The 72,089-nt window shown below is 34.2% G+C and overlaps 3 protein-coding genes across 5 annotated transcripts; 2 read left to right on the forward strand and 1 right to left on the reverse strand.

The window, feature by feature from the left end:
* Positions 1-26,918: 26,918 nt before the first annotated feature.
* LOC120075075 (uncharacterized) lies at positions 26,919-28,743 on the reverse strand. Its single transcript, XM_039028237.2, has 3 exons — positions 27,954-28,743; positions 27,685-27,870; positions 26,919-27,617 (listed from the first exon to the last, which is right to left on the reverse strand). The coding sequence occupies exons 1-3, from the start codon at positions 28,443-28,445 to the stop codon at positions 27,336-27,338; spliced, it is 960 nt and encodes a 319-aa protein (XP_038884165.1). The 5' UTR covers positions 28,446-28,743; the 3' UTR covers positions 26,919-27,335.
* An 11,072-nt stretch (positions 28,744-39,815) lies between these two features.
* LOC120075763 (ADP/ATP translocase 1, mitochondrial-like) lies at positions 39,816-42,832 on the forward strand. Of its 3 annotated transcripts, none has more exons than XM_039029424.2 (4): positions 39,816-40,003; positions 41,041-41,557; positions 41,647-42,018; positions 42,133-42,832. In XM_039029424.2, the coding sequence occupies exons 2-4, from the start codon at positions 41,054-41,056 to the stop codon at positions 42,427-42,429; spliced, it is 1,173 nt and encodes a 390-aa protein (XP_038885352.1). In that variant the 5' UTR covers positions 39,816-40,003; positions 41,041-41,053; the 3' UTR covers positions 42,430-42,832. The 3 variants fall into 3 exon arrangements, with proteins under 3 accessions (XP_038885352.1, XP_038885353.1, XP_090168979.1); XM_039029425.2 differs by having other exon boundaries at positions 39,896-40,003; positions 41,021-41,557; XM_090312853.1 differs by having other exon boundaries at positions 39,938-40,105.
* A 10,926-nt stretch (positions 42,833-53,758) lies between these two features.
* Positions 53,759-54,244, forward strand: LOC150036452 (uncharacterized). Its single transcript, XM_090313132.1, has one exon. It carries the CDS (start codon positions 53,759-53,761, stop codon positions 54,242-54,244), a length of 486 nt encoding a protein of 161 aa, XP_090169258.1.
* Positions 54,245-72,089: the final 17,845 nt, after the last annotated feature.

Raw genomic sequence — 72,089 nt, forward strand, 5'->3', positions numbered from 1 at the left:
GATTTGATATCTTTTCTAATAATGTTAATTGATTTTCTAATTAAAAGTTGATAATGCCCTCACTTAAAAGAAGATTACGGCAGTGATCTATAATTCAAATTTATTCTTAAAAAAAGATAAGAAAGGGTTACACTTTAATTTTATATATTTATTATTTTCATTCCCATGCAAAAGTTGATTTTCTTCAACAAAAAACATTAAAAGTAGGAACCAAACTTCCACCAAAAGACCTACCCCTCCCTCTAATTAATTCAAAAAAGAAATTTCCATATAAAAAATTGGACTTTCATATGACCAATGGTTTCTTATCAACAAGTAAAGCTAATTTTAGGTCACTTTACAAGAGTATATCATCAAAAGAATAGAAAATACAATAAATGTCTCATATCTTTCCCCCCATTATTGTCTTTCCTTTTTCTCATTGTTTTTTCCCCCACTCTTTTATTTACTAAAGAAGACACCAACCACAACCCTCTACAAATAAAAAGGCATTTTCTTCTTCATTCCGTGAGCATTAGAACCTATTGTAGGACATCACTTGAATATGAAATGAGCTTACTCGAAGTCTTTTTCCTTCCACTTGATGGATCCACCCAATCAAATATGTTTGCAAAATATCTTTTTTAAAAAATGAGCTCAAACGTATTGTAGACATTGCAAAATACATTTTCAAACTCAACCCTCTCATATCAACTACCAATTTTTGAAAGATATGATTCATTTAACGTAATTATTTTGTATTTTATCAACTGTCTGATTAATTCACTATTCTCACTGACCTTAAAATGTGTAATTTTTATTTTGTTAGTTGTTATCAAACTATTACAACAAAAAAAGAATGTAAGTAGTATAAAAGAAAACATAAGATAGGAGTAGATTTAGAAAACACAAACTTAAGATGAAGGTTAGAATCTATCCGACAAGTTGATGTGATATTGGGCCTTGAAATTCCACTAATGACATGCTTTAACTTGGTGAAATGACCAGGTAATGGCCGACCCTAGGCCTTGCAAAATCAATGGGGGCCTAGCAATGGTCTTTTTTTTAGTACAAAATATGAACACACATGTGCATTGATTATTCAAATATGATCAAATTAGATTAAGAAGAGGAAAAAGAAAGGAAAAGATGTTTTAGAATGTGGATGGAAGAGGGGAACATAAAGGCTGTTAGATCACATGGATATCACATTCTTTTTCTTCCCTCTCTTCTTCCTCTTCTCTTCTTTTCATACTATGACTTACCCATATGATGAATGTTAAAAAGAAAAGGGTATATATATTTCAAAAGAGAGGGTCCCATTTTTGCCCTTTGCCCTAATACCATAAACACATAGCCTTTGCCCTAAAACCCTCTTCCCCCAATCCAAGGGATTATCAAATATATATGATCCTTATATCAAAAACCTAATATATTCATTTGGGTCCCTCCATTTTCTATCCTCATGCTTAAAGTTTCAATCTTTTCTCTCTTTTTTGTTCTAAATGATTGTCAATTATGCCATTTTATCCCCATTTACAAAAAAAAAATATTCTACCAAAGTTAACCTCAACTTATCAAAACCTCCCACAAGCCAAACCTTTGGTCATAGAATCATCTATGAATCATTTCATGGATTTTTTTCCCCTTTTGTTGTGGAGATCAATAAGGGTATGAATGTCTTTGTAATCATATACTTTTTTTTTTTTTTTTTTAATTTTGTTCTTACGAAACCCACCACCTAATTATCCACTAAGAAAACAAAAACCCTTTTGGCTGCTCAATCACGTCAATAAGAAAAGGCATTGCATGTTGAGTCATCAGATGCAGATCGTTCAGCTAAAGCATAGAATTTCCCGGTCCCCTTTATGGGGTAAGAACCCTTTCCCTTCACCTTTGTTTTTTCCTCCTTAATCTTATATTACATTATACACATTTCTATTCCAATCTTATGGGCCTTTAATACTTTCTTATATTTTAAATGAATAAACAGTTTTTACCCTACATTTTGGGTTTAATTTTCATTTGGTCTCTAGATTACAAAATATTACATATTTAGCTTTTAAGTTTTGAGTTTTATTTTAATTTTAGTACTTAAATTTTAAAATGTTACAACTTTATCTTTAAAAAAAAACATACCAAACAAAGGAAGTTGTGTATGTTTGTGTTTGTTGTGTTATCAATTATATTCATCTTGAAAAGAAAAATGAAATACTGATTTAATTTCCATATAATGAAAATAAAAACCCTTGAAAGTTAGTAAATTAGATTAGAAGAGGAGAGACTTGAAATCTCAGTTATTTTTAATTTAAATTTAAATTTATTTGGCCTTTATAGCATCATGTCTACTGTTACCAAAAGTGGAACCAAAACTTACAATGCTGGTGCTTTTTTCTGATGTTGGCTTTAATTAAAGAAACTCTAAGCTGTTTTCACGATCCACCCAAAAAATAAAAATAAAAATACACACATTTCATTTCTTATCCATCAATTCCCAATCCCATCAATTTTCAGTTTGTTATTTCTTTAAAAACTATAACACAAACTTCACAACTTCATCTCTTGAATCTATCTCATTCTACTCAGAACACCTCATATCAATCAATTACATAAATCTAAATATTTATCTATTTCACATTATTAAACTTATGATTTTTTTTTCTTTTTTTGTCTTTTTTGGGGATAAGAGAAAAGGAGAAATGAGTGAAGAAGGAAAGTAAGATTGTGTGATTTTGATTTTCCTTTTTTTTCTTTGAAAGAGATGAATGATTCATAAAATCTATGAGGAAAAACAAATAGATACAAAGTGGAAGAAAGGCACAGAGACCCCACAAAGAGAAAGAATGAAGTAATGGAAAAAAAATAATAACAATAATTTTAAAGCAAAAAAAAAAAAAAAAAAAGGTAATAAAGGATAGGAAATGAAAGGGAAGGAAAGAAGCAGCTTTATAGGGAATAAGGAGTGCTGGATCGATGATTGAAGTGAAGGAAAGTCCCACTCCTTATTCCTTAATGGAATTTCAGTCTGTCCACTACACACACATAAATTAATATATTCTAATAAATTACATATTTTCAAAAATAGCAAAATTAAGAAAAACTATTTACACAAAATAACAAAATTTTAATCTTCTTTATTAGAGATGGATAAAAGTCTATCAATATAGAAACTAACAAAAGTCTATTATTGATATACACAGATAGAAATCTATCAATATATATCAATATTTTTTTAGATTATTATTTAAAGAGAGAGGGAAAAAAGGGAAAAAGAAAAAAAAAGAAAAAAAGGCAAAGAGGCATGAGTATGACAGGACTTGTATGGGCTGGGATTTGCGGTGGTGAAAGTGGAAGTGGAGGAATCAATAATTAATGACACTAATTATACCATAGTTTATAATCATGGGACAACCATTTTCATTTTCCTCTTTGTCATCACTTTCTAAGCTATCATTACATGGCCAAAATTAAAATTTTCATTCACTTTTCTTCAAATTCAAAACCCAATCAGGAATTTCTCAGAATTTTTTTTTATAATTTCTTTGTTTCAATAATGAAAGTTAAGGAACTTTGGAATTAGATCCACATTATGTTATTATTGGTGGGAGTATATTATCATTAATGTGTGATTGATATATACATAGAATGAAGATTACTATTATTATATGATTGATTGAGCATAATTAATTCATAATCTCATTGTATATACCTTTTTCATTGCATCCATAAATATTAACTATTGACCACCAGTGGTCCTTGTGCTTTAAGACACTTGAGATTGATGTGGGCTGGATCCATTTATGGGTTTAGTACAAATGGGCTCAATTTTTGTGGACCCTGGGCTCATGTAGATTAAAGTGGCACAGTTTCATTTTTCCCACCAAAAAGGGTGGAATATGGTCTCTTGTTTCAGCTAGAAAAGCCCAAGCGGAACAAGTAACAAAGTTGAGACTAAATCCTACTTCAAATCTTGGTTGAAGGAGCTATCAGTATGAGGTAAAATCATCAAGGTTTATGTCTAAAGTGGTTATATATATTACGAGTCTCACATTTGGCTCGCAATAGCTAATATAATACTACTAGTAGGGATGAAATCAATCAAGAACCAAACCAATGTCCAAACCAGTGTCCAATAGATAATAATTTTAAAATCAATCAAGAACCAAACCAAATCAATCAATTTTATAAAAAAGAGATCCAAACCAGTATCCAATAGATAATAATAATTAAAAAAAAAAAAAAAAGCATTGGATTGGTTTTATTAGGATAGATTTATTATCGGTTTGGGTTTCGATTTCTAGCAATTTTTTTTTTTTTTTTATTAAAACTTTGTTTTGAATTTATCTTTTTTGTTGATATAAAATTAAAATGGGGTCTATTTCTTTTTTTCATAAATTGAAATTTGACATTTTTATTTTTTTCTAGCACGTTTCTAAATAAAAAAATATAGATGCTCCATAATAATTGGTCTTTTTTCTAAACAATAAATTTACATATACCATAATAACTTAAATATTAAAAGATGGTTAATTTTTAAAGGTATATATGTATCATTGGATCGGTTTAGTTTTGATTGATTTTTCTAATAAAAAACCGGTCCAAACCAATACTTTTTTGTTTTCTCCAAATACAAACCAATATATCCAATTTTATAATAAGAAAAACAAACCAAACCAAATCATTAAATCGGTTTGAGTTGGTTTGATTTTTCGATTTTTTGTTGCACTCCTAGCTGCTAGTGTCTCACATTCACTAGGTAACGAGAAGATCCATGGAATATAAGTAAGGACAACTATCTTTAATGGTATAAGACATTTTGGGAGAAACTAAAAAACAAAGTCATGAAGGTTATGCACAAAGTAGATAGCATCAAAGATATGTTAGAGAGTCCGTTGTTCATAATACAAAGTCTCACACTAGTTGAAAAAGAAAGTGATTATAATAATCTCCATTAAAATGTGTATAATAAAACTTTTTGAATTGTTCAAAAAGCAAAGTAAAAGGTTACGTTGAAAATGTAGAATATTGATGGGTTATTTCTTCATTTTATGTGAAAAGCCCATTAAGATGTAGCCTAAAACTTGGGCCATTAGGTTTGATGAGATATTATTCTTGAAATATTTATCGTATATATCTTAGTTATGATTAGGGAGATTTGATTGTATTTATTATCGATTATAGTGGAGATTTTCACTATTTTTTACTTTTCGTTAAAGATGTTTTTCCACATTAAAATTCATTTCACTTGCTTGATAATTATTATTGACTAATATTCTACTAGATCATATAAATAGAGATGTCAAATTTCCTCGTTTTGAGTGGAGGGGAAAAAATTCTCCATGAGCTAAACGGACATGGGACGAGAAATTGCCCTGGTTAGGTTATATTTATTTAGTATAACTATTTTAATATTATATTATTATTATTATTATTATATAAATATTACATTTAAATTTCAAGTTTGATTGTATATTGGTCAAAATAATTGATATGTTTAAATTAAATATTGAAATTTAGATTATATAGGTGAATAATTTGATTTATATTTATTTCCTTTTACTAAAAAAATTGAATAGTGTTTTTAGGCCAAAATTTGAATAATCTTTAAAGTCAAATTATTACGTAAAACTAACCCTAACAAATAATTTAGTGACATAGTTAATTATTTAATTAAAATTTATCTATATTAATGATTTAAAATAATTGATTTTTCAAACAATAAATTAATGTGAAAAAATTCTCCGTGGAGAGCCCGATCCCGATGAATTCCTCACAGAAATCTCTATCTCAATCCCTGTGGAAAATTTCACGAGTATAAAGAATGAAATAGGAACTGGAGATGGAAACAAGAAATAGCATCTCGGTCCCACCTCTATTCTCATCTTCTGGACATCTCTATATTAGGAAAAATTGATCCAAAGCACTTATCTCAATAAATATCATACCATTTAAGAATATATAGAGATTTGTTTGTCTTATCCACATATACACACTAATGGCTATGGCTATCAATGAGTTCATGAACTGGTCAAAGTATATCGAACTCTTGGACTCCACAAATTTAAATGTCCATTGTTTGGTTTGCCCTCTATGCCCAGCTACTATGAGGAAATTTATGTTATTAATGATTGTACTTCAATTTCCAAATCTTCTTTTTAAAAAGAGACGGAATGAATTTAGGACAAATATATCAAATACAAAAGAAATTATAGGATATTAACGGTGAAAATTTACATCTAACAAATTTTCAAGTCAATTTAGACTAACATGTTTTCAACATATTCATACACACACCAATGAACCTAGCGGACCGACACTATACCAATGAACCTAGCAATTTTCTTGCTTTTTGAAATATAAAAATATGTATTAAATTTTGATAATCTAAGTTAGTTAATATATCCTTTTTCATGGATAATATAGGCAATCCATTTGATATTTTTTACGACAAAGTTAACATTAAATAAGATAAGATTTAATTCAATTTAATTTTTAAAAAAACTTCTTCCGTAATATTCTATAAGCAATATATGTGATTTATAGGGTGGCTAAAACAATTTAACGTACGTGTACGATACATTATAGGGGGAGTTTGCAACCAAAACAGAATTAAGTGAATGTTGAATGAGTTCTAATAATAAAATCAAAACAACCTTACTCCTATTCACTTTTACTCTACTCATTCCTCTCTAGACAAGCCACTTCACCTTAAATTCTCATGGAAGGAAATAACTTCTAAACTAAATTACCCACACTCCCTCTAATAGTAATTTCTTTTTTAGGCTTTTTTTTTTTTTTTTTACAAATTTGTTTTTTTTTTTCAAAAAAAAAAAAAAAAAAAAAAACTAAGCTTATGATCATTCATTTTACCTATTGTTTTCCTATTTAATTGCCTACTTTTTAAACATCATCTTGGAAACTATGTATTTAGTTTTTTAAAACCTTTTTTTTTATTTTGAAACTTTTACTTAAAAATTGTTTGAAAAAATACAAATATAATTTTTAGAAATGGAAAATAAAAAAAGAAAAGACAAAATGACACTAGTTTTCTATGTTTTTGAAAAATATGTTATCTCGATTCTTTTGATCAACTTTCTCAAGGACAACAATATATTTGAACTTTTAATCAAATTTAAAAAATAGTAAAAAATGAAAACTTTTTTTAGTTTTCAAATTTTTGCTTAGACTGTAAAATCATTTCTAAAAGTTAGCAACACAACGATATACATATTTGATAGTAATATTTATATGTTTAACTTTAAAAATATATCAATATGAGCATAGTTCAAATGGCATAGCGCTTTACCAATAATCTCAAAGTTAGAGGATTATTTCTCCCACCTCACATATTATTAAAAAAATATTTAAAAATATATTATAGAAAACAATATATAATTATCAGATAGAGTGGGTATATGTTTAAATTTTAGTGTTGGTTGCATAAGTGGCAAAAAAAATCCAAAATAATAGCATATATAGTACAAGGATAAAATAATTACATATATAGCACAAAAATAGTAAAAGACTAGGAAACCCACACCCAGCCCACAATTTTGCGCACTCCTTAGTTTTCTCAAATTGAAAACTATCAGTGATAGCCACTGATATCAGTTGCTATCACTGATAGCTGTTATCAATGACTATCACTAATAGTTGCTATAAGTGATAACTTTCAATTTGAGAAATATTAATACAACCTTGAACTAAAAGGCCCACATCTAGTCCACCATTTCGCATGCTTCTTCCCGATTTTCTCAAATTGAAAGTGGTGATAGCTTTCAATTTGAGAAATGTAGTATCAGTTGCTAGCAGTGATAGTTTCTATCTATGATAGATCATATGTTCTTTATTAAGGAAATTACTGGGGTTGAGATATGGAATCGTTAACTCGCCCTAACTTGACTCACCGTGAAATTGGTGGTACCCGATGGAATTGGAATCCACGAGACAAATGCTCACCGCCTATCGTCGGCCTTCCGGTGGAAGAACACCCCAATATTAATACTTATAAATTAAAAATTAGATCCATATCTTACCCATATTTGTTCAAAACATAAAATAGAAAAAGAAAAAAAGAAAAAATTATTTGGTGATATATGGGAGACATTGGCATATTAGTTTTAATTAAAGTTTGAGCTTTTTGGAACAATTCTTGATCGTAGCTTTGGATCAGAGATGGCAGAGTGTTAAAGACTCTGCCACGTTAGCTACCAAGGAAGAATCAAGATAACACATCAGCTGAAGAATGCCATATCACAAAGGTGAGTCATGAAGGAGTATTCCCTTAGTGCTCCAGAGATCTGTTAGGATTGGGTAGTAACAAATAAATATTCTTTCTCTATGTATTGAGCCATATGTCCTCATACTATTAGTCATTCATTAAATAATTTGTTAATTCTTTTGTATCCCTAAAATTTGGAATAGTGTATAAATTGGGCAGGCTGCCCCTTTCCAAAGCAGTCATTGGATACGAAGAGACAAACGATTCAATTCCCTCTTTATCGTTTAGTTTCCTGACTCTATCGTGTACAACGAAGAGGTAAACGATACCAATCTTTTCCTCTTTTAATTTCTTAACTTGGTATCAGAGGTAGCTATGGCAAACGCCACTGTTACAGGATTCGGCTCGATCAATGAATGAATGAAGTTCAGCACACCCCCTCTGAATCAACTGTTAAACTAAATAACTAACACCAAGTTGGAAATAGGAAACTTTATGCTATGGAAGACGCTAGCTCTTCCAATTTTGAAAGGATACATACTCGAAGATCATCTATCCGAAACCAAGGTATGTCCCCCTATGTTCGTTGTTGCTGCTTCATCAGCTGCTGAACCTGGTGAAGTATTCTCAAGCCTCAGAAGGAGCTTCAAGCTCCACGGGCGAAAAATCCCTGAACCCATTGTATGAAGCTTGGGTTACAGCAGACCAACTCTTGTTAGGTGGTTATACAACTCCATGACTCCTGAAATTGTTGTACAGCTGATGGGGTACGAAAGTGCTAAGAGTCTATGGGATGTCATTCACTTACTGTTTGGAGTTCAGTCGAGGGCAGAAGAACACTATCTTCGCCAAGTTTTTTAACAAATTCGTTAAGGTAACATGACAATGTCTGAATATTTGAAACTTTGAAGCTTCACTCTGATAACTTAGCTCAAGCTGGTAGCCCAGTGTCCACTCATAACCTAGTGTCTCAGGTACTCCTTGGGCTAGATGAGGAGTATAATCCAGTGGTTATTGTTATCCAAAGAAAACCAAAGACCTCCTGGCTAGATATGTAGTCTGAGTTGCTGTCATTTGAAAAGCGGTTGGAACACCAAAATACCTTGAAAGCCACCACAGCTTTTGCACACAATGCCTCAGCTAATGTTGCCTTCAATCAGAGCACTACCATATTCAAGACATTTGGATAGGGTAACACACAAGGAGGGAATTGGCAACAGTTTAATGGATCTAGAGAAAACAGTAATAGTGGAGGAAACAGAGGAAGAGGTCGAGGCAGAGGAAATAGACCTACCTGTCAGGTCTGCTCCAAGTATGGATATGTTGTAGATGTATGCTATCAAAGGTACAATCAAGAATTTGTTTCTAAAAAAACAATGGTAAAGGAAACAGTTAGAATCAAGGGAATTCAGGACCAATCCATCAGCCTTTGTCACTTATCAGAACTTGAATCCATTTCTTCAAACTGAGTCTGCAGGAGATTTTAATTGGTATGCAGACAATGGGGCAAACAGCCATGTCACGGTTGATCCCAACAACATAGCCAACCCTTTTGAATAAATAGGTAATGATCATATTATGTTAGGGAATGGACAACAGTTAGACATATCCTTCATAGGCAATGCATGCTTAAGTTCCTCTAATTGCAATCTGAGTTTGAAAAACATCTTATGTGTACCAAATATTGCAAAGAATCTGGTTAGTATATCAAAATCGGTTCAACATAATGATGTTTCTATTGAGTTCTATAATGATTTTTATGTTGTTAAGGACAAATTTCGGGCCAAATATCGGTGAAAGAAACTTTTAAAGACATACTATATTAGTTGAATGAAGCAAAGGTGATCCCAGTTGATGTGAATACCAAAGAGGCTAGCTGTTTTCTCAATCCAATGAACAAAATTAATAATTCTACTGCATTTGTTCTATCTAAAAGTGGAGCAAACCTAGTGGAATCAAAAGGGTTGTGGCATAGGAGACTAGGTCACCATTCTTTTTGAGTTTTGGATACTATACTAAGAACTTGTAATCTTCCTACAAAGTTAAATGAAGAGATTAAGTTTTATGAACCCTACTATCTTGGTAAAGCTCACTCCCTACCCTTCTCAATTTATTTGTCTCATGCCCAACATAAATTCGATTTAATTCACTTAGATGTCTGCGGTCTAGCTTTTACAAACTCCACCGAAGGATATAGATATTATATATCGTTTATTGATGATTACAGTAGATACCTCTGGGTCTATCCCCTTAAGACATTTTCTTCATGTTGTTCAAACACAATTTAACAAGAGCATTAAAGCATTGCAGTCAGATAATGGTACTGAATACACTAAAATGCATCAATTATGTAGCTCACAAGACATTGTGGTTTTCTTGCCCTTATACGTCTCAACAAAATGGACGAGCTGAAAGGAAATACAGACACCTAGTAGAGATGGAACTAACTCTTTTAGCACAAGCTTCATTGCCTCTTCAGTTTTAGTGGGATGCCTTTCTTAATGCTTGTCATCTAATAAATGGTCTTCCCTCGCAGGTGTTAAAGAATCAATCACTTATACAATTGATGTATGGAAAACTACTGGATGTTACAAAACTAAAAGTGTTTGGTTGCGCCTGCTTTCCATGTCTCGGAGCATACCAGCCAAACAAGTTTCAATTTCACTCTTATAAATGTGTCTATTTAGGTTCAAGCATGGTTCACAAGGGACATCGCTGTCTGAGTAAAGATGGTAGAGTGTTCATCTCCAGAAATGTTATTCTCAATGAGTCTGATTTCCCTTTCTCTTATGGTTTTCAAGTGCTCAGTTCATCAACTCACAAACCAACAGTGAATAGTGGCCCTCAAGTCCTTTCTCCCAACATAAGTGTTCGTTGATTTTGTGATTCGAGCTTAGGAGTGTATTGTATAAAATAATTGGAATAATAAGTGTAATTATAAATGATGCGTTGATGCGTTTATGATGCGTTAGTAACACGTTGATGCGTTAATGATGTGCAACAGGACACATGACACTCCTCTATTGACGTTCAAGTTTTCCTGAATCAAATCCAAGTATAAATCAAACTCAGGTTCCTAATAAGTCCAAGGTCGAACTCAGGGATTCAAATTAAAACTAACGCAGACCTTGCGTTGTAACTATTGTAGTGATATCCGTATGGAGAAATGAGTTATTTACACTAAGTTGCTGTGTGTGTGTGCAAGAAGATACAAAAGGGTCGAGTAGAGAATGATGGATCGTGTGAAAATGGAGTTTAATGCAAGTGATATACGTCGATCTAAGTTGGATGTACACACAAAAGAATATGATGCGAATGAGATGGCTTGTTTATCTCCGTTTATGCGTTAGACTCTATTCGACACTTTTCAATGCGAATATCATATAATACCTATCTCTAGGATGTATGCGTCAAACACGGGATGCAATAAAACATAGTGCGTCTATCTCTAGATGTACTAAACGTTTCTAACTTGATGTTGGCTTACTTATTCTCTCGAATAGTTTAAGCTGAAGATGTTTTTACCAATTGATTTAGTTGGCTTAAGCATTCGAAAAGGAATTTTGCTTGAAGTTATAGATGCATCCAACATAAACAAGAAATAAACAATGGCAAAGTATGATAGATTAAATATGTGAATTTATAAAGAAATTAATTGTCTTTACAAAACCAATACTTAATCAAATTAGAAGATGAAAGCGATAAGTAAGATGAAATGAAGGAGTCAAGCCGTAGAGTACAATCTCTTGTCCTCTTTGGCCCAATTCTAGTCGTGTACAACCACTTGTGAAAGAATTGGAAGAAATGTCTCTCTCGAGCTCAGCTTCCTCCGCTCCTTAATCGGCGATGGTGGTGGTTATCTTCCCTCTTATTCTTCTCGGCACCACAGCACAGCTCTAAAGATCTAAGATTCTAAACTAAGCTCCGAATATCTAACTGGGACTTAAAACTCGAAGAGAGTTCATCTAGTGGGATTTCTTCTATTTATAGGCGTCGGTCTTCTCCAACTTGATGATGGGCAGCATTAAATTCCATACCCTGGTCAGCTGCCTGACACTCAGATGCTTTTCAAATGCCGCCCACTGCAGGGTGCCCATGCTTGCAAGTGGTGATTTGACACAAACAGCCTGAATCAATGAATCTTCCTTGCATTGAATCCCTCCAACGCATGCCCTATGCATTAGACTTTGCCTGCGACACTTTTCTTAATCATGCGTTAGCCTTTTGTCGAGATCCTGCAATATCATGCGTTAGTGCTGCAGTATTTTAGCAATAAACATTCTTTTGCATGAGTTTGATAATGTTCGAGTAATTCCATGCGTTTTCTCTAAAAATGATGAGATTTTATCATTAAAGACCCTAATTGTTCCAACTTTTAAGTCACAATAACTTGTATTTCTACAAGTTATCAGTAAGTCCACTATTACACACTGTTCCCATCCAGCTGTCACAGTCTTCCTCAAATCAATATATTAATCCCTTCACCCTCAAATATCCCTGTGACTGATGTCAAACTAGTCTCTCGCCTCCCTTATGTCTTAGTTGAAGCTGCCCCCTATTCCCCAATACCAGATTCAATGTCCCGCTCTTATCTAGACCATATAGTCACTCAATCTCCTTTGCCCTGTCTTTCCCCTTCCACTCGGTCACCTAGTACTATGTCTCCCAATGACCCTCATACATCCTCTGTTCCTAATCCTTCTCATTCTTTGCAGCCTACTCGTCCTATGATCATGAGAGACAAAGTTGGTATCTTCAAACCAAAAGCTTGGCTAAGCACTGTCCAACGTGACTGGTCCTTAACCGAACCAACGCGGGTGTCTGATGCTCTTGCTACACCTTAGTGGAGAAAAGCCTTGGATACTGAATTTCAAGCTCTCATTAACAATCAGACTTGGCACTTGGTTCCTCCCTCACCATCCTTCAATGTATTGGGCAATAAATGGATCTTCAGGCTTAAAAAGAATTTGGATGGGTCAATACAAAGATACAAGGCACGCCTAGTAGCCAAAGGATTTCATCAACATCCTGGAATTGACTTCTTTGAGACATTTAGTTCGGTGGTCAAAGCATCAACTATAAGGGTTGTTCTAGTCTCCAAAGGATAGGCTCTTCGTCAGCTTGACTTCAATAATGCATTTCTCAATGGGAAACTTACAGAAGACGTCTATATGCATCAACCATCCGGGTATATAAAATTTCATTTTCCTAATCACGTGTACAAGTTGAACAAGGCTATATATGGACTGAAACATGCTCCTCGGGCCTAGAATGATCTATTTAGTACTACTCTAACTAGCTAGGGATGCATAAACTCGAAGGCAGATACCTCACTTTTTATACTAAATTCAAATGGCTCGACTATTCTGCTCCTTGTCTCTGTTGATGATGTAATAGTGACAGGTAACAACAACAACTTGATCTTTCAGTTAGTAGCCACTTTGGATAGCATATTTGCACTCGAAGATCTAGGCAAGTTGAATTACTTCTTAGGCATACAAGTTCAGTATCTGGAGCATGATTTTATATTGAATCAGTCCAAGTATGTTGATGATCTACTACAGAGGATTAGTTTTCCAGACTTGAAACCTGCAGCCTCACCTAATTACTTAGGAAAACACTTGTCTATTTCTGATGGAGCTCCCCTCACTGATCCATATCTATACAGAAGTACAATTTGAGCTCTTCAATACCTAACTCACACTTATCCAGACATCACATATATGGTGAATCATCACAGTCAATTTCTCAAAGCTCCCACAGATGCTCATTAGCAAGCAATGAAAAGAGTCCTTCGGTACATCAGTGGTAGCAAGAACTATGGACTGTTGTTTCAACCAAGCCCCTCATTTGAAGTTTCAGCCTACTCAGACGCGGATTAGGCATCAAACATTGATGACTGAAAGTCAGTATCTAGGCTACTTACTGTGTCTTTGTTGATGGAAATCTTGTTTCATGGTCTTCAAAGAAACAAACAACAGTAGCTCGATCAAGTATCGAGTCGGAGTATCGAGCCCTTCAACACACTGCCTCATAAATTGTTTGGCTTCAGCAGCTCCTAAGCAAGATTCAACAGTCCCACTCATCCAAACCAATAATTTGGTGTGATAATGTTAATGTAGGGGCATTAGATAACAACCCTGTCTTCCACGCTCGGACCAAACATATTGAAATAGACATCCATTTTGTCCGAGACGTAGTCCTTAAAGGGAAGCTTGAATAATTTTTTAATTCTTTTGTATCCCTAAAATTTGGAATAGTGTATAAATTGGGCAGGCTGCCCCTTTTCAAAGTAATCGTAGAATACGAAAAGACAAACGATTCAATTCCCTCTCTATCGTTTAGTTTCCTGACTCTATCGTGTACAACGAAGAGGTAAACGAATACACTCTCTGTCGTTTAGCTTTCTGATTCTATCGTGCACAACGAAGAGGTAAACGATACCAATCTCTTCCTCTTTTAATTTCCTAACTCAGAGAAAAGCAATTCTGTGTCGTGGTTTTAATTAAACTTTGTGTTTTTATGTATATCGATAAATCCGTTGTAGAGGTAAGCACCAAGGCTGGGAACATTCACGCTTTGGTTTGAGGCAAAAATTGTGAAAAACAAGTGGATGAAAATTGTAAAACAAAGTAAAGAAAAAATGAAAAAGAAAGCAAAGGAAGAAGAATTCAGTGTTGCTCCCCAACTTATAAACAGGGGCAAAATTGGATAGGGAAAAAAATTAGTAGATTCATCGATCAATTTGTGCCATATATATAATTATTTTATTTTTGTGCTATATTTTTTAATTTTAACTCCATTATTGTTATCCATTATAATTTTCCTAAATTTTAAAAACATCTATAATACAGGTTAGGATTTTTTAAAAACTTTTCTAGATCATTTTATCCCTCTATCAAAACTTAAAATTACAAAACACTGCTAAAAAAATAAAATATTCTAATTAAAAATGCTTAAATGACATTGACAAATAAATAGAAACTACTTATTAAAGTTAATGAATAATTTCATTAAATTATTTATAAATGACAAATTAATTGCTACCATTTAAAATCATTTAGTTACAAAATTATTTTTTTCATCTTTGGTTTTGTATAGATAAAATAATTTTATTTATATATTTTTTTTATTCTTTTATAAATACAATTTTACTTTATCTTTTAATTAGAAAGAGACAATTTTACTTATTACTTTCATTATTACTTAAAAGAACAAATAATTCTCAAACTTCCACATATGAAAAATGAATGGATTAAATAATGACAGTTACATACTAAAATTAATTAAATTAGTGACAATTATAAATTAATGTTAAAGTGTTATTGTCATTAATTATTAAAATAAAATAAAATAAACTTTTAAAATTTCATGTAAATTTAGGTATAAATAAATCAACTCTACTATGTTGGGAGAATCTTACTTTTTTTTTTAACCATTCTCATTTTGTCCTTTTACCCTTAATTTTATTTTTCTTTTCACGTAAAATGTTTTTTAAGCCACACTTTTTGCTTTTCACGATGTTCAAAATTTCTCGTATATTAGTGATTTATTCATGCTTCTAGATTTTATTTTGACTTCATTTTTAGTTTGATAGAAATTAATGATTAGTGGTGGAATTGTTACTTTTTTTCTTCCTCATTTTGTTTTTATGTATTCATAGACATTTTGATTAAATTTATCCTGTTTGATTTTTGTTTGTTCGTTTAATTTTGGGATTTGGGATTTTTGTAAGATATCTGATTTAGGGGTTTGTTTATTTTATATGAGTTGTAGAGATTTAAGGAGTCATCATTCATCCTACAATTTCTTTTAGATATTTTGATATATGTTTATGATTTTTTCTAAAAGTCATGTAAGGATAATTTTTTCAAAAACTATTTTGATTTTGTTCTTTAACGTCTCTTTGTTTTGTTTATGGCAGTTGTGAACGGTCAAAGTTATCAATCAGAGATTTTTTTTCCTTTTATGATGAAATTGAATTTGTCGAAATATGTAAGTATGATTTACTCATTTCGCAAAATTTTATTTAGACGTCATTTTTAGTTCAATAGGAATTGGTGATTAGTGGTGAAATTGTTACTTTTTTCCTCCATATTTTGTTTTCTTTATTTATAGGCATTTTGATTGACTTTATCATGTTTGATTTTTGTTTGTTTGTTTAATTTTAGGTTTTGTAGTTTTGGAAATATTTGATTTATGGGTTTATTTATTTTGTTCGAGTCGTAGAGATTTATGGAGCCATCCTTCATCCTACAGTATTTTTTGGATATTTTGATCTATGAATTTTAAAAATTTCTTTTCTAAATCTTGCAGAGATAAATTTTTTGAAAGTTATTTTGATTTTGTTATTTAACATCTCTTTGTTTTGTTTATAGTGGTTGCTATAGAAAATATCACTATATTTATGTATTTCTATACATTTGATAGGTAAAATACAAGAGGTATTTATATACAGAAGAATACTAAAAAATAGATACATGAAAGCCTCAGCAACCCACATATTCTAACCTACAAAAAACATAACTTAACTATACCAACAAACTAAACCCACAATTATTAACATCCTCTCTCAAACTCGAGGCGATAGAGTAGAGACCAACTTGAGTTTGCAAGATAGCTGACTAAGGCATATAGGGGAGAGTGCTTTAATGAAGATATCAACCAGTTGCTCGGTCATAGATATGGCTTGAAGGTGTAGGATGGAACTTTGAAGATGATGATAGAAAAAATGGCAGTCAGTTTCGATGGGCTTTGTCCATTCATGGAAAATATCATTATGAGCAATCTGAATAGCACTGCAGTTATCACAATGAAGAATAATGACAAAGGTTTGAGGAGCCCTCGTGTCAACCAGGAGCCAACGAAGCCATAAGACCTCTGAAGTAACATCAGCAAATACACGATATTTCGACTCTATGTTGGAAAAAGAAATAATAGTTTGTTTCTTACTCGGCCGGGAGATGAGAGAATCATCCAAATAATAAACACTAACCTGTGGTGGATCGTCTATCAGTAAGATCACCTGCCAGTCAGCGTCAGAATAACTGAATAGAACCAACGAGGACTGAGAAAATAATTGAAGATTGTGTCCTAGGGTGCCTTTAACATAATGCAGAATACGAAGCAAAAAATTGAAATGAATAGTGCTATGAGTAGACATGTCACAGTTAAGTAGATTAGACTTCCAATAAGTTGCCTATACATAGTGTGATCCTTGAGAGGAACACCATCAAAAGAAGTCAAGCGAACATTTGAGTCCAACAGTGTTGGTGCAGTGGCAGCATCAATGATACCAAAGCGAGCCAAAGACCAGACGCATATTTCGCCTGAGATAAGTAATACCCATCATAATATGAAGAGACCTAAAAACTAAGAAAATAACTTAGGGTTTCAGATCCTTCATCTCAAAATGTTCTCCCAAATAGCATTGCAGATTAGATATATCATGAGGATCATCACCAATGACAATCATATCATCCACATATAGAAGAAGAACCACATCAAGTAGAGTTTTATGAGTAAAGAGAGTTGATTCATAAGTACAAGAGGCAAACCCAAGTTAGGTGACAATGGCACTGAAAGTTGCAAACTAGGTGTGGGGTGCTTGTTTTAGCCCATACAAAGCATGTCGAAGAAGACAAACTTTTTGAGATGGATAAAAGATAACAGGTAGGGGCTTCATATAGACTTTTTCTGGTAGAGTGCCATTGAGAAAAAATTCTTGACAACCATTTGAAGAAGATGTCACTGTTTAGCAGCGACTATGGCTAACAAACTTCAAATAGATGTCATACAAGCAACAGGAGTAAAAGTTTCCCCATAGTTGATACCATACTCCTGAGAATACCCATTGACTACTAGATGAGCCTTATAATGTTCAATGGACATATCGGAGCAAGTCTTAATGTTATAGATCCACTTACATCTGATGGGTTTTTGTCATAAGGTAACTCAACAAAATCCCAAGTATGAGTTTTCTCCAAAGCCTAAAGTCATTCATCGTTTGCTGCCAAATAGGGTTAATATAGGCCTCATGATAAAAAAAAGGTTTTACCAAAGATATGATAATGGAAAACCAGTGATAGTCATCGATATGACGAGGAGATGCTCTTATTCAAGTGGATCGACGAACATGTGCAGGTTCTGGTTCTGCATCAGGGGTAGATGGTAGTTCTGGGAGTGCATTAGTCGGAGAAGATGGACCGAGCTTAGAGCAGGCAAGGTGAAAGGGTCAGACAAAGAATCACATGCAGGAAAAAGATTAGTAGAGGGATTCGTGAAGAACGGGTAGGAGCTAGTTAAGGAAGCATGAAAAGAAGAAAGACTAGAGAACATACGATGTTCCCAAAATATGACATGAGGGAAGATACGAAGCCTTTTAGAAACATGATCCCAACATCTGATCCTTTATGTTTAGTTCCATAACTAAGAAAACAACACAGACAAGCCTGGGGTTCAAGTTTTGTATGTTCATGAGGATGAAGAAGAATAAAGCACGTATACCTAAAGATCATAAGATAAGAGTAAGAAGGAATTGTACCATACAATCGTTACAAAGGAGATAGGTTGTGAACAACTGCGGAAGATAGACGATAGATAACATAAACAGACATAAGGACGGCTTCTCTCCAAACCTCTTAGGGTAAGATGCAGAGAGAAGCTAAGCGTGAATAGAATCAAGGATATGACGATGTTTTCGCTCAGCCCAACCATTTTGTTGAGAAGTATAGGAACATGAACATTAAGTGTGAAACATTATTCAAACTACCAACAGAAATTAAATTACGAAGTTTATCAGAGAATGCATGACCAAGAAATAGATGCCACCATATGTACCAGTATCGACGACAGAAGCAGATATAGGTGGTAGGACTGGTAGCTGAAAAAATGTAAGCTCAAGTAATCTTCCCACCTTGCAATCTGTACCAATCGTCTGACCCGTCTGTGGATCCTGGACCTGACAACCATGAGAGGAAAGGAAAACGATGAGTCCTAAGTCACACAGTTAATCAACAGAAGCACCAACAGAAGCAAGACTAAATGTCAAATTCAAGACATGGTAAGTATCGGAAAAGTGTATGGTTGGTGTATTAACAGTACTAATACGAGAAACAGTCATATGATTACCATGCTAAGTGAACTGGTGGAAGGGATTGGACAGGCGTGGAGGAAGACATCAAAGAAATATTTGAGGCCATATGATTACAACAAGTCGAATCAAGGAGCCGAGATGTACCTGATGTGATAGCAAGAGCGGAAGAATTGGTAGATAAAACCTATTTGAGCAAATCTTAAAGATCCTTGATCTAAAGAGTTTAAGAAGTGGAAGATGTCACATCAGATGATGTCGCAGCAGCAAAGATAGATAGAGCATCAAGCTTAGAAGAATTCTTTAACTTAGTGGTGTAACTTGGGGGGCGAGGCGGACAACTATCCAAAATATGACCACGCTTGTGGTAATACCTATATTCAATGGTAGGGCAATTAGTAAACTTATGATTGTGCGATTTGCAATTTTTGCAGAACAATGACTCAGCTGAAAAGCGTGGATGAGTGAGGCGAGAGCAACATTAGAGGATAGAGAGGAGACCAGCCCAAGTATTTTTTTTTTCCTCAAAGACAATTTCCTAAATTGCAACACTGAGAGATGGTAAAGAACTGCGATGCAATAAAGTAGCACGAACAGATTCATATTCTGGCCAGAACTCCATAAGAACCTTGATGAGTCAAAGTTCTGGACTAATTTTGGCACGATATAGCTGGGTCCAAATAGGCTGAAGAATAACCAAGTACTCATTCACAGATTGTCCGTCCTCCTGATTGGTGTTGATCAGAGTAGAGTGCAGTTGATAGTAGTGAGTTAGGCCATTAGATTGTAACAGACAAAAAATCCCAAAGTTCTTTAGCAGTACTAACCACATCATATTGGGAATGAATGGCTGGGATGGAAGTGTTACCCAGCCAGGTGATTATCTGGTGATTTTACTATCCCAAACCTCTAATCTTTCAACAAACTTGTTATCTTCTTCAGTAGCACTTTTGACAGGTTGAGCGATATCCTTGGTAACAATCCACCACGACTTGCAACCAATTCAGAAACTCTTCATTTGATAGGCTAAAGTAATGTAGTTGGTTCCATCAAGCATGATACTAATAGGACGAAATATGTCAATTTTGTCCATTACAAAGAAGAATGAATAGAGAAAAGAACGAACAACTTTTAGGTTGAAGGGCTAAATTGGACCAGGTCGGATAGATAAGCGTCGGTTTTGAAGCGAGTGCGTCGGGTCGAATCAAGTGGGCATGTTGTATAGGGGCAGGCGAGCGTATCGAGTCAAGGCAGACAGACACCAAATCTGAAACTGGTATGTGATAACGGGCAAAAATGCACGTTATTACAGCGCAAATAAGTAAAATAATGAGGGAATGCCACGATAAAAATATACAAAATCATGTCCAAAAGCGTTAAACTGAGAAAATTGCGATCATATGCGCCCATCACATAAAAGTAGCTAACTTACGTCTTTTGTGCAGGAAAAATGCGTTGGCGCAAGTTAAATTACGATCCAAGGAATTTGGCATCTGCGCACATTGCATGATTGCGATCGCAAAGTCATGCAATTGTATGCGCTTGCGAGAAGTTGATCAAGAAAGTGGCCGCATAAAGACGGCGCATCAAGGTGAAAGCTTAATAAATCATGATAGGACGGAAAGCTGAGGACGGTTGAATCCGAATTTAATTGACAAACCATTAACAACACACTGTAGCAAGTACTGAGTAGGTGGTGGTTTGATGAGGATGGATTGGAGTGCAGACGGAGCAACGATGCTAGAGTGGTGAGGCTGGATTGGAGCATACTGCACTATATGGAAAAATTACAACAGTGCTCTAAATTTTCCTTCTAACTTTGATACCATATAGAAAATATCACTGTATTTCTGTATTTTTGTACATCTTAAAGGTAAAATATAAGGGGTATTTATATACAGAAGAATACTCAAAAATAGATACATAAAAACCTCAGCAAGCCACTTAACCTACAAAAACGTAATAACTTAAGTATACCAACAAACTAAATCCACAATTATTAACAATTGTGAACAGTCAAAGTGATCAGTGAGAGACTTTTTTATTTTAACAATGAAATTTAATTTGTCGAAATATGAAAATAAGTATAGTTTACTCATTTCTCTAAATTTTATATCGGCTTTATTTTTAGTCTAATAGGAATTGGTGATTAGTAGTGAAATTTTTACTTTTTTCTTCCTCATTTTGTTTTCCCTTTGTTTGTTGTCATAGTCATTTTGATTGACTTTATCACATGTGATTTGACATTTTGATTAAGTTTATAACGTTTGATTTTTTTTGTTTTTGTTTTTGTTTAATTTTGTATTTTAGGTTTTTTTTTTAAGTTTTGGTGAGATTTGATTTAGAGGTTTGTTTATTTTGTTTGTCGTAGAAATTTAAGGAGCCATCATGTTTTTTTAGATATTTTAATAAATGAATTTTATGAATTTCTTTTTTAAAGTTTTGAAGAGATAAATTTTGGGATTATTATAGATTTGATTCATTTTCGAAACTTATTTTCATAAATGTCCAAACTTTTTTATATTTTCATATATAAGATTTAATGGATTTTCAAACTAAGATACCTTTGAGTAGGGGTGTTCATAATAACCTAACAATCCGAACGACCTGAACTACCCAATCCAAAATGTAATGGTTGGGTTGAGTTGAATTTTTCTATTTTTATTGGGTTGGGTTGGGTTGTGGGTTGGCTAAAAAAAATCTGGGTTGACCCAACCCAACCCGAATTATATATATATATATATATATTTCTCTTTGTTTAAAGTTTGATTTCTTTGTATTGATTAATTTTTTTAATTTTTAATATTTTTCTTTTAAAATTGTTATGATATTTGTCTTTGTTTAAAGTGTACAATAGAAATCATAGATATTTGGCATTTAGCATCTTAATTTTATGAGATTTTAGTTATTAGTCATGTGTTGTATATAAATTTACATATTTTTTATTAAAATAAAAAAATAAGTTATAACCCGACAACCCAACCCAACCCAATCCGAATTTTAAGGGTTGGGTTGGGTTGGGTTGGAAACTTTATTTAGGTCATTTGGGTTGTCAATCAAACCAACTCGAATTTTCGGGTTGGTCTAAAAAATACTTTCGATCCAACCCAACCCAACTCATGTACACCCCTACCTTTGAGTGTAATGTGCAGCTAGAGAGAGAATCCGGTATTGGAAAAAAAATTCATATCTACGAAGCACCCTTAATGTTTGAGAGAGAAAATATATTAATTTGTTGAGATTTTATTCATTTTTTTTTAATTGGAGAGAGAAAATGTATTTATTTATTGATAATTTATTCGTTTGTTTATTTGGAGAGAAAAATTCATTTAATGAAATTTTATTTTGTTTTTATGTTGGTTTCACATATCAACTTATTAGTTTATTTGACGAATTCATGATTATTTAATATAACTTAGAACATTTTGTTAAGTATTTAGAAATTTCCTAAGTAATATGTGAAATATACCCCAGTATATAAATTTGAAATTGACTCAATTTTTAACATAAATCACAATATAAATCAATATATGAAATATATCATGATATATAAATCTCATATTGGCTTAATGTGATATGAATCATATTATATATCATAAATTTCATTTACATCACGGTTTCGATACCCAATGTGCATCATAAATTCCAATATATATCATAAATTCCATTTATAGCAGAGTATATTTCATTAATTCAAAGTAGTCGGATATAAAACAAAAGAATATACCACAATATATAAATTCCAAATTGACTCAATTTTCAACCTAATTTCTAGTGCACATACAAAAAATTCAACATAAATCATAGTATTTATCATATATCACGGTATATATCATACTTGGGGATATATATGTGTGTATATGTATAAAGAAAAAGAAAAGGGTATTAATTAGTCTCGATTTGTGTGAACCAAAACACTTATTCTTCCTTTTCATTGTGAACTAGCTGTCCATCCGATCTTGAGTTGCACACTATTCAAGGTTGCCAAGTCGAGTATGTAATGTGTGCTCCCATCCGAGTCGCGCTGTCGTCTGCCATCAAGCCAAATCGCTCATCATTTTCTATCCAGTTGAATCGTTCCCTTTTCGCTTTGAGCTTGCTGCTCATCTCTCAAGTTCTACTCCACGTCTGTTGTTCGTCATTCGTAGTTCGTCGTCCAATGTGGTCGTCGAGGAAACATTCGTCGGTTTGGTCGTTGTGGGTTGCTATGAAGGTGGAAAGAACGAGGGAGGGATAGAGAGAACGATGGAGGGAGAGAGAATGAGGTTTTGGGGGAAAATGATTAAAATAAAAAATAAATGTAAATCAAAGAAACTTTTTTATTTTTTGAAAAGTGTGCCATCCATTATAGGTAAATGACAAAAAAAGTGATTGGATCCGTTTTTAAAAAAAAAAATTAATAAACCATTTGGACATTTTTGTAAAAAAAAAAATAGGAAAACTAGATAAAAGTGAAATATAAGGTCTTTATTAGGGCTTTTGTGTTGTTATCCCATAAATTTCTTGAAAACTATTTCAATTTTGGTTATTTGTTTGTTGACGTCTCTTTGTTTTACTTATGGTGGTTGTTTAGGGTTGGAAAAATTCTCCGTGGGTCGAGTCCCCTCGGGGACCCGCCCTAGTCGTGGTGGGGAATCCCCGGTTTGATCGGGGATGTGGTGAAACTGGAAAAAATTTTCAGGACCCCGTCTGGAGACAGGGTGGGGATGAGGACGGCATCCCCCCCCCCGACCCCAACCCCAACCCTGATCCCGATTAATCTCCAACCCCCGATTTGATATACTTATATTTTTATAAATATATTTATAATATATAAAATAATTTATTTATATATATGTTTATAATGTATAGTGTTAGATTGGAGCCCAATATTAAATATCCCAATTCTAACTCTAAACCCAAAAAGCCAAGCCCAAACTTTAAAAACTTAAATAAAATCAAATTTTAATTAAAAAAATGGGAAATCCCCGCGGAAAACTAGTAACGGATTCCTCGCGGAGGACCCCGTTTCCCCGACGAGGAATCCCTGCCCCCGTCCCCACCTTCAAATAGCGGAGATGGGAGAGAATTTCCCCCGCGGGGTCGGGACAAGGGACGGGGGACGCCCTCTACCCCGCCTCGGCCCTGTTGCCAACCCTATGGTTGTTGTGAACAGTTATCGATGAGAGATTGTTTTCCTTTTATGTTGAAATTGAATGTGTATATATATATATATATATATGAAAGTGAGTATGTGTTGAACGAGAAATTTCAGCGAATCACAAGTTGCCACGTCATCAATGAAAGTCCAAGCCCATTAGGGAAATTAAAAGTTGGATCGGGCAAAGTAATTAGATTTACTCGTGTCCAACCCAATTCAAACTCATGATGAAATTTTGGGCAAAATTAAAGATTGGGCTCAAGTCCAATATTTTGGCCCAATAACAAATGGGCCCAAGCCCAACTTTAACCCAAGCCCAATTTGGGCTCAGGCCCATGTAAGAACCATAAGAAACTTCTATAAATAGAGATCTTACTCCTTTATTTAAGAGTGAGATGTTGGAATAATTGAAGGCTAAAGCTCTCTTAAGATCTAAAGAACACAACTCCTCCCAAGCTTTGAAGAACAGAAGACATATTAAAACTTTGAAGATTTAAGTTTCCAAGATTCAAGACTTAAGCTCCCATGAAACCCTAGATCCAAATATTGAAGCACCCAAGTCTTGAAAACCAACGCTCTCAAGCTCCTAAGTCTTAAAGAACTGAAGATCTAAACTATTTGAAGTTTCAAAAATTGGAAGACTTCAACAAATTGTATCTTCACAACCTACAAGTTAAAGATTCAATCTCCTCAAACTTAACAAAGGCTCACAAGAAATCAACAAGCCAAAGACCGACACAAACTAATCAACAAGCTCAAAGATCAATCCTTCAAGAAGATCAATAAGCCCAAAGGTTGATCCTCCAAGAAGATCAACAAGCTCAAAAGTCGATTTCAAGAAGATCAACAAGTCGAAAGATTAAAATTTATTTTTAGAGAAAGTATCAAAGGACTATGTATTGAAGATTGTACTCACTATATTAAAGAAATTAATATAAATACAAAGTTCAAATTCCACGAATTAAATTTCTTCCGAAATCTCGTGCAAACGGTATGATTTACTCAAATATCTAAATTTTATTTCAACTTTATTTTTAATTTGATAAAAATTGGTGATTAATGGTAGCATTATTTTTTTCTTCTCTATTTGTCTTTCCACTAACTTTATCACATTTGATTTTACTGAGATTAAAGGAGGCACCATGCATCCTATAGTTTTTTTTTTAGATATTGTAATATAGTAGAAAGTCTTAAAAACTTAGGAATACATAGATATGGATAGATAAGTTGAGAAAATTAGGGAACAGTAAATTTGTAAAATTAAATTAGTCTTCCCAATTTTAATTTCAACCTTAATCCCACTCCTACATAATGAAATATAAGTAGCAACAACTTGATTTTTTTAAAATAAAGAGAAAAATTTTGTTTGACCAAAATATCTTTATATATTAAAAATTTTAAGCTATATGTTGAATAGATACAATTGGTGCATATGAAACAACTAAGATGCGATCACATGAAAATATTATAATAAGTTATCTAACTATTAGAAGGTTATGGAAATTAAAACAAAACTATATATAGTATTTATTTGTTACATACTACAAATCAACTATTTCTTACCAAATTTAATTAAAACTACGATATTTAATATGCATTACACGACTAGAATTATAAAAGACAATATAATTATCATACAAGCCTAACCTGTTCAATCTAATAACGTATAGCTAGACATAAAAATTTAAACAAGCCTTGGCTATTTGAATTACGTTTGTGTCAATAAAAATGCTCCAATGGGGTTTATTTTATTTTTTTTCTTCATTTTTGAATATTTTAATCTCTAACTTCTTAGTCAATGATATAGATAAACAATTGAGATATATACAAATTGACATCCCAACTCCTAATAGGACCTTAATCTTAGAAAAATGTCCACAAGATATCTAAAATAAATGTCTAAGAAAATCTTAAACTATCTAAAACCCTTATAAGGTAAGATATAAAAACATTTTATTGGAAATATTTCTCAGAAAAGGTTTAAACGAAAAGATACGAATGCTTTTTTTCAATATAAAAATCAATACAACAAAACCAAACTACACAAGAATATCACGGGATATAGCCAATATAAACCACTTAGAGTAAGGAATAAAACGAAGTGAAGATTCTCGATCCTCAACACACAGCACCCGCATATAATTCAATTAGGGATAAAAACTTAGTTTAGGTCATAATTCGGGTTGTGAGTATAAACCTTATCAAAGATCAAGCTGAGGTTTGGACACCAATCATAAAGTCAAATTATACAAACAAATAAAATTACGAAGTCGGTTTCTTGGTACAATTATGAAATCAAGAACATGACATTCACATGCATGCCTTGCTACATGGATTAAAGAAATGCTTTAAAGAAAGTGAATATAATATATATAAAGTATACATTGTCGTTCTCAAGTTTGACTTATTTTTTGCAATAAACAACAACACACCCCTCCAGACACAATTATTTTACCGATCAGCCACCGTTCATTATGGGCAAATCAGACTCCAAAAATATAAGTAATCCATTATTAAGAATAATAATACTACAATGATGGAGCAATAAATATGTAAATTAAATTCTGACTTTATATATATTATGATTTATGGTCACTCACACATAACCGTAATTAAAAGAATGGGATAATTTAAAACTAAAAAAATATATAATAAATTAAAAATAAAGCCCACGTCCATTCACGTGTCTCTGCCCGAAACCAACCTGTATTGCACTAGTCGGGCAAACGGGCAGTCAGCCGAAACCCCGTTTCTGTCACTTATTCCATTTTTACCCTTCCCGTTCGGCGTCGCCCGTTTCTGTTCGAGCTGTCGCAGTCCGCCATTCCTAGACACCTCAAGAACAAAAAAAACAAGTACTGATTTTAATAAATGTTGAAGAGATTCTCGATTTCGTTTCGTTTTCAACCGACCGTGCAATTCTTGAGCGATATTGGAACATTGAGTTTCTTGGGATCGAAAATTATAGGGCAATCGATATGTCTGTAGAATTTTGGCTTCACTAATTGGCCCAGCACGTAGGCTCTGGATCTGATCACGAAACTCAGTTTCAACGGCAATGGAGTTTCCGGAGTCCCAGTGGAACTGCTGAAACTTGCTCCGCTTCCGTACAGTGGGACTCTAGTGCCGATTACATTGATGGTGAGAGATCTATGACTCTTCCGTGATTGATAGAACTTTTTAACCTGCAGATTCCGACGATTGGTATGAGATTCAATGAAAATTTTGGGGGTTAGGGTTTTGGGAACTTACGGTTCCTGATGCGACGGTGATTTCGGAATATGTTAACTCGACGGGAGTTGGAGAGACGTGGACACCGAAGAATGATCCGGTATTCTTAAAAATGAGTTTCACAGTGGAATTTACAGAGGCCATGTCAGTGGCGACGCCTGTGAAATCGGAACCGGCTTGGATTTTGAATTGCTCGAATGTAATGCTCTGTATATAAATAAATCCGAAATTCAGCAAACAAGAAAAAGCTCTAATCTAGAAAATGTCGTGCAAAGTTATTGTGATTTTACCTTCATAGTGATCTTGGGCTTCATCGGTCTGCTAGCACCCCAAAGAATCAAAGCGAACATAGAGAAGAGAACAACAAATCCCAAAATGAAAGCGAGAACATAGCAGCGACGAGGAAGAGATTTTCCCCGATCTTCATCTTCGAGAAGACCTTCCTCTTCGATAACATCGCATTCCTTCCATGGCTTCTGACCCTTCCGATGAGCGCCGCGAGAGACGTCATTGGGAGAGATCTTCCTGGATCCAGGTTTAAGAGATCCAGAAAATCTACTGGAGGAAGATTCTCTGGAGTGACGGCCAACGGAGGATCGAGAATGGGGAGGGGAATCCATGGGACTGGTGAGGACGGGAGTAGAGTGAAACGAGGTCGCAGTCTTCTCCCCATCATGCGAGTCTCTGGAAGGGCTCTGGACGTAGTAGACCGGGCGGCGAGGAGATCTCGTCGGAGAAGAGGGGGCGATACTGGTGACTTCGGAGTCGGTTTTAGCGTGCATTGTGGGAAGTTTTCGGGTGGAGCTCTGCTCTGGTGTTGGAGAAGGGTATATCAGGATATGGAAGTTGCAGTGAGTTGAATCAAGAGAGCGAAAGTGGAAATGGTAATGCCATTGAAGACGGCGACGCGGTTTTGTGAAGTGAGTATTAAAAAACAGAAAAGGGGAAAAAGGGTAAAAAGGGGAATGGGAGTACAAAATCTGGCGTGAGGTTGAAGAAGGAGATTTTTGAGCAATGGAATTTAGTTACTGACAGCTAGGTTACAGTTGGCACCGTCACCACGAATCTTCATTATTGAACACGCAAAACCTTCCGATTATAATTATATATTAAACAAATAATAATAATAATGTAGTAAAAATAAAATAAAATTGATTTTTTAAAAAAATAGACATTTTTAGATCCCATTTGATAATCTTTCTGTTTTTTATTTTTTAAATTAAATTTTCATCTATAAATTTCTTTTTTTATCTATTTTTTATCAATAATTTAAAAAAATAAGTCAAATTTTGAGAATTAAAAAAAAAAAAAAAGAATTTTCAAGAGTTGTTTTATTTTTAAAATTTAGGTAATAATTCAACTATTTTATTTAAAAAATATGCAAAGGTAAGAAATGAGTTTAATTTTCAAAATTTAAAAAAAGAAAAAAGAAAAAAGATGGATTTTATAATTTATGGAACAGGAAATAGAAGATAAATTATTATCTGTCTTAATGTTAGGTTCGTCGGTGGTAAGAGGGCGGAGCGGAGCATGTGAAACCAGACCATGTGCGTGGGCTGCTACCAAATCCTTTTTCATTTTTTTTTTTTTTTAATATTACTTGGCGGCGTTTTAATATTGGTTTTGTTTTGCCCGCACTGACATCCACCCGTATGCAAATTTAAGAGTATGTTTGCCGCCCGTTTTACTATCATTTCGATTATCCACCCTCCAAATTCATATCACTTACTTATACTAGTTGAGCTACATTATATTTATGTGAGCGGTTTTTCCATATCTTAGAAGAAACGTCAAATTTCAGATGATAAAACTACTGTATAATTGAATTAAAAATATATGTTTTTGTCCTTAATTCTTAGATTTACTTTCATTTCATTTCTGTGTTTCAAAAGGTTAGTCCTTTAATTTTAGGTTTGATTTAAATTTAATCCTTAAGTTTTAAAATGTTACAAATTTATTTTTGAAATTTGAATTTTGTTTCAATTTGATCATCAAATTTCAAGATTTACAATTTTAATCTCGATTCTTTTACCAAATTACTCACTTTAGTCTTTGACGTTAATGTCTAATAATTAATTTAAAATAATTATGATGTGAAATTTTAAAATTAATTTTTGTGATGAAAAAATAGTTAAACTTAATTCATTATAATTATTTTAAATCAATATGAGTGAGTTTTTAGTGAAACATTTAGGTTAAAAGTACAAGATGAAACTTATAAACTAAATTGAAACAAAACTTAAATCTTAATGGTAAAACTGTAACATTTTTAAACCTAGTCACAAAATTGAAATCAAATTAAAAATTTATGTACTAAAAGTGTAACATTTTGAATTAGGCACTGCATATAAACTAGACTTAAAACTTAGAGACTAAAAAGTATTTTTTTCCCCTAATTAAATCACAAATCATATCATGTATAACATTTCTAGTATTCATTAACATCAATAATTAAATAAAACCAGAGTAAGCTTATATCAATGTAATCGACATAATCTTCATATTTAAAAGTCGAAGGTTTGATCCCTATTGCAGTTGTGTTAAAAAAAATGAACTTACCTCAATTCATATTTCAAGAACTAAAAGGTGTGTGGTTTGAATTTTCCACTCCCATTGTACTAAAATTAATAATTGAACTTACAATCAATTAAAACAAAAATATTGACGTGCTAATTAAGGTTTTTTTCGATAATGTTCATGTTTCCTATTTCATGTTTCTTGTTACATATTTTTTAAAAGATAAAACCAAGAATATGTTTGATAAGTAATTGTGTTTATTCTCCTTTCTTCTTTTCTTTCTTGTATAATTTTTTCTTACTAGTTTTGTTTTCCCATCTATCACATTTAAATATAATTTAGTTATATAATATAAAATTCATATGACATTAATTAAAATTAGGGTTGGCAAAAATTTCCGCGGGATTGGATCTCCCGATCGTGACGGGGAATCCTCGGTTTGACTGGAGATGAGCTCAAACCGGAGAAAATTTTTGGGGCCCCATTTAGGGACAGGGACAGTATCCCCGCCTCGACCCCGACCCCGATCCCGATTTAATATATTTATATTTTTATGAATATATATTTATAATATATAAATAATTTATTTATATATATGTTTATAATGTATAGTGTTGGATTTGAACCCAATATTAAATATCAAAATTATAACTCTAAGCCCAAGAAGCCAAGTCTATTTTAATTTTAAAAAAATGGGGAATCACCAAGGGCCACGGGGAACTAGTAGTTGATTCCTCGCGGAGAATTAGTAGGAAAATCTGCAGAAAACGGAAATGGGCCCGGCGGGGACCCCATTTTCTCGACGAGGAATCTCTGCCCCCGCCTCGACCCTATTGCCAACCCTAATTAAAATGTATAGAGAATATTATCAAATGTTTAATTATCTAGTACAAATAAATTATGATGTAATATTAATAACAATAGTGTAATTATTTATATTCTTCGAACATTATCCAAATTTGATATGCTATACTAATTATTATTCAAGTCATCTGCGTTCAGCAATGTTGAGTTTAAATCAAACTCTATTATATTACTTTTTATAAATTTTGTAGTTGTAGAATATTAAAAGGAGGGTAAATGTGTATTTAAAGGAACACAATTTATATTTAAAAAAATAAAATAAAATTTATATATTGTACAAATCTAACTAGTTGTAAGTGTATTAAAATTTTAAATAATATATAAATATACATATTCCAAATTTTTAAGTTCAAAATTTAAACAATATATGAATACACCTATTGAAAAGTCTGGAATTCAAAATTAATATAATATTCGTGTCCATATGGTAGATATCCATTTTTCTTGTTGGGCACGAGCCCCGTCCTTTTACAGGTGCAGATTCCGTTAGTTTCCCCCCCCCCCCCCCTCCTCCTTCGTAATAATTTAAGGGAACTGTATTGGATAGCAAAAATAATTAACATATTTGCAATTTTATCTTTAGTTTTTCTATCTTTGTAGATATGACAAAACTATTAAATTCTTATCATTGTTTCAGTGTACGTTTTTTGTTTTTCATTTCTACCTAACCTCTCTCCCACCCCGTCTAAAAAAAGAATAAAATAAAATAAATCTTCATATTTAGTTTTCTTTCCTTTTTTTTTTAATCTTCATATATTTATCTCTCATGCAACTACTTTTAGTTTTTTTTTTTTAATCTCCCTTCTTATTTAATTTTCTTCTCTATACCTAATTTTGGGTTTACTTATTTATTTATTTTTATTATGTTTTTATTTGGGTTTTATTAAATTTTGTTGTATTTTCAATATTTTATTTCGATCAGTCTTTTCAATTGGAATAGATTTGTGTTTCATTTTAATTTGATTCTATTTTTGTTTGATTTGTGGGGTTTTTCTTTTATTTAAGTCATTCTACAAATTAACATACCAAATTTAAAATAAATCACTTGTAACGTATACATTATGACAAATATTAACATTGATTTACTAAAAAGAAAAAAAAAACTCAAATAACTATGTTGATATACTAAATATATACACTAATATATTAGTACAATTTGTCAACAAAAAATTACAAGTGTATAAAAGAAGTATAAGTTTTGACTAATTTATCAACAATTTATCAGTAAATGCATCATTATCAAGTATATATAGTATATCAACCAAGTGTATCAAGTTTATCAGCATAAAAGAGTGTATGATTGATAAGTATATCTAATATATCTATCAAGCGCATCACTATCAAATATATCAGAAAAGTTATATTAAATATAAGACATGGGTGTATCAGACACTAATCATAAATGCTTGATTAACTAAATTAATTAAAATGAAGTATATCATCTATATATATTCAACATGAAGTATATCACTTAACAAATGTACTTGATACTGAGTATATCAACGACAAAAATATTTTAGACTTTTACTTTTCTAATGCTTGGGTTGAGCCAGTTTGCTAGATCTGCAAAATAAAAAAAAGTGAAGGCAACTTGCAAATATCAAATCCTATTTTGGTATGCATGCAATTGTCCCATAATTTAATATTATAGTATTCTTATTATTCTTATCATATAAATATTATATTTAAATTTCAAGTTTTATTATTTTATGGTCAAGAAAATGAATATGTTTGACAATCATTTGCTTTTACTAGAAAATCGAGTAATTTATCTTCAAATTCAAATCGTACATGTGGAACTAATCATATAAAAAAAGGTATTGAAAAAATTAATTATTTAATTAAAACTTTTTATAGTAATTCAAATTAATTGTCAAAAGAAATCATATGAGAAAAAGATTTCGTGGAGAACTTAATCTCTATGATGGGTATTGGGGAGCAGGGACAAAGAAGTCATCTCCGGCCTCGTTCCTTCGACATCTCTATCTATCAAGTTTATGTTGGAGTTTACTTAAATTTGCCCTTTTTTTTGTTAGACAATATTTAAGATGGAGGTTTGAACATTTAACTTTGAAGTTGATAATAGATAGAGATGGTAATTGAGTTATTTTATTTTATTTTATTTTGGCAATTCGTGGATTAAGGTTAAACTACATTTAAATTGAAAATAAATTTTCGTTTTCATTTTTACATTACGATTTGGGAATTTAGAATTTTCCCCTAACGTTTTCATTATTCTGGAGTTCCATCTTTTCATGGTCAATGATGTTAAATCCAGACGTCTCCTATTATTTTGGCATCTTATTATTTTATTTTATTTTTTGACTAATATTTATTAACGTATTAAACTATCAGTCATAAATACTACTTTATAAAATAATAGATGGAGATTCAAACTCTAACCTCTCAATCCAAACATATACTTTAATAAATTGAGTTATATGTATTTAAATTAGTACAAATATTTTTATCTCTATAAGAAAAAGGAGTGAGGATTTGAACTTTCTACTTTTTATATATATATATATATATATATATATATATATATATAAATAGATTACTTAAAAGTTAAATGTTGAGATGTACTCATGTTTGTTAAATAAAGTATTACAATATTTTTCGTTTAATTTGTGGATCAATGTTAATTTACATTTTTCTCGAGTAAATTACAAAAATCACCCATAAAAATTGTAATTACACCATCAAATTTTTAATTGTAAAAAATGGACTCTTGAACTAATATATTAGACCCTCAAACTTACTAGAAATCGGACCCTTAAATGATAAAAATTGTACCCTCAAACTTATACAAACTATATAGTTTAAGAGTCCAATATTAACATTTGTATTAAGTTGGAGGGCTCTATTTTATAATGTGAAGTTCGAGGGTAAACAATTGCAATCATACCCTGGTAATCTGGTTTTTGCAATTTACCTTACTTTAGTACAACAATTAACTACAAGAAATATTACTTTTAGTGATGAAATTAAAACATCGCTAATAGTCACAAATTCGTTGCAAAAAACCTCAACGCAAATATTAACGTCACATAAAACGTCACGAAAATCTTATCGGTGAATACCATTTGTGACATTTTTTTAATTTGTGATGAAAACCATTTTCATCGCAAAAATTGTTTGCGACAAAAATCTATTTAGTTGCAAAAGCTTGCTTTTGTTAGTGTATATATATATATATATATATATATTCATTTAATTTCTAATAATGACGTTTCTTGCATCTTTCCCATCTTACTAATTTCAAATCTAATAAACATCTTGCACGTACAAATAGTGAAATAAAATAAGATATGACCAAATATGTTTATGAAAAGGTTTTAAATTAATTATACACATGTAGCAATTTTTGTGTGTGTAAAGTTTTGAAATTACAAAATAAGTTAACAAACATAATGCTTATGCTATAATTTCTTTTAAAAAAAAACAAAAGAAACATTACTAAGGGGGCGTTTGGCGTGCGATAAAAGTAGAGTTGAGTTGGTAATTATTGTCTGTATATAGTGTGCAGAGTTAAGTTGAGTTGAGTTGGAAAGTTTGTGTTTGAGTTGGGATATCTGATGCAGTTTTTTGTAAATGAGGTTAGTTTTTTTTTTTTTTTTTGCTTTGCTTTGCTTAGTTGATTAATTTTCAACTCTACACCTATTTTCTCAACCATTTTATGACATAAACTGGAAAAACTCTATTTTTTTCAATTTGTAAAACATAACACATTATTTTCAACGTATTCTTTTGAAAAACTATAAAAACTCTAATTCTTTTCAATTTGTAGAACGTACCACCAAAATACATGTCATATTGCAACTCAATTACTTATGAATTGATATATTGTATAAATGTATATTGGATATTGCTAAGTTAACATTATTATAAAAAAAATTAACATGGTGTACACATCAACATTGAATAACTAGATAACTTAACAGTTTATGTTTATATAATACCTTTATTATAAAAAAAAAAAAAAAGTAATCTTAGGACTTAGTAATTTTAAGACTTTTTTTTTCCATTTTATTCATATGCCTGTGATGTTGGAAATGCACTAACTTTCGTTCATATGCTTATTCCTATAGTTATAATATTGAAAAAGTACTAACTTTACTTATACTTTCTTTGCCATATAATTTATGTCATATTAGAGCTATTCTTTGTATAAATAAAAAACAATTTTTTTTGTTCCATACCCATTTGCAAATTTCTTTTTAATTTTACAGAAAAATAGTTAGATCTACGAAAAAGATAGTTAGAACAAAAAAAATGTTAGATCTACCAAAAAATCGTTCATAAATACTAGATTTGAAAAAATAGCCATATAAAGAAAACTGAAGAAGAGAAACAGAGTCTTCAGCAAGAAAATGCAAAAATAAAATAAGGCTGAGGGGAGAAAGAAAAAGTTAGATGAAGGAAGACAAACTGAACAGGAAAATAAGAGAGAAGATGAGAAGAGAGAGAGGTGAGTAATGAAAACGAGTGATGGAAGAAAGAGAGAAAAGGGGGAGAGTAATTAAAACGTATGGAAAAATGTGTGTGAAACAGGGAGAGAAATGGATAGAGTAAAACGGTGGATTTAACCTACCATTTTCTTTTAAACGAGAAACAAATACTGGGCGAGGTTTTTAAGCCCACCCTTACCCAACTTCGTTGGACATCAAACAACCTCTAAATGTTCTACCAACAAAGATGGAAGAAGTCAATTAACAATCATTCATCCTTTTGTGGTCAATAAGGATCAATTTTAATCCAATATATAAGATACACACTTTTTATCTCATTTCAAACCCAAGTAAAATAACAACAAAAGTATTAAAACAATCTATAGCATAATAATCACGAATTCAACTAAGAGGACAAGATCAATGTGTAAAATGTAACATCTTAATGTTCAATAGATTAAATATGATTAAGAAAAAAAAAATTCCAAATCAGTTGTACAATAAAACTAGAATCAAACTTAATCACACACAAGAGACTCAAAATTAAACTAATCACACAAATAACTTTCAAATGAAATTATTGAGTGCACATTAAACTCAAAATCACTATTCAATCAAACAACAAGCTCAAAAACAAATCACGACAAGATAAATAACATCTAAATAACACTTCAATCACACACACTCTCCAATACACAAAATATTATCAAAATAATGAAAGCTTACTTACAATTCAACATATAGAAGAAGCACACAAGAAATATGTCTTAGAAAGAATACATACCCGAAGCCTAGGCACCAAAATGTAGAGTTGGACCATTATACAAAAGAATAAAAAAACTATAATGAGTCATACGTAGTAGTCAAGTTTCAATTTCATAATACATGTATTTTGTAACAATTCAATAATTAGGAATGAAAATGTTATTTAAGATGTTGTCAAATGTACAATAGGTCAATATTATAAGCATAACAATCACAAATTAACATTTACCACTATCACAACTAAAAACTAAACAATCCCTATCCCCTTCTAACCATGAGTAGAATCATATTTACCAATCATAAATCATGAACTATCACAATAATAAAAATTTCAAATGACTTAAACATAAGGTTTTTTTTTTTTTTTTTAATAAAAATTTTAAGAACTTAAACATATAAACATAAGGAAGTCCCCAGAATCACAAACATGCTATACATATAATCTCAACTAAATCAAAATGATCGTTAACAAAGTTCTAATTACACACAATAAGTTCTAAAATCAAACTTCACCTACACAAATATACTTTAAATCACAGATTAATCACAAAATATTCTCCAAACTACACTTTAAACATATAAACACTCAAAATCAAATATTAAACTTAAAAAGGCTCAAAAACAAAGTTCTAGTTTTGCAATAATAAGTTGCAAATCAAACTTTTGACACATAAATAACCTCCATATTCATACTTTTGACACATAATAGACTAAAAATCACACTTTCATCCAACAACAAGCCCTAAATCAAACTTAAATCATACAAATATGCTCTAAATAACACAAATATTTCTAAGTAACAAGGTTTAAGCTAAAAAAACATGATGAAACTTTTTAAATACATCCAAATGCTGAATTAAAAAAAACAATTCAGGCTCCAACGATGTTCTCTAAACAGAAAGGAAAAAAAAACTTAAAAATGGGAGAAAACCCCAAACAAAATGATACAGACAATTTGACATTGAAGAAATACATTAAAATATAAAACCTAACAGAATATTAAAATTAAAAAACGTACGCCCCTTTCTGAAAATCAAAAGAACCACCCCCTCCCTCGTAAAAATGGAAGAACCTCCCATCTCCATGTGAAAATGGAAGAACTTGCACCTCTAAACCATCAAAATCAGCATTTATTTGCCTTTTATGAAAAAAGAAAACTTAAAATGGAGTTTAAGAATGGTGCTCGGTGAAAGGATGGAAATGAAAACCCTTTTGTTGCCTGCGTATGTTTTGAATTTTTAAATTTGTGGCAATTTCATATTTTCGTCCTAATTTGCAAAGAACATATAAAACAGTCGCAAGCATTATTGCGAAAAAAATATAATTCCTCCCAAATTGCAACGAAAAGATAAAATTGGCTCAAGATTTAAGCAACAAAAATACAATTCGTCGCACGAGTTGCAATGAATTGATCTTTTGTTGCAAAAATTGCAATTAAATATTTTTTTATCACTGTAATTTTGTTGCTAAAAGCAGTTTTTGTTGTAGTAATCGTGTGTATAGAGGATCGAGCTTCCCACTTCAAAGAAGAGATGATATGTCAATTATCATCAAACTAACTAAAATTAGGCCACGTTTAACCTAGTTGAAAGGTAATCATCAATGGTAATGTAAAAGTGGGCCACAACGGATTACTTTTGTTGTTGTTTACATACTTTCCGTAACCGTAAAGAGATGTGGGGTCCACCTTGAAATTTGTAATCAAATTGTGTAACATAATTAAGGAATGAAGGGTGCCAAATCTGATTGCGGTTGAAAATTACGTAAGGCCGACTACCTTTATCGATACTGTTACAAATATTTTTCACTAAAATAATATGAAAATTATGAATTTACCACATTTATTGTTACCTTTACCGTTGTCGTTATTGTTACCGTTACCATTAGGGTCAAGCAGTGACGGTAATGATCATGGTAACAATAAAATGTAATAGATTCATAATGTTAGGTAAACACGATAAAAAATAGTCTAATTACATTTGTGATCCAAGTTTATTAGGATTCATCCATCAATAAAATCTAATAACGATTATATCAATTTTCGTTAATGCTTGATAAACATAGCCTTACCTAAAATTTCAAGTTTTAAAAATATTTTGACGGAATAAGTGGAAAAATTAATTTAGTCATTAAAGCAAAGTAAGGAAATTGTCCGAAATTAATGGCCAGGCCAAGAAGAAAAAAGGGAAAAAATATGAAGTAAAGGAAACTATAAACGAGAAGTTTCTAAAATGGTGTCTAATAAGTAACATGTAATTGAATTTTAAAAACTTACGGCTATGAAATTGAAAGTACATAAATTTATTAAATACATTTAAATTTCAGAGATCTAAATGTTGATCCGATAAATTAGTAGTTCATAGATATTAGGGATTAATATAGTAATTTAACATGTTTATGTGTGAGCTAATATAATTTTCACTAATAATAGAATTTAATTAATAAGATGATCTAAACATTTTTTAGTACAATAGAAGTGGAAGATTCAAACACAATACTATTAGTCGCTAACCTATAGCATAGGTTAATTAGATTATATTCATTACTAAAAAGGGGTGTGTACAAGTGAATAAGATTTATATCACTTTTGTATTATTATTATTTTAAAAACTTTCTTACTTTACTTAAAACATATAAAAAAATCCCTTAAACTTATAGTTAATTATCAATTTGGTCTTTAAACTTTCATATATTCAATGAAAGTTTGTACCAATTTTTATAATTACGTCATCAACAAAGTCAGACACATAGACATAATATTTCAATATTAGTTAACACATATAATCAATACGTCTATCAACTAGGGGTGTTCAAAAAACCCGATGATCCGAAAAAACCGATAAACTCAATCCAACCCGTGCGGTTTGGTTTGGATTATCAACTCATTTGGGTTGGGTTGAATTCAAATAAATGAAAATTTTATGGGTTGAGTTGGTTTATAGGTTCACCTAATATAATCCAAACCAACCCGAATTTATTATTAACTTTAAAAAATATATTTTTTATTACTTATAACACAATTATTTATACATATATTGATTTTAATTTTATTTAATTTCAATATTTTTTGAATATTTTATTTTTCAACCACTCTTAAAAGTAGTTTTTTTTGCATTTTAGAGAGAAAATTTTTACTATATAAATTGAAATTGAGTTGCTAATCTTAATTTAATATATGAAAATAATGAAATTAGATTTTTACATATTTATGTTTTGTTTCTTTTTAGAACAAAATTTTAAATAAATGACCCGATTAACCCGAATCAATCCAATTCAAATATTTCATGGTTAAGTTTGGTTGGGTTAATTTTTTTAATAAGGATTTGAAAAAATTTACAACTCGAACAATTGGATTGGATCTAAAAAGTCTTTCAACCCAACCCAACCCAACCCATGAATATATCAACAAAATCTATTTACTTTGAGTGGTATGTTCAAATGACGTCTATGAGTCACTATGAGCCAAGAAGTATGCTAATAAAATGACTAAAATTTTTGTAGAAATTTAAATTTCCACACATTAATTAACTATAAAAATCGTGAATAAAAATCTTATGGGTAAAGGCTTTGATATAGAGGCCCAACCCGGCCCAATAACGGCCCATTTTAAACCCCCAATGGCGACCCTATGTTCCAGCTTTTAACCCTATCTCCGCCTGAAATTTTCGCTTCCTCTCAACGCGACATTGTAGCCGCGGCGGCCTCCTCCCAAATTCCCTCGCGGCCATTAGTTTTCTCACAAGGTATACTCCTCTTTCTCTCTTTTAGATCCACCGTTTCTCTCTCGATCACTCTCAATTTCGTCCTCAGATCCGCTAGTTCTTCATACTTTCACTTTCCTAACGGTTCGTGTTTGGTAAAACCGATCCTTGTTCGTCTTTCTTGTGCCTTTTTTGGGATCCGATCCGTCGCTATTTGATAAATTTCCGATCCACGCACTTCATTTAGTCGGAAACGTCTGTTGGTCTTCTCATATTCATTTCTAGATCAAGATCTGTATATCGAGCCTTTTTTTTTTCCTTTTTCTTTTGTTATACTGTTTTTCCTAAATATGTCCCATGTAGTCGTTTGCTGTTCACCTTATCTATTGCTGCAGTTCTGCTGTTGAAGTTTGGGGACGCAGTCCTGATGTTGTGAATTTTCTTTTATCGTCTGTTAGTCTTCTCATATTCATTTCTAGATCAAGACTATAGTTTGTGAACGGAATCTATTTTTACGAGTTGTATTTTTTTAAGCCTGTCATATTCTCACGATATTATTGACCATGGCATCTTAGGGATGTTGCATCCGTTGTTTTACTCTGGATCAGCAAATTCTAGCTATGATTCTGTGTTCTTAGGGATGCATTTCCTCTGTAGTTTATTTGCTTTGAGCCAGATCTTATTGTGGTGTGTTTGCGTACGTTTTTCTTCCTTATCTTATTAATCATGTTTTGTTATGGCGATTCAATATTTTATAATACAGTAAAGGATCGGATGCCATAGCAATGATTTCTATATACTCACATATGGTGTTTCTATTTTTCAACCCTTGGCTTTTGTCATTAGTGCTATGTTTTCAATGAGATTTAGAATAGTCCACGTGTTGCAACGTTTAAAGATGTTTATAAATTTTTCACTGTTCTTCGATTCTGTATAGGTTTCATATTTCTTGAATAGCTTTTTTCCCTGCCAAATGTATAGTCTTGGCCCATTACTGTCAGGATAGTGTCTCCGTGTGATCCTTGTTTTGAATATGAAATGAGTTTCTCATCTGATCAGGACATTGTGAATTATTGCAGAGAAGAAGTAGCCATGGCTGATCAGATTCAACATCCTACCATCTACCAGAAGGTTGCTGGTCGGCTCTCCCTTCAGTCGAGGGTTGCTTCGGGTTTCCGTTCTTGTGACGATGGCTTTAGGAACCCTGCACTTTATCAGAGGCGTGCATCAATTAGCAATTATACAAATGCTGCTTTTCAATATCCTGCTATGCAATCCTGTGTTGCTACAACTGATCTTTCTAGGGTTGCCTCAACTGGCTCCCCCATTTTCGTTGCTGCCCCTGTGGAGAAAGGAAACTTTTTGGTTGACTTTCTTATGGGTGGTGTGTCTGCTGCTGTGTCCAAGACAGCCGCTGCCCCAATTGAGCGTGTCAAACTCTTAATTCAAAATCAGGATGAGATGATTAAATCTGGACGTTTGTCTGAGCCATACAAGGGTATTGGTGATTGTTTTAAGCGCACAATCCAAGACGAGGGTTTTGGTTCCTTGTGGAGAGGAAACACTGCCAATGTCATCCGTTATTTCCCCACTCAAGTGAGTAATCTTCTTCCCTTGTTTAATTTTATCTCCATTTTCTCAACTCTTTTGAGCTAATTATTTTGTGGTGTTATTACTTGCTCCAGGCATTGAACTTTGCTTTCAAGGATTACTTCAAGAGAGTTTTCAACTTCAAGAAAGACAGGGATGGTTACTGGAAATGGTTTGCTGGTAACCTGGCATCTGGTGGTGCAGCTGGTGCTTCATCCCTTCTTTTTGTTTACTCTCTTGATTATGCTCGTACTCGATTGGCAAACGACGCCAAAGCTGCCAAGAAAGGTGGAGAAAGGCAATTTAATGGACTGGTTGATGTCTACAGGAAGACATTGCAGTCTGATGGTATTGCTGGTCTTTACCGTGGATTTAACATTTCTTGTGTTGGTATCATTGTGTACCGTGGTTTATACTTTGGAATGTACGATTCTCTGAAGCCAGTTTTATTGACCGGAAAGATGCAGGTCAGTTTGCTAGTGGTTTTATTAGTTTTTTGCGGTATTGCATAAATTGTGTTCATCAATGGAACCAATATTGGAATTGCTATGTTCTCATTATATTTTATTGTCACTCTACAGGATAGCTTCTTTGCTAGCTTTGCCCTGGGTTGGCTCATCACCAATGGTGCTGGTCTCGCATCCTACCCAATTGACACTGTTCGTAGAAGAATGATGATGACATCTGGTGAAGCAGTGAAGTACAAGAGCTCATTGGATGCCTTCTCTCAGATCTTGAAGAACGAAGGTGCTAAGTCTCTCTTCAAGGGTGCTGGTGCTAACATTCTCCGTGCCGTTGCTGGTGCTGGTGTGCTTGCCGGTTATGATAAGTTGCAGGTGATCGTCTTTGGGAAGAAATACGGATCTGGTGGTGCTTAAGCTGTGGGGGGTAGTTGGACCGCAAAAGTTTTCTTTATTTTTCAGATGTTGATGAAAATGTCTCCAGAGTTTTGGACTTTGTTCCGGCGATTTTTGTTTCCTTCAATAATTTAGTTTTGAAGGGAGTAATTCCCAAACTTTAATATCATTCAGGAGGGCTATAGTTTAATTTTGGACTGAGATGCAGAAATTTTAGACCTGTTTTACATTGAGGTCACCTTTTAGAATCTCAAAATAATTTCGCAGGATAATTTGATTGAATTGTATTCTGTTTATTTAAGCAAGTGAAACTTTCACTTGTAAGTTGCAACTGTGGACCTTGGGGCTTGGGGCTTGTACCGTACAGAATGTTTTTGTGATCATAAAATTTAAAAATAAAGTGAATCTGTCTCTTCACTCGAAATCGAGAATTAGCAAGTAACACAATCGTTAGCAGACAGAAGAATGTGAAGATATAATATGATTTGAATGCATAATTGATTGATTTACTTATTCGAACAAGTATCGCGTATGCTTTATTTCAAGTACCGACAATGCTCGCATATAGCATTGTTAATATTGAAATAGATATATGAATTTAATAATGAAATGCCTGAATCAAACGCTTAAAAAAAAAACAAAAAACAGCTCAAATTCTTGTCTAAATCATAGGAAGTGTTAACAAAAAAAATTGAAAAAATCGAAAATTCAAACCGATCCAATAGTTTAGTTTGGTTTTTTAATATAAAATTGGACATATTGATTTGTATTTGGAGAAAACAAAAAAAAAAAATATTGGATCCGATCGATTTTTTATTAGAAAAACCAATTCAAAACCTAACCAATCTAATGTATATATACACACTTAGTATTTTAATTATTATGGAGCGTGTATGTTTTGTATTTAGAAAGTGAAAATAAAATAAAATAAAATAAAAATGTCAAATTTCAATTAAAAAAAAAGAAATATACCCATTTTTAATTTTAAATTAGCCAAAAAAAAAAAAAAATCAAAACAAAGTGGTAATAAAAAATAAAAATGGGAAGAAAAAAGAAAATGCAAAATGTCGAGAACCAAACCGATAATAAACCAAACCAATCCAATGACTCTTCTTTGTAAAACCGATTGGTTTGATTTGGTTCTTGATTGACCTCAAAACCGAAAAAAACCGAATTGACTATCACCCCTACTAAATCATATAAATATAATACAAAATATATGCTTTATAACTCATTAGAGACATAGAGAATACTTTTATGGCTATTTAAACATTCCATTCCATTATATTATAGCATTTACCATTTTTTTAATTACCATCTCTCCTCATATGTAACTCAAATTAAAATAGCTCGCCCTCTAATTTAGAATGTATAATAACCTCCAACTATCATAAACTCACATTTTCAATCAAAGATAATTTACAAGTCAAGTTAACAATATCTAATATCTACATGTAACAATTTTTTTCTATATAAAAAATGGGGTGGGGATTTAAACTTCCTACACCATGAAAATAATAGATGATTTAAATGTTGAATTATATTCATATTTGCTTAATAGCTCAGGTTAGATAGAGCTTAAAAATAAAAAATTCATAAATTCATAAAATCATAATATTTTTTTTAATTCCTATATTTTCATTTGGACGTGCGGTTCAATATTAATTTTCAATTTTTAGTACAACAATTATAAATTTAAGGGATAGAACTTCAAACTGAAAATAAAAGAAGTCAATCACTATTAAACTAAATTCAATTTAATTTTCAAGATCTAAAATATTTAAAAATTAATTGTTGGTCGGAAGAAGAAAAAAAAAAGGTGGAAATTTTGATTTGGTCATTAAAGCCAAGCCCAAGTTGTCCAAAGAGAATGGTGAAGTCAATGTGGTCGACCATCGAATAGAAAAGTATTACTAAAATAAAAGTCAATGTTGTCGACCATCGAATAAAAAAGTATTAACTAAAATAAAAGTTTTTTAAACGGTGTCTAATAAGTAATATGTGGTTCACTTTTTGAAAATCACAAGCTAATAAATTTATTAAATATTCTTAAAAGTTATTGTTCTAAATGGGATTTTTTTAAATAAATAATGACAAAAATAGGATTGGAGGAAAGTATTTTGAAAAATAGGTGTTTTGGGAAAGTATTGACAGATTTAGGGTAGTGAAATCGTGTACCCGGTACACGATTTCCATGTGGCACACTCGTGTACCGAGTACACGAGTACCATTTAATCCAGTCAGCTGACTGGTTGACCGGTCAAGCGAACTCGTGTTCTCGGTACATGATTCGCTTATAATTTTTTTTTTCTTTTTTTCCTTTTTAAAGTTAATTGTTAAACTTAACTTAATTCCTTCATTATTGCTTATAATTATTTTTTTAATTGCTAAACTTAATTATTAAACTTAATTATTTCATTATTAAACTTAATTATATATCTAATCTACAATGAAAACATCTTGCACTCATATTAAAAAAAAATACCATGATATTAAAGAATATTTATAATTAGTTCTTTTGAGATTTCCAATTTGAAAATGATACAATGTGGGAATTAAAAACGCCCCCTGGCCCTTACTCCTCATGGGGTTGTCTTCGTGTCCCTCGAAATTAGGTTCACCCCGTTGTCGTTGTCGTCTACGATGAATACGTCTTCGACCGGTGTCAGCAACATTGAGTCGTCTTGTTTGTTGAATAATACTTTCTACGTTGATCAATGTTTGCTGACACATTGAACCCAATTCTGGTAGGTTGCTCTGCACCGAATATTGTTGAACATCGCCGATAAAATTATTCTGTAAAATAAAAAAAAATATTAAATAATATTCATATTATATGTATGGAAAATGTCTGATTTTAAATCTCTTACCATGCAGTAATAGTAAGCGCCGTCTGGTGAGATAAATCGCCTCGTGATCGAATTGTACCACGGAAAGTAGTCGTCTGATACAGCTGATACAACTGATCCATTTGTTAATTCTCCCTGTACACAACGATCACATCGTCCATGCCAGTAGGATAAATACTCCGTATGGATTCGACGCTAGTCTTGGTCGTGCTTACCTCTTAAATCGATCTGGTGTAGTTTTGGCAGTGTATAGGACAACAAAGGTATCGTTTGTCGCATACCGAACTGTCTCAGCACACGATCTGGATGATGCCACTCTACTATATGGAAGCATATAAGAGGGCTAACAGTCAACCAGATGTCTTCACCATCATGACAATAATCAGGTAAGGATGAACAAATCTGTGAGTATGGCGTCCAAATAACATGACAAAAAAAAAAAAAAAAAAAAGAAAAGTATATATATAATTTTTTTTTAAATATTCTCATTTATATACATATTTACTACCTGATTGGGCGTCAGCATGTCGAATGTTTTTTTGTACACGAGCAACATATTTGCTGACTGTTCAGAGGCAGCTAATACACCACTCCATCTAAAATTATAAAAAATATAATTAATTTATATTCTTACATAAAATGGTAACGAAATAAATATATAAATAAAATAATACCTGGCACTAATGACCCGAAGACGACGAAGCACCCAGTGTACGGTGTGGACAAGTGCGTCTGTTATGTCCTTCTCTTTTACAAATTGTACATTGCACTTTTTGGCTTGCTTCTCTCCAATCCATTTTATGAATTCACGTACTTTTTGGCCGACCTTGTTCTCTGAGTAAGTTCGCATTTGGACGAACTTCTATAAATGATAATTCTGGCCAATAATCTGGGTGTTGAATTGGATGGAAGCGGCCTTCATAACAACGCTCGAAATTGGATAATTTGTAGCATTCATCAATAAGTGGTGGTATGTCATATGCATGTAATTACAAACTGCAATTACATGAAGCATGGAATCTTGAATGATTGCCACTTATTGCAAGAACATGTCCCTTCTTTCAAGCTTAAAACTTGGGTGTGTTGTCCTTTGTAGGGAGAAATCATACTTATGCCAGTTTGTACTTCAAAAGTTTGACTTTCCTTGTCAATGGATGTCACCCTATGTGCCGATGCTCGTTTTTCCCACCTCTTCAGTTTCTTTAGGGCATATCCTGTATATATGTCTCCACGATCGAGTGTTTCACTGATTTCTTGTCTCCGATGTTCAAAATACAATATTGTGCGATAGAATGTTAGCCTAACCAAAGAAGTAATGGGTAACATTCTAGCACCTTTAAAGACACCGTTCATGCATTCAGCTGCATTGCTAGTCATCCACCCATAACAGTCCCCACCGTCATGTGACTGTGTCTATTTTTCTAAGTCAATGTTTGAAAAAAATTCAAGACATTCAAGGTGCAATTGTTTCAATTCTTTCATGCACTGAATGAACTTACGCCTTTGGTGTTGATTTTCGGCCTTAAACCCCAAATTTTTTAGTTGCTTCGATTTGTATTTTGTATTGAAATTACTAGCAACATGGCGAAGACAATATTGGTGGTACGCTCTGGGTTCACTCCAACCAATTTCTTGATTATTAATTGCAGTAAGAATGCCCTTCTGTCAGAAATCAAGCAAATACCCTCTCTTTGGGTAACATATTCACGCAATGCCCACAAAAACCATGACCAACTGGACGAATTCTCACCTTCTACGATAGCAAAAGCAAGGAAAAATATATGTTCGTTTGCATCAATAGATAAGGCTGTCAATAATTTCCCCTTATACTTTCAGTATAGATGAGTTCCATAAATTTGGATTAATGGCCTACAATGGTTGACTTTTCTTGCAGGACCAAAAGAGCAAAAAACTCGCCCAAAAATAGTCGTACTTGGCATATCAGAGGGAAGGAAAAACCAGTTTCTTCGTGTTCCTGGATTATAATGAACAACAACACTCAGCCAATACGGAAGCTCCGAATATGATTTCTCCCAATCGCCAAATACAACAATTAACACTTTTCTCTTGGCTTGCCACACCTATCTATAATTGACATTATAGCCATATTGTCTTTTCATGACTTCTTGAAGTAGGGCCACAGGTACTCCAGGATCAGCTCTAACCAAATTTTGAATTTCGATACTCATGAAATTTGAATCCAGTTGTGAATGATCCTGTGTCAACTCTGAACACAAACATGAGTATTCTCCTTGAAGTTTTGTGATTTCGAACATCCCATGAGTTTTGCGCCGACATGTCCTTAGCCTCCAAGCACAACCGTCACTCCAGAATTTACATTTAACATACCAAAGATCCTGATTTGATTCCACTACGACAATTTCATAGTGTTCTGTCACACAATATTTTTTTACAGCAAGCTGTAAATCTTCTTTGGTATTAAACAACATTCCCTTTTGTATTAAACTACAGTTATCTACTCCTACATTCATTTCTTCCAAAGTAGACCCTAGTTCACACGTTGAATTTGTCATTTTCCAATCTATTTGGTTGAACATTTCCGATGGTACCAACTCAAGATCTTGTTCACCACTACTGTCGTTTCCAAATAATTCATCCACTTTAACGTCGATGTCACTATCTCCATCTTTTCCAGGTCCAAGAATTACTAAATCTTCAGGATGCATCGACATATTTACTATGTTTTTTTCAACTGTTATAATTGACAAAAAATATGTTAATATGTCAACCCAAAAAACTCTAATTTCTAAGTTTTCTAAGTTTAAATCAATCATATATAAACTAAATCATACATAAGCTATACATATAAGATTTCTAAGTTTAAATCAATCCAAACAAATAAAAAAAATGTAAGATTAACCCAAAAACATACGTAAACTAAATCATACATAAGCTAAATCATACATAAACTATACATAAATTAAATCATACATAAACTATACATAAACTAAATCATACACAAACTATATATAAACTAAATCATACACAAAACTATACAACATAAACTATACATAAACTATACATAAGCTATACATACATAAACTATACATACATAAACTATACATACATAAACTATACATAAACTATACATACATAAACTATACATACACTATACATAAACTATACAAAAATATAGGAATATACCAAGAAAAATTCAGCCCAAAAACATGCAAAAACATACATATAAATACAGATCAGCCCAACTAGAGAAAGAAATATACCAAGCAAAATTCGGCAGCAAAAAATGTAGGAAAATCGAGCAACACGACCGCTACAATGGAGGATTCAGTGAGGATCAAATGGAGGACTGAAAGTCGAGCAAAATTGAAATTTTGGAAGATTTCGATGAAATAAAGGCCTCGGTGAAGAAAATCAACAAGATTTTGATAAATAGAAGGGAGGAATCGATGGTCTCGGTGAGGGAAAACGATTATAAGTGGCGGTGAGGAAGAAGAATAGCCGTTTCGGTGAGGAAGAAGAAGGGTTCAGGCGGAGGTTTTAAGGCGTGGAAGTCGTGTAACCGGTACACGATTCCCTCAGTCAAACCTGCATGACTGCCACGCTAGACTGGACGTGTCAGATGGCCAGGTACTCGTGTACCTAGTATACAATTTAGGCCTTATCGTGTACCCGGTACACGATTTAAACACCTATTTTTGGGAATACTTTCCCCCAACCTATTTTTGTCATTATTTATTAAAAAAAACATTATTTAAAAAAAAAAATTCTCTAAATGGCAATTCAAAATATTATTGTAAAGGGTAATTTAAAATATCTGTAGTAACAAAAATTTGGGATTGATATTGTAATTTAACACATTTGTTAGTATGAGCTAATAGAACTTTCGGTAACTTTGTGTGTTTAATTTAGGCAAAATCAAAAAATGATGACTTTTATATATACATATTTTAGCATAACAGAGGTGGATGATTCAAACACAAAGCTATTGATTGCTAACAAATATTATATGTTGGTTGAATTACGTTGATTTTAACTAAACCAGTAATTTAATATATTTATCTCTATAAAAATATCTTTTTTATTTAACCTCTCACTAATATCAAGATGAAAAAATAAAATAATATAAAAATAGGCATATACAAGTGAATTGGATTTGTACCACTTTTGTACCATCATTGTTGTTATTATTATTATTAATTTAATTCTCTTTCTTTTTGTAAAGTGTGTAAAATAGCCCATAATAATTATCAATTTGATCTTTGAATTTTTAAATTTCTCGATTTTATTGGAGAATTTATTGGCGAAAGTTAGCATAATTTTTAAGCATTACTTCATCAATAAAGTTAGACACGTAAACATTTACATAATATTTCAATACTAATGGACACAAAATCAACATTTTTTATCAACAAAATGTCAAAATCTATTTAGTCAAGTAGTGTGTTCAAACGACTTGTTCAAGAGTCATTCTAAGTATAATTTCTTTAATTAAAAACTATATTACCAATAGAAAAAGTTAGGTTTGAACCTCCTGTTAAAGAAACAAAAAGTTATGAGAAAGCAATTTAATAATAACCAAAAAAAAAATCTCTAATTGTTAGACATATTTCAATAATAATACATATAATTAAAGTATGAGCTATGTAAATTGATTGATATTTTATCACATTGGATTACTTTATTAGATTGGGTATGTAAACCCCGAACTCTAGGTTCTATAGATAAGCATGTTAGCCAAAGGAATGTTATATTACATATTTATTAAAGTAACAATTCATGTTTATTTATAAGAATTATGATGGAAGGGAAGGAAAAACATATTAAATGAGGGGTGACGTGGCGGTTAACCCTTGAACTCGGGAGGTGGCAGGAAGTTTCTGGAAGAAGAATTTCAAAAGCATGGTTTTGGCAATTGACATGAACAAATTTAGTAAAATCAGTGCCATTCGAAAACTGAGAGAATCTAGTTTGCAAGGTTGTCTTACCGAAGAAGGATTGCAGGAGGAGAAGAACAAGAAGTGAAGAAAGTTCAAAGGAGGCAGAATCTCAGGTTAGTCAGGGCTCAAAGTGAAGATTGAAAGTTCCAGGCCAAACTATAAGGAATTCTCAGCTGAAATTTTAAGATAAGAAATTAACTCAATTCTAAACAAGTTTGTAGAAGAAAGCTTCTTGAAAAGAGCTCTGGATTTTGAGTTATGAATTTTTGAAATTATAACAGGGAATCGATGCATAAGAAGACAGCTGCTTGGGAAGAACAAACAAACAGATCACTGTGGGGAGTTATTGTGAGATATGGGAATGAGGATCTCGCTTGTAATGGAAATCTCACTGATTTTGTGAAAAGGATCTCACTCTAGAAGGAAATCTCGCTAGGAATTGGGGTAAGTATCGCTGGTAAGGTGAGTATCACTAGGATGAAAATTTTCCAGGAAAAGCTTGATCTCACTAGCAAGGATCTCGCTCATGGGGATCTCGCTGATCTCGCCCATGAGGATCTCACTCATGAAGGGGATCTTGCTCATGAGGATCTCGCCAGTAGAGCTGTCTTTGTTGATGAAAGTTCCTTTAGTAAATGAATTATTGGAGGTATTTTACTAAGAATTGTAAGTAGTTTAATCGGGAATTATGTCCTTTCAGGCCAAGAAGAGCCAGGAGAGGCGTATAAACCGTTAAGAGCCCTGAAGAGCAGTGAGTGATTAAGTGAATTAATGTCTCCAATACTTATGTATATAAGATCAAGTAAGTTACAGTAACATTAATGATGAATTTATACTTCCCTAAACAACAAATGGTTGGAGAATAACTTAACGCATGTTTCCCGGCTTGTATATGTGTAAAACAGGCCAAGGTATGTCATATAATCACTACAAAAGTTAAGTTTCTAATTTTATAATATGCTTCCTAGGGGAAGGCTATAAGATAATGAGTTCTTGTGTAAATGATAGGCAATGGAACTTAATTTGATGTTACAAAATACCTTGGTACCGAAGTACATTTGAGAAGGTACCTGACCAACTTGATACCGAAGGATATTTGAGAAGGTATCTAACCAACTTGGTACCAAAGGACATTTGAGAAGGTACTTGACCAACTTGATACTGAAGGACATTTGAGAAGGTATCTAACCAATTTGGTATCGAAGGACATTTGAGAAGGTACCTGACCAACTTGATACCGAAGGATATTTGAGAAGGTATCTGACCAATTTGGTACCGAAGGACATTTGAGAAGGTACTTGACCAACTTGATACTGAAGGACATTTGAGAAGGTATCTTAATAGCTCGATACTAAAGGACAAGTTTGAGAAGGTATCTGAGCAGAAGTACTTAAGATATGATGGTACTTAGCATGGTCACGTGCACGTAGGTAGTTATGAATGAGAGGTCGAAGTATGGGTCTCTTGGCCGGTAATAAACGTTTGGAGCTAGAACGGTTAGGCTTGTTCTCAACGGGAATTATGATGTTTAATGATGTCTAAGAATGGTTTAAAGCTATATTTAGAGACAATTGCTTGAGTTACTCATTAGTATATTTACATGTTTATAGTGATTTGATGTTATACGATTCTATAGTCGCTCACTAGGTTTTTAGCTCACAGAATTTCTGTGTTTTCCCTTTTCAAGTAGCGGTCAGTTTCCTCAGGGTTGATCCTGCTGCTGCTTGCCACTGAAAGACTCAGATTATTAAGAAGACTTAGGTTGATGATCTGTTTATGTTCACCTGGTTTGAGAGGGACTAGGGCTTATTTAGGAATGTTTGGCCCATCTGTGAATATTTTTCTGTAAATGTTATGTCATGGCTGTATGCATGTATTAATGTAATCTTTGAAGAACCTTAAGGGAGGTTTGCTGTATGCATATATTACTAATGTTTTAAACAGGTTGGTATTTAGACTAGGAGGCTTGGGCGGTGGGTGCAGGGAGTAGGGCTAGTAACTACCACGGTCATATCCTCTTCCAGAATAAAAGGGTATTCTGGGTGAGGGTGTGACAAGTTGGTATCAGAGCATAAGATTTTGGGAATGAGAGGGGAAGTTCATGCATACGGGAAGTTCATGCATACGTCTAAGTCCCTAAGTATGAGTCCCTAACATGTGTACATTGTATTAGGTGAAATACTAAGGCAACGTGGTAGACCGAGTAAGCAGACAGGTGGCAGGAATATTGACCCTACCAATAGGGGCTCGGAGGTTAGAGAGAATCCACCGGGTGGAAAAAAGAAGGTGAATGATCCAGTGGGTCAAGAAATGATGTTTGAGGGAGAGTCTAGTACTCCCCAGGCAAGGGCAGATTCTCAGTTAGAAGATGTAGTTTTTGATAGGATAGTGCAGAGATTAGCAGCCAGTGTGTGCTCTGTACGAGCCGACCCAGAGAAGAAATACGGTATTGAGAGGTTTAAAGCCTTAAGGGCTGTGACATTTGAAGGTACAACAGATCCGGCTAAAGTTGAGTTATGGCTGGATGTAGTTGAAAAATGTTTCAATGTTATGAGTTGTCTAGAGGACAGGAAAGTAGGGCTTGCCACCTTTCTACTACAGAAAGGAGCAGAGAAATGGTGGAAAGTGATATCCGCCAGACGAACCAGCATAGATGCGATGTTATGGCCTGAGTTCAGGAAGGCCTTTAAAGACAAGTATTATCCCAGCTCGTTCCGGGATGCAAAAAGGGATGAGTTCCTCAGATTAACGCTGGGAACGATGTCAGTGGCGAAATATGAGTAGAAATTTACAAAGTTATCACAGTATGCTCTGCTGATTATTGCTGAGGAAAGAGATAGATGCAGGAAATTTGAACAAGGTTTGGGGAAGGAAATCAGAACTCCAGTGACGTCTACGGCTAATTGGCTAGATTTTAACCAGTTAATAGAAACAACAACACGAGTCGAGCGGAGTTTGGCAGATGATGAGCAATTGCCAAGAGGCAGTGAGGCAGTAGTAGGGCTTAGAGACAGGGGATCCCGACCTCCAGTTGCAACTCAGACTAGTGGAATCCAATTAAGGGGAACCAGTTGGCAGGGATCAAAGAAAAGAAAAACGAGACCCTCGGCCAGTGCAGTTAGTCGACCAGAGATGCCACGAGCTGGTGATTCGGTAGCCAACATAGATAAGAGACCGACGTGCCCTAGTTGTGGCAAGAGGCATTTTGGGGCATGCTTTAGTGGCAGAGGTGTATGTTTTCAATGTGGACAAACAGGGCATTTCAAGAGGGACTGTCCCCAGGTGAACAGGGACGTCCCAATAGCACAACAACCAACCTCCCAGACAGTTAACCAACTAAAGAGTGCTGGAAATCGAGGTGAAGGGTCAAGTGGTGCCAAGCAGAAGGATGTCATAGGTCGACCGCAGCAGTAGTGGCGAGTGTATGTCGTGACACACCAGGAGGCAGCAGAGTCTCCAGATGTTGTGACCGGTAATGTCATATTATATGGACAATATGCTTATGTTTTATTTGATCTTGGTGCCACACATTCATTTATATCTAGCATGTATGCATCTAGTATAGATAGGGTGGTTTAACCTATGCCTGAAGAGTTATTTATCTCTACCTCTTTGGGAGATGTGATAACAGTAGATAGATGTTATAATCATTGTGAGGTACTGATCAATGGTCAGAACTTCTGTGCTGATTTACTTCCCTTGGAACTGTTGGAGTTTGATTCTATCCTAGGGATGGATTTTCTAAGTAAGTATCATGCTTCAGTAGACTGTTACAAGAAGAAGGTGGTGCTCAGAAAATCAAATGGCCAGGATGTAATGCTGACAGGAATCAAAAGATTAGCCGCGGGGAATCTGATATCGACAGTGAAAGCTCAGAAGCTGTTAAGTAAGGGATGTAAAGCCTATCAGGCTCATGTAGTGGTTGCTCAAGAGAAAAAGCTGAACCCAGAAGATGTCCTAGTGGTAAATGAGTTTCGGGATGTATTTCCTGAAGAACCATCGAGATTACCACTCGACAGGGAGGTGGAGTTTACTATTGACTTAATTCCAGGAAAAACTCCTATATAGCAGGCACCGTATACAATGGCGCCGTCTGAGTTGAAGGAATTAAAGGTTTATTTGCAAGAGTTAATTGACAAGAGATACATTCGACCTAGTGTATCGCCTTGGGGAGCTCCGGTATTGTTTGAGAGAAAGAAAGACGATACACTTAGATTGTGTATCGACTATAGGCAGCTGAATAAGGTAACGATTAAGAAACAAATTTTTGTACCACGCATTGTTGATTTATTTGATCAGCTAAGAGGAGCCACGGTGTTTTCAAAAATAGACCTGAGATCGGGTTATCATCAACTGAAAGTGAGGGAAGCTGACATTCCTAGAATCGCATTTAGAACAAGATATGGACATTATGAATTTTTAGTAATTCCATTCGGATTGACAAATGCCCCTACAATATTTATGGATCTTATGAATAGGATATTTCATCCCTACTTGGACCAGTTCGTGATAGTATTCATTGATGATATATTGGTGTATTCTGGTAGTAGAGAGGATCATACAATCCACCTGAGGATAGTACTAAAGACGTTGCGAGATAGGCAGTTGTATGCTAAATTAAGTAAATGTGATTTTTGGTTAGATCGAGTGGTATTTCTTGGGCATGTTGTGTTAGCAGAGGGCATAGTGTGATGCCCAGAAGATAGAAGCAATAGTTAATTGGGAATGACCCACGACTGTTGCAGAGATACGCAGTTTCCTAGGTTTGGCAGGTTATTATCGGAGGTTTGTAGAGAGTTTCTCTAAGATAGCCCTTCCGTTGACAAACCTGACCAAGAAAGGCATGAGGTTTGAATGGTCATCGGAGTGTGAGCATAGTTTCCAAGAGCTGAAATAGAGACTAGTATCAGCACCAGTGCTTACCTTGCCTGTTCCAGGTAAGGAATTTGAGATTTATTGTGACGCATCTCGACAAGGATTGGGATGTGTGTTGATGCAGGATGGAAAAGTGATTGCATATACCTCTCGTCAACTTAAGAAACATGAGAGCATTTATCCTACGCATGATCTGGAGTTGGCAGCAGTTATTTTGGCTTTGAAGTTGTGAAGACATTACCTATTTGGAGAGTGCTGCGGAATATTTACAGATCACAAAAGCTTAAAATATATATTTGATAAAAAAAGATTTGAATCTAAGACAATGAAGATGGATTGAATTGATCAAAGATTACGACTGTTCCATCGAGTACCACCCTGGTAAGGCTAATGTTGTAACTGATGCACTAAGTAGTAAATCCTTGGGACCTACGACCATTATTGGTTCAATAAGAGGAATGCTATTGCAGGAGTTCAGGAATTCTAGAACCACCTTATCAGTGGAACCGTTAGGAGGAATGATAGCTACTTTCCAGATAAGGCCTACCTTAGTAGGAAACCTTAAGCAGGATCAGTTGGAAGACCCTGATCTTCAGAAGATTACTGATGATATAAGTAAGGGCATCAGGGTTGACTTTTAACTGGGAACAGACAATTCACTAGAAAAGGAAGGGAGAATGTGTGTGCCTAACAAACTACAGCTTAAACAAGCCGTTCTAGAGGAAGCACATAGTTCCATTTATGCTATGCATCTAGGAAGCACCAAGATATATAGAACTTTGAAGAAATCTTACTGGTGGCCTGGGATGAAGAGAGACATAGCAGAATATGTGGACCGATGTATAGTCTATCAACAAGTAAAACCTGAAAGACAAAGACCAATAGGATTACTCAATCCATTCCAATGCCTGAGTGGAAGTGAGAGCATGTGACAATGAACTTTCTATTTCTATTTGGATTGCCTAAGACACTCTCAGGATTTGATGGCATTTGGGTAATAGTCGATAGACTAACCAAGACGGCCAAGTTTATACCAGTAAAATTTACTTTTACACTAGACCGTCTAGCTAAGATTTATGTGGAGAGGATAATCAGTCAATATGAAGCTCTAGTGTCGATAGTGTCAGACCAGGACTCGAGGTTCACTTCAAAATTTTGGCCTAGTTTACAGAAGGCTATGGGCACTAAATTGCATTTCAGTATGGCTTTTCATCTGTAAACAGATGGACAGTCGGAAAGAACTATACAAACACTGGAAGATATGTTAAGAGCTTGTATACTACAATTCAAAGGAAGTTGGGATACACACTTATCGTTGATTGAATTTGCCTACAATAATAGCTACCATTCTAGTATCGGAATGGCTCCCTATGAAGCATTGTACGGAAGACCTTGCAAGACCCCAGTATGCTGGAACGAAGTCAGAGAACGACAATTATTAGGTTCAGAATTAGTTCAATAAACAACAGAGAATGTGAAACTTATCAGGGATAATCTTAAGGCGGCTCGCGATAGACAGAAGAGCTACGCTGATAAGCGAAAAAGAGAACTAGAATTTGAAGTCAGAGAACGGGTATATCTTCGGCTGTCCCCATGGAAAGGAATTCTCCGGTTTGGGAGAAAAGGGAAGTTAAGTCCATGATACATCGGACCATATGAAATTGTGGAACGGGTTGGTCCAGCAGCTTATAGGTTGTAGTTACCGATGGAGCTAGCTTGTATTCACGACGTATTTCATGTGTCAATGCTAAGAAAATACGTGCCTGATCCTATGCACATACTAGCAACACAACCGGTACAACTCAAAGAAAATTTATTTAACGAGGAAGAGGCCATCGAGATTTTGGACAGGAAAGACCAGGTACTCAGAAATAAGACGATTCCTTTGGTAAAGGTGCTATGGCATAATCATGGAATCGAGGAAGCTACCTGGGAACCTGAAGAGAAAATGAGGAAGAGATATCCTTAAATTTTCAAATGATATATCAGGTAAATTTCGAGGACGAAATTTCTTTTAAGGGGGGGATGATTGTAAACTCCGAACTCTAGGTTCTCTAGATAAGCATGTTAGCCAAAGGAATGTTATATTACATATTTATTAAAGTAGCAATTCATGTTTTTTTTATAGGAATTATGATGGTAGGGAAGGAAAAACATATTAAATGAGGGGTGATGTGGTAGTTAATCCTTGAACTCGGGAGGCGGCGAGAAGTTTCTGGAAGAAGAACTTCAAAAGCATGGTTTCGACAATTGACATGAGCAAATTTAGTAAAATTTGTGCCATTCGAAAACTGAGAGAATCTAGTTTGCAGGTTGTCTTGTCGGAGAAAGATTGTAAGAGGAGAAGAAAAAGAAGTGAAGAAAGTTTAGAGGAGGCAGAATCTCGGGTTAGTCAGGGCTCGAGGTGAAGATTGGAAGTTTCAGCCCAAATTATAAAGAATTCTTGGCTGGATTTTTAAGGTAGAAAAGTTACTCAATTTAAACAAGTTTGTAGAATAAAGCTTCTTGAAAAAAGCTCTGGATTTTGAGTTATGAATTTTTGAAGTTATAACAGGGAATCGGTGCATAAGAAGACAGCTGCTTGGGAAGAATAAACAAACAGATCACTGTGGGGAGTTATAGCAAGATATGGGAATGAGGATCTCGTTTATAAAGGAAATCTCGCTGATTTTTTAATAAGAATCTCGCTCTAGAAGGAAATCTCGCCAGAAATTGGGCTGAGTATCGCTAGGATGAAAATTTGCCAGGAAAAGCTTGATCTCGCAAGCAAAGATCTCGCTGATCTCGCTAGTAAGGATCTCACTAGTAAGGATCTCGCTGATCTCCCTCATGGGGATCTCACTGATCTCGCTAGTAGAGCTATCTTTTGTTGATGAAAGTTCCTTTAGTAAATGAATTATTGGAGGTATTTTACTAAGAATTCTAAGTAGTTTAATTGGGAATTATGTCCTTTCAAGCCAAGAAGTGCTAGGAGAGGCATATAAACCGTTAAGAGCCCTGAAGAGCGGTGAGTGACTAAGTGAATTAATGTCTCCAATACTTATGTATATCAGATCAAGTAAGTTACAGTGACATTAATGATGAATTTATACTTCCCTAAACAACAAATGGTTGGAGAATAACTTAACGCATGTTTCCCGGCTTGTATATGTGTAATACTCAGAAGGATAAATAGAGTATTAATGAGCTTATCTCACAATGTGTGCAAGAAGAAGATAGGATTAAAAGAGAAAGAACAGAAAGTCGTGATAAGAAGAAAAGGAAATATATGGGTACCGCAGAAGAGAAATCTCAGCACAATAAGAGAAAGAAATAGGTTATTGAAAATCCTTGTTTTTTCCCCCTGCAAAAAGGAAGGCCGTTTCAAGAAAAATTGTCCCAAATATGCTAAATAGCATGTAAAGAAGAGTAAACTTCTTACTTTGGTTTGAAGTTAATTTAGTTTCTGTATCTATAGATACTTGGTGGGTAGATTCTGGTGCACTATTCACATAAGTATATCAATGTAGGATTGTTTGGGAGTCGGCCACCAAGTAATGATAAAAGGTTCATCTATGTGGGCGATGGCAAAACAGTTCCAATTGCAGCTATTAGGAGTTTTAGTAAGAACTTATTGTTATTTGATTTGAATGAGACTTTTGTTGTACCATCATTTAGATGGAATTTAGTTTATATTTCCAGTTTGGACAAATTTTGTTTTTCTTGTTCTTTTGGAAATTATAAAGTTAGTTGATAACTTGTAGAAATACAAGTTATTATATTTCTTTTATTTAAAATAATAAGGCAAAGGCATGCAACTTAAATAAATTTTGCTAATAAATTTATACAAAAAGAAAGCATGCGATCACTTACTTCTAACGCATAACATATTTAAATTCCAGACTAATTTCGCCACTTCTGTGAGTATACCCTTCAGCAGTCTGATGATCGCGTGATCGCATGCCTATTAATGCATTCAAAGCAAGAAGTGGCCTGGAAGAAAATGAAGATGATCACATAAGCTGCAGGCAATGAGGCATGACATGACTTGGGCGGTGGGTGTCACATCACAAGTTGTATTGGTGGCCGACAAGAAGGCTATGTTGAAGATTTAATAAACCACTGACACATTGCAGTCGACGCAATAGAATATGGAATTTAATGCGCCCCATCAATGCAATCATGAGCTTAAGAAAGGCAGTGATTGTAAACGCCTATAAATACCCATGCAAATACCATGCAGAAGATGTGAATAGTGAGGAGAAGAGTTGTTAGTTGTTAGTTAGAATTCTGAGTTTGAAGTTCTTATTATATAGGGGATATATTGTGGGAGACAAGAAGAACACCCTGAGAAGGGATTCTGCTTGAAACCCTTATCATTCTTCCATAGAAACTCCTTGGTGAGAGCTTAGGACTCTAAGAAAAGAAGAAGATAATTTTGTTTGATTATCAAAGGAAACAACTATAAAACAAGTTGGAGGAAGCAAGACATTGCGAACCACGGCTTGACTCTATGACCCTTTCTCTTTTTGTGTATTTTTATTGTATTCTTGTATTGACAAATTCAAAATTTCAGTATGAATACATGTTTATTATAAATTTTGTCTATCATTTTCATTAATATCATGCATAGCTAAATCTCTTCATGGGTTAGAAAGATTGTAGCTAACACAACTAAATAACTGGAGAAATCATGCGATCAACTTATTTTATGCATGCTTAATTTGTTGCTTGAATCAATTGAGAAATTGTTCTAAGTAAAGCTAATCTAAGTTTGAGAGAATTTAGACTACTCATAAAATGAGAGAAAATGTTCCTTAGAAATAAGTACATTCTCTGCATATTAGACCTATCGCATGCATCTTGGAGATAAGATAATGTGGCAAAATACACTGAAAAGTGTTGGATGTAACATTGATTGTATAGCTTGATCGCATATTTCATTCAATTTTTTAGAAAATGTTACTAAAAGTTCTTCTCGACCTTCCTATTGCATAATTGTTATTTCCACTCACATTGCTTCACTTTAGACATAATCCCTATCACTTATTTAGGTTTAAGTTTACTTATTCAATCACTCATTTGAACATTTTTAACTCACGCGAAGATCATATTTTTAGTTTCATTGCATACTTACGAGCAATCCCTGCGTTCGACCCTAGACTTACCAAGAACTTTGGTCAGATTTGCACTTGGGTTTGACTAAAGAAAACCAAGCGTTTAATTTTTATAAGCATTATTATTTCATCGCATGAACACAACGCATCAAGTTTTTGGCGCCGCTGCCAGGGATTGTGGTAACTAAGTGTGCTAAAGCTATTTTTATTGATCTTTGCAGACCTCGACTTTTTGGAGTATTGTACCTTGACTGCGGAAAGGTGCAAACACTGTATGAGCGTAGGAACCACTCCTAAGCTTGTATACGACCCAGAAATAGAGAGATCTTTTCGTAGAAGACAGAGAGTCAACCAAAGAAGAAGACAATATAGAGCTCGTAGGATGGCGGAACAACAGTACCACCTTAAGGAACTATGAGAAGAAAATAATCGCAATGAAGTAATCGCCAACCGATTTTGTTGGCAAATGATCGCAGTAGACCCTCAGGGACTATGTGTCGCCCAACTTATATGATTTCTTTCCAGGAATCATGTGACCAACCTTGAATGGAACAAGATTTGAAATGACGCCAGTAATGCTTCAAATGATTCAAGCGGCCGGGCAATTTGGCGGAAGACGCGGTGAAGACCCACATGCCTACCTGAGGAGTTTTATCGAAATATATAACACCTTTGTATTTCCAAACATCATACTAGAGGAAGTACGACTTACATTATTTCCATTTTCACTATGGACGACGCTAGAAAATGGGGGTACTCGCTTGAACCAGGGGAGATAACTTCATGGGAACAAGTGGTAGAGAAATTTATGAAAAATTACTTCTCACCAACGAAACATGCAAAGAGGAGAAGGTTAATCACAAACTTTTAGCAGAAAGAATCAGAAACGCTCAACGATGCATGGGCAAGATTAAAAAAACTAGTTAGAGACTGTCCGCATAATGCACTCCCTAACTGTCTCCAGATGGAAATCTTTTACTATGGCTTGAATTCAGGATTGCAGACCGCTGTGAATGCTGCGGCGGCAGGTGGACTTCTAGACAAAACTTACATTGTGGCCAAGAATATATTGGAACAGATCTCAAAGAATCACGAAGACTGGTAGGAAAATGAATATGGGTCCAGAACCAACAGTACCCAGAACAACGATGCTATTGCATCTCTACAGACAGAAGTTATTGCGATGACAAATTTGTTGCAGGCGATGAACATGACAAAGACCGGTGCAAAAGGCGAGCACGCGAATGCGATTGCCCAAATGAACAACGCAAATTAGTATACTTCGTTAAAAACAATCCTTTCTCCAACACATACAATCCTGGTTGGAGAAACCATCCAAATTTCTCTTGGGGTGGTAATCACAGCAAGCACAAGTCAATACTCACAACATCCATAGAGATGCGCCACCAGGATTTCAACAAGGATCAAACACATTTCCACAGACAACTAATACATCTCATTCATCTTCATCCTCTTCCTTGAAAAATTTATTGAAAGAATACATTCAAAAGAATGAATCAGTTCTTCAAAATCAAGTAATATCCATTCATAATCTTGAAATACAAATGGGTTAGATTGCAAGTGAGTTGAAGAAAAGGCAACAAGGAACACTTCCCAACACCATTGAAATTCCTCACTTAATGAGAGATAAAGTCAAAGAACAATGTCAGGCGATGACATTAAGAAGTGGACGCATGACAATAGAGGTAAAAGGAAAATCGCATGAAGTATCTAAAATCCAAGACGAAGATCATGCGTTTGAGGAAAGTGTTCAGGAGGAAGAAGAACCAGAAGAAATGACCACAACAATTCCAACAACACAAGAAATGCAACCACCGTAATTTCCACATAGGCTAAAAAAGAAGAAAAACAATGAAAATCAATACCAACGCTTCTTGGAAGTACTGAAACAGTTGCATATCAACATCTCTTTTGTTGAAGCAATAGAGCAAATGCCTACATATGCTAAGTTCTTGAAAGATATTATAACCAAGAAAAAAAAAACATAGGGAAGTATGAGATGGTGGCTTTAATATAGGTCAACAATGCGATCATTACTTCAAAAATGAGAGATCCAGGAAGTTTTACAATACCTTGCTCAATCGAAGGAATTTACATTGGACATGCGCTATGCAATCTAAGGGCAAACATAAACCTAATGCCCCTGTCAATTTTTAAACAATAGGAGGTTAGAGAACTCATGCCAACATCAATAACCCTCAAATTAGTAGACAAATCTCTTATTCATCCAAAAGGAAAGTTAGAAGATGTAATGGTCAAGGTTGATAAATTTATTCTTCCTGCATACTTCATCATTTTCAATTATGAAGCTGATAAAGATGTCCCTATTATCTTGGAACGACCATTCCTCTCCATTGGAAGAGCTCAGATTGATGTGCATAAGGGAAAGATTGTAATGAATATCAATGGTCAAAAGTCGAAGTTCAGCAACATAAAGGCAAGAGCTACCTAGATGAAGCACACTCATACGATGAGGATGAGGAATGGCCATGCAGCTGGGATTGGGAAACGAATGAAGAACTAGAGGAAGAAGCCCACATTGCAGCCGAAACATGCAATGCGTCGACTGTGATACTGATAGCTTATGAACGGTTGATTATGGAGGAAGAAAAAGGACTGAACAAAAATTCTCTGAAACAACCTCAAATCCTGGAGCTGAAAGTGGTACCAGTTCATCTAAAGTATGCTTTTTTGGGACAAAATGAAACCTTGCCAGTCATTATATCATCCACGCTGACCAAAGAAAGAGAAGCAACCCTTCTTGAGGTGCTGAAAAAGTACAACAAAGTAATAGGGTGGACCCTTGTTGATATTAAGGAATAAATCCATCTTATTGCAAGCGTAAAATTAGATTAGAAGAGGGACAGAAGGGCTATGTTGAAGCTCAACGCAGGTTGAACCTTACGATGAAAGAAGTGGTAAAGAAGGAAATCATCAAATGGCTGGATGCTGGAATTATCTACTAGCACGTGGGTCAACCCCATGCAGTGTGTGCCAAAGGGGGGGGGGGGGAGATGATAGTGGTTCCCAATGAAAACAATGAACTAATACCAACACGTCGGAAACTATTGGGATGATAGTGGTTCCCAATAATTAATATAATGTATTTGATACATTATAATATAAGGTAATATGAGAGGAATTTGAATATAATTCAAATACTAATTATATGAATGAGATTCATGTAGTTAAATTTATGATTTATATTAAATACCATAAATAAGTTGAGAGGAATTAAATATTTGGATATGATCCAAATATCAATTATATGAATGAGATTCATATAAATGAGTGTACTATAAATGTGATTTATATTAAATGTCATGTATGGTTGAGAGAAAATACATCTATAGGTTATATTGTATTTGATACAATATGTAACTATAGATTATGTGTTATATGGGATATAACATATAGTTTATGTACATATAATAAGGTTGTTATTATATGTATATTTATTATTGATTTAATTTTATTAAATTAATATTAATTAATTAACTCCCTCCCCCTAATTTCTCTCAGCCAAATACGTGATGAGAGGGGTCAGAGAGAGGAATGATGCTCATTCTTGAGAGAATAGTTCTCTCTAAAAAAAAAAAAAAAAAGAAAAGAAAAGAAAAGAAAAGAAAAGTTCTTCTCCTCTCCATTCCCTTCTCTCTTTTAAAACCCTAAGGCAGAGCCTACACCACTTGCCATTTTCATTCTTTAAGGAGAATACAGGAGGCTCTGTTTGGTGGTATCCCTTTTAGAGAAGGAGATTCATTCGTAACTTGTTCGAGGGATTCTTGAAGAATAATCTTCAAAGGTAAGGGTTTCTGAAACCCTAAGTTTTCCTTTACTAATGCATGCTATAATTTATGTAAATGCATATCTTATTTTTTATTTACTGTAAAACTTACATCCAATGAAAAATGGATTTAGGACGTTCTTGCTTTCGCTCAAGGTTCTCTCCTCATAGAGTTCCTTCAATTGGTATTGGAGCCAAGTTGCTGGTTTTCTGGTCCTAAATTCCATTTTTTTATTGAATCGTTTTTACAGTGTTGGTGAGGTTTTTTTTTACTGCATTATGTTTAAAGTTCATGTGATTAATGGTTTCAATATGAATGTGGTTTTGTTGATGGATTTCGGGATAGGATATTTAGTTTTAAGGCTTTATTTCGTTTACAAATTTGGTTTGTAAAGGCCCTGTTTTGGGCATGATTTTTGCTATAGAGTATGTATTTATTGTTTGAGTCGCTCATACTGTTATGAGGTGTTGGAATTGTGTCCTAATTCTTCTGGAGTCTCGTTGTTTGTAATGATACACATTGTTTTTATGAATAAAATAGTTGTTATTTCATTATGACATTTACTCATATCTAATAAACAAAGCTCCATGGTTATCTTATGTAAAATTAAGCATGTATATGTGATATACAAGTGGATCATGCCTTAAGTGATAACCTAAATAGGTCTGTAGTATAAGGATTAAGGTGGGATACCTGATCCCTGTGTCACAACGGATACGACCCACTTTGTAGAGGTTTACAAGTATTGTAAACTACTACAGATGGTAGATCCTGACCATTCATGTGGAGATGTGTAAGCGGGAGTGTCCTATACAAAGAGTTTATATAAGATCGAACCACGAGATGACTGGATTCTCTATATAACGCCGTTGATACTAGAGACTTACATTTCACCTAAACGACCATAGGTGACACGACCTCAATCCTGAGTGTTTTGGGAACTCCTGCCTTTGAGGGCAGTCCTTTTATTAGTATGGGTGAGAGTGGCCAGATTGCCAACTTAACATGCCTACTTTTTTGAGGACTTGTTTGATTTCGGAGCTGGAACTCAATACACAAGATGGAATTCACTATTTTCCTGAAGCAGGGATAAGTAGAGAGATTGCTCCCTTAAGGGCTGATTCCGGGGCTTGAACATAGTGGCCACAACTTCTTTTTGGAAGAGAGGACTCAATTATAGTAGGATTAGGACTTATGTTCGAGGGATTGGTGGTACTTAAGGAGTTAGATGTAACTACAGAGGCATAATGGTTATTGGTTGAGCTGTACTTACGAGCAATCTATGAAGGGTTGTCGCACTGTTGATTGGTTAAGATGGACACATAATATATCTGTGGTAAGGAGAGTTCAGCTGTCGATCTTTAGTGGAGTGCCTGGCAGTTAACGGATGGTGGATCCTGTGACTAAATAGTTTAGTCAGTTATTCATGTACCGTTGGAGCTTCGAGCTACAGGTTCATAAGGTCCCCTTGGTAGCTCATTGGATTCAGTTGCGAATCAGTTCTTGGTATTGGTTTAAAATGTTCAAATTGGGAAGAGATATTTTGATTATATATTATATGATCGGTATGGTGTATGAGATACATCTAGTGGAGGATTAATATAAATGAGATTTACATTAAGTACCATGGAAATGAAAAAGAGCTATGGTTTACATGTTTCATGAGATGAAATATTAAAACTATAGATTATAAATATAGTATGATAAGTTGGTTATCATTTATATTTATAATAATATTAGTTATTGGATAATCAACTCTTTTTCTCTAATAACCAATTGAGTGGAAGGTTATTGGTGGTTTCATGGTAACCGTGAGATAAAAGGAAAAATGTTTTCCTAATCTTAGTAAGCTTGAGATTTTGTGAATTTGAAATTTCCTCTATCGAAAATATTCTCACGGAAGTTGTCAAGTAAATTGGATTTACTAAGCGACAGCTTGAGCTAAACGATTGTGGAGTGTTTGTAGTGACAGACACTTAGCTAAGAGATGAGCTAAATGATCACATAGTTTTTGTTAGACAATCGCTTAGCTTTTCCTAAACGATTGGGCATCGACCTATACGATAGGTTCTTTCCATTTACCTGTTGCTCAATCGTTTACACGATTGTGGTTTTCTTCTATGTTCTGCCTCAAACCAAATCCACACAGAGCTCACCCTCTGGATTGTCACACCGAGAATACCAAGGAAGCCTTCTTAGTGGTGTCATACTCAACTTGACACCGTCGAGGTTTTGTGGAAGCCATTCGTGTTGTTCGGGGTGTTCGTGACTAAGGCGATCGCTTATTCGAGTGCAGGGTGATCGTGTTGGATGAGCGTTCGAGTGTTGCTGTGTTCGAGCGTTCGTGATCAAGGAGCTTAGCGATAGGTCTACAAAAGTGTGTAGCATTTATTCTTGATCTTTTATATACATACTGTAATTTCTGTAATAATGCATAACTGTATGTTTCTGTTTGAGATTGTAATTGTAAAGTTTATATATGATTGTAATTTGGAATGATCTTTCCACTGCTTGATAACTGGCAGAAATGTCAGTTATTATAAGCCTTTTATTTAGAATTATGAGGGCTAACAAGTAGAAAATGCGGTGATAATACTTAGAATTTGTGAAAAATTGAGTTCTGTGTCGATCAACACTTAAATCCTCACTAACCCCAATATTATGCGTTATTTCGTGTCAAAGTGTCTATTTTTGTAGCTATCGTAGGAGTCAAACGCATGCGCTGGAAATAAGCAATCAAAAAATCAAACGCATGCACTGAAGCCAGGTGACCGTAAAGACAATCACATTCGGTAAAGCCGAGCTATCACATAGAAAACGCATGCGATGATCGAATACGTCCATCGCATGAATGTTGCGGCAATCAACCACCTCTTGGAGATTGCGGTAATCAACCAAATGTGTCCATCGCATGGAAGTTACGGCAATCAACCGAATGCGTTCATCACCTGGAGATTGCAGCCACGGAGTGATAACCATAAATTGAAGGGCAATCGCAAGATGGGTGGAATGCGTTGATACTTCAGTTAAATCAAGCTCGAACGCATACTTTGGGAGTATCAACAAGATAAGATGATATGACATTGCCCATACTGCGACAAAGGTAGCAGTGAGACATAACACAATCATGATTGCTGTCGCCGTTTAAACTCTATAAATATCTCTTTGGACCGTCATTTCAAGACATTCGAACTTATGCCTTAAGGCAGAGGTTTGCGATCACAGATAAGAGCATGAGCGAGATTTTCTATGAGGATTCTTCATCTCCACAAACCAGTTCGAATGATGACCAGAGTTTTCGCCGGAGATAGAGCTCGAGAGAGATGTCTCCATCATCCATCAATGGCACCACCAGCAGCCTTGACGCAGAGTCTTTCATTTCTCCTCTGATCTCTGTATTGTATTACATTTTAGCTTAAGATATTAAGACATTTTGTAATCAATGCATATCTTGATTCCTTCAATACCATCTGCTTCATCGTCTTTATCTTTATCATTGTTTACCTTCATCGTTTATTTATCAAAGGCGATCGCATACTCAATCGTGTAACCTAGAGATAGGACACATGTAGCAACCCACCGAGAGGTGTGCGTTGTGCGAGTATAGTGAGTTAATCCTCTTTGCTTGGTGAAAGGCTGTAGCAACGCTTGTCAATGGGTTGTTGCAATGCTTGTTTATAAGTTAATCAGCCGTATCTAACTGCTTGAGAAGGTAAGAGATGGAACACACTAAAGCAAAGTATGCATTGTTCCTATAGATAGACACGGTCTTATGCTCGACGCAACCATGCACTATAGAGATATAGTCATGTGGCTGACCACCGAGAGGTATGCGTGTGTTAATATAACGAGCTGGGATCACTGGAGCGATTTAAGATAATAAACATTACTATGCGTTGACAGATGTTGCATATCTTCTCATCACAAGTCTTCCATTGCTCAATCTATTTAGTTAGGAGTAGGAGTAGTGTGTAATCCATTAAACTTCTTCTTTTTACTTCTATTCACACCTCAAACGCATTGCTTCACAAGCATTATTGAGTGACAAGTTCCTGTGTTTGACCTCGTATTATCCGAGAAATTTGCATTCTTGTTATACTTGGCGAGAAGGCAAGAAAACTTGTTAAAGGAACGCATGGTCATTGCATACTATATTAACACATATTTTCTATTCCACGCATGACCTCCGACGCATGGGCTTAAACACATAGCTTAAGACATGCAACGCGTATAATTGTGTTCACCCCAAATTTCTCATGGAAATCCTTGACAAAGTGTTTTTTTTTATCATTTAGATGATCGAGGGGAGTTTAGTACATAATGGTTGGAGATGCGTTGCTTCACCTGGACGGTTCAAGACCCGATTCACTTGTTTGAATCGGAGACTCCTTGGTTTTGTAATAGTTAGCTTTAATTTTGTGGTTTAAGGCAATTCTACCCAGTTCATCAACATTATTTTATTATACGTGTGATGTATCATATTTATATGGCAAAGTTTTTGACATATAGTTTAAAAACCCACTGATGACGGGTAGAAATACACGTCATCTTAAGCCTTTTAAATTATGAGGGTTGTTAAGTAAAATATGCGGCAAATATTTTAGGAATTCATGAGAAAACGAGGTTTCGTCGATCGGCATCAAGAATCTCAGCTAACCCACTATTATGCATTATTATGCATTCAATTGTCTATCTTTATAGCTAACGCAGGAAGCGGGCGTATACGCGGAAGCCAGGCTATTGCAAAGATGACCGCATGCGAGGAATCTCTCCATCGTAAAGGCAAACGCATATGTTCGACGTATGGGTGTTGTGGCCATCAGCCGCATGCATCCATCGCATGGAAGTTGCGAGCGTCAAACGAATGTGGTCATCGAAGAGAAATTGCGGCCATCAACCGCATGCGTCCATCGCATGGAAGTTGCGGCCATCAAGCGAATGCGGTCATCGCAGAGAGATTGCGACTACAAAATAATAACCATAATAGAGGGATGATCGTAAGGTTGGTGAAATGCAAACATGAACGCATATCTCGGGAGTATCAAAAAATGATGTTGACATTTCACCTACCACACCGTTAGCAGCAAAGATTTAGAAAAGGACCATCACGCCGCGAGTGTCAGATTCAGAGCAGGTTCATTAATGCTATCAGTGATCAAGCTCTATAAATTGAAGCCATTGAGCAGAATTTTAGATCATCGAAGGTTTTCTGCCTAAGGGCGGATCCTTGTGATCCAGACCAAAGCATGAGAAGATAGTTTGAGAGTTCTTCACCTCCTTCATCCATTTTGAATGACGACCGGAGCCTTCGCCGGAGTTAGAGCTCGAGAGAGTCTACTCCACTGGCCATCCATGGCACCACCGGTAGCCTTGACACACATCTGCTGGAAGCAAGACATTGCTTCCAACTGGTCCTTCCATTTCTCTTCTTTCCTTATATTGTATTATATTTTGATTTAAGGAATTAATACATTTTGTGATCAATGCAGTTCTATATTTCCTTCGATTCCGTTTCCATCTTCATTTACTTAATATCCTTAACTTTTATTGCATCACTTAGTGAGACTATTAGAGTAACGCATACTTAATCATGCGACATAGGAATATGAAGCATGTAGCAAACTATCGGGTGGTGTACGTTGCATGAGTGTTGTGAGAAAACCTTAATTGCTTAGTGTGAAGCTGTAGCAACGCTTGTCTATAAGCGGACGCAATGCTTGTCTATGAGTAAAATCAATAGCAACTAACTGCCCGGAAGGGTAAGTAGTTAGTTGCATTAAGCAATGTAAGCAAGTGTTCACTAGAGATAGGAATAATCTTACGTCAGCCAGGTTTACGCGATTACATTGTCTTATGAGTACATCATTCATCATTTAGGCTAGGCATACTTGGGAGAGTAGTCTAAAACCCAAATCTAAAACTCGAGAGAGCGGATTGGATCGCATAAGCAAGAATGAGGAACTTAAGAATAAGTTTTGTTTGCTATTACACAGCGTATGCACCCTACGGATAGGATATTACATACGTCCAGAAGTAGGATACGGTGGTATGTGGTCATCTTGTTTATGTGTGGGAGCACATGAGTAGAAATAGAGACTTAGGAATCGACACTATCGCATGCGTCTTAGAATTAGGCACAATTGTGTGTAGCATGATCGCATAGCTTGCGTTGTCTGGGGTTGCCCTTGCGGTCAAGCTTAAGGTTGCGATGAAGACACTTTCACCATTTTATCTATTTTTCCATGCATTATCATGCATCATCCTTTTATTATAAGTGTTACAGTCTAAGGGTGAATGGAAGCATGTTTTCCTTGTTTCATTTATGTTTTGTTTAAGTGTTATATAAAATAAGTAACAATGAATGAACAATGCATTGAGCATGACACTTAGGCTATTTATAGTCGTTATGAATGCCTTGTATGTGTTAGCTTAGCATTGTGGTTTTGGTTGTTTTCGTTTATAAGTGTTATAAAGGAAATTAAAACTAAAATCAATAAGAAAGAGTTTCATGTGAACTTAGGGTGAACTCCAGTTTTTAAAAAGGGTTTTAAAATTGGATTTAGATAGACCTAAGTTCAAATGGTTCTAAAGAGTTTAGTAACCTAGATTAATCTTTTAAAGTCGGTTTAATAGGATTAAATTGGTTAGCATAAAAGATTAAATTGGTTTTAAATCTATCTATAAGGGACCTTTTGTCTAAGGCGGGTTCTGGCTAGGCTAGGGTTTTTAAGTTGACGGAAACATAACACCCCTACCTGGGAACCTACCTGATTAGATAGATTTTCAACAAACATGCGACAATTTGGTCAAAGAACCCGTTAAAGAGTTTAATGGATGATGATCAAAAGTTGTTTAACTAATTAAGGTAAAAGTTACTCTTGGGCAAACCTAAAAGTCACTTAGTTAAAATCCTTAGCCGTGTTTTTTCTAAGTAATCTAAACCCTAGGTCATAAAATACTCAGTGGGAAGAAGAGATATATCTGATATGTCTATGATTCCACGCACGTTTCTCCTTGAATGTTCACACCGTAAGATTCATACTTGGCCTCGTGGTGCCCTGGGAGCATCCCCCTTCGAATTGTGTTTGCATGAGTTAATATCAAGGTGGATGGAGAGAGTATTTAGAGTAAGTGGGTGAAGGGTGTGTGTCAACACATCCTATGGTATCTGTCATTGGTTCACATCGTGAGATCATTCTGTACTCCCTCGTGGCACCCTGGGAGCGTCCCCCTTCGGATAGGTTTTTTGCAGTTGGTCAAGATCAAGGTGAACTCTAGAAACGGATAGGGTCGCTTTAGGCTTTATCCCAATCAGATTTTTTCCCTTCGGATTGGCTGCTTGGGCGGATATTTAGAGCCTAAAATGGTGGGTCACACGTACGGGAGATTGTTATGTAAGTTAATGATCTCTTGGCCAAATCAATGATGGCTAGTCGTTATAGGAGCAAGAGTTATTCTGGTATTAATGACTGGTTGAGAATTTCTCAATTCAGAGGAGGGATAATTGACCTCCCTTTGGCGGCTTTTGTCCTAAACCTTTGAAGCATCGTTGCAAAACTAGATGTCACACGGGGTTCATATTAGTTTTGCTAAAACCTTATTGGATGTTGTTTGTTTTACAATGGGTATTTGCTTAAAACCTAACATAGGTCAATATGTTTTTCTTTTTAGAAACTCGTTAGTATTTCTATTTAGTGCTTTTAATATGTCCGACTACATATAGGGGAAAGAATCGTGTGAAACGTATTTCATGGAAAACGACGTCGTATTTGTCATGGTTGAGGAGTGTCCTCAAGTCCCGACCCTTAATTCACCACAAAGTGTTCGCAATGCATATGAGGTATGGATAAAGGCTAATTCGTTGGCCCAACTTCACATTTTGGCTAACATACTTGATGTTTTGGCCAAAAGGGTCGAGAACATGGTCATTGCACGCGAGACCATGGACTCACTACAAGATTTGTTTGAACGTCAGTTCTTACTTTTCGAGCATAAAGGGATGGATGACAAAATCAGTAGTGTCAGTTGTTTTGACATTGATCCCACTACTCTTCAAAAGAGAAGACAAGACAGTAAATATGATTTATTGGTCTTGGAGACATGTTTGGTAGAGAATGATGGTCTAGCGTTGAA

The sequence above is a fragment of the Benincasa hispida genome, chromosome 4, assembly GCF_027475165.1.
Source record: "Benincasa hispida cultivar pf3 chromosome 4, pf3_genome.v1.1, whole genome shotgun sequence".
NCBI lineage: Eukaryota > Viridiplantae > Streptophyta > Magnoliopsida > Cucurbitales > Cucurbitaceae > Benincasa > Benincasa hispida.

What these genes read in the sequence shown, in the direction of transcription:
- LOC120075075 (XM_039028237.2), bottom strand. Translation starts at nt 28,445, where the DNA reads ATGCACGCTAAAACCGACTCCGAAGTCACCAGTATCGCCCCCTCTTCT. An exon ending in AGCCCAAGATCACTATGAAG is followed by an intron (nt 27,871 to 27,953) that starts GTAAAATCACAA and finishes ATTTATATACAG; the next exon opens with AGCATTACATTCGAGCAATT. An exon ending in TCACCGTCGCATCAGGAACC is followed by an intron (nt 27,618 to 27,684) that starts GTAAGTTCCCAA and finishes CGGAATCTGCAG; the next exon opens with GTTAAAAAGTTCTATCAATC.
- LOC150036452 (XM_090313132.1), top strand. Translation starts at nt 53,759, where the DNA reads ATGCCTGAAGAGTTATTTATCTCTACCTCTTTGGGAGATGTGATAACA.
- LOC120075763 (XM_039029424.2), top strand. Translation starts at nt 41,054, where the DNA reads ATGGCTGATCAGATTCAACATCCTACCATCTACCAGAAGGTTGCTGGT. An exon ending in TCCGTTATTTCCCCACTCAA is followed by an intron (nt 41,558 to 41,646) that starts GTGAGTAATCTT and finishes TACTTGCTCCAG; the next exon opens with GCATTGAACTTTGCTTTCAA. An exon ending in TATTGACCGGAAAGATGCAG is followed by an intron (nt 42,019 to 42,132) that starts GTCAGTTTGCTA and finishes GTCACTCTACAG; the next exon opens with GATAGCTTCTTTGCTAGCTT.